This window comes from Phaseolus vulgaris, chromosome 3 (assembly GCF_051622355.1).
Source record: "Phaseolus vulgaris cultivar YP4 chromosome 3, ASM5162235v1, whole genome shotgun sequence".
NCBI classification, from domain to species: domain Eukaryota; kingdom Viridiplantae; phylum Streptophyta; class Magnoliopsida; order Fabales; family Fabaceae; genus Phaseolus; species Phaseolus vulgaris.
The window spans coordinates 43,312,323-43,384,411 of NC_143500.1; the positions used below are offsets into that span (position 1 = coordinate 43,312,323).

At 30.2% G+C, this 72,089-nt stretch overlaps 7 protein-coding genes across 11 annotated transcripts; 6 read left to right on the forward strand and 1 right to left on the reverse strand.

Moving 5' to 3' along the window:
- The first annotated feature begins 1,446 nt into the window (after positions 1-1,446).
- LOC137807817 (uncharacterized) lies at positions 1,447-2,808 on the forward strand. The gene is made up of 2 exons (XM_068608628.2): positions 1,447-2,217; positions 2,392-2,808. The coding sequence occupies exons 1-2, from the start codon at positions 1,612-1,614 to the stop codon at positions 2,545-2,547; spliced, it is 762 nt and encodes a 253-aa protein (XP_068464729.1). The 5' UTR covers positions 1,447-1,611; the 3' UTR covers positions 2,548-2,808.
- Positions 2,809-8,870: 6,062 nt separating this feature from the next.
- On the forward strand, positions 8,871-9,428 carry LOC137805646 (AT-hook motif nuclear-localized protein 28). The gene has a single exon (XM_068605587.2). It carries the CDS (start codon positions 8,871-8,873, stop codon positions 9,426-9,428), a length of 558 nt encoding a protein of 185 aa, XP_068461688.2.
- A 10,500-nt stretch (positions 9,429-19,928) lies between these two features.
- On the forward strand, positions 19,929-22,387 carry LOC137807818 (KIN17-like protein). Its single transcript, XM_068608629.1, has 2 exons — positions 19,929-20,137; positions 21,048-22,387. Exon 2 carries the CDS (start codon positions 21,055-21,057, stop codon positions 22,252-22,254), a length of 1,200 nt encoding a protein of 399 aa, XP_068464730.1. The 5' UTR covers positions 19,929-20,137; positions 21,048-21,054; the 3' UTR covers positions 22,255-22,387.
- Positions 22,388-22,507: 120 nt separating this feature from the next.
- LOC137807819 (uncharacterized) lies at positions 22,508-25,939 on the forward strand. The gene is made up of 4 exons (XM_090299533.1): positions 22,508-23,821; positions 23,932-24,190; positions 24,827-24,991; positions 25,714-25,939. The coding sequence occupies exons 1-4, from the start codon at positions 23,798-23,800 to the stop codon at positions 25,734-25,736; spliced, it is 471 nt and encodes a 156-aa protein (XP_090155659.1). The 5' UTR covers positions 22,508-23,797; the 3' UTR covers positions 25,737-25,939.
- A 6,430-nt stretch (positions 25,940-32,369) lies between these two features.
- MOS14 (ARM repeat superfamily protein) lies at positions 32,370-48,002 on the forward strand. 5 transcript variants are annotated; one of them, XM_068608632.1, is made up of 27 exons: positions 32,370-32,779; positions 33,136-33,213; positions 33,355-33,417; positions 33,641-33,688; positions 33,814-33,960; positions 34,254-34,385; positions 34,478-34,518; positions 34,954-35,045; positions 36,773-36,900; positions 39,080-39,155; positions 39,315-39,435; positions 39,655-39,754; positions 40,019-40,100; positions 42,156-42,238; positions 42,506-42,625; positions 43,158-43,209; positions 43,342-43,497; positions 44,260-44,383; positions 44,490-44,571; positions 44,657-44,745; positions 44,850-44,924; positions 45,029-45,083; positions 45,528-45,647; positions 46,529-46,621; positions 46,707-46,852; positions 47,052-47,229; positions 47,345-48,002. In XM_068608632.1, the coding sequence occupies exons 1-27, from the start codon at positions 32,657-32,659 to the stop codon at positions 47,621-47,623; spliced, it is 2,883 nt and encodes a 960-aa protein (XP_068464733.1). In that variant the 5' UTR covers positions 32,370-32,656; the 3' UTR covers positions 47,624-48,002. The 5 variants fall into 5 exon arrangements, 2 of the variants coding, with proteins under 2 accessions (XP_068464733.1, XP_090155660.1); XR_016519152.1 differs by having other exon boundaries at positions 32,388-32,779; positions 45,029-45,087; positions 46,447-46,621; XR_016519151.1 differs by having other exon boundaries at positions 32,388-32,779; positions 45,029-45,087.
- A 1,766-nt stretch (positions 48,003-49,768) lies between these two features.
- LOC137807821 (serine/threonine-protein kinase AtPK2/AtPK19) lies at positions 49,769-53,517 on the forward strand. Its single transcript, XM_068608633.2, has 6 exons — positions 49,769-50,528; positions 50,599-50,681; positions 50,775-50,895; positions 51,114-51,287; positions 51,776-51,883; positions 52,831-53,517. Exons 1-6 carry the CDS (start codon positions 50,052-50,054, stop codon positions 53,122-53,124), a joined length of 1,257 nt encoding a protein of 418 aa, XP_068464734.2. The 5' UTR covers positions 49,769-50,051; the 3' UTR covers positions 53,125-53,517.
- A 9,311-nt stretch (positions 53,518-62,828) lies between these two features.
- Positions 62,829-65,043, reverse strand: LOC137807824 (transcription factor MYB1R1). Its single transcript, XM_068608639.2, has 3 exons — positions 64,494-65,043; positions 64,172-64,380; positions 62,829-63,680 (listed from the first exon to the last, which is right to left on the reverse strand). The coding sequence occupies exons 1-3, from the start codon at positions 64,747-64,749 to the stop codon at positions 63,246-63,248; spliced, it is 900 nt and encodes a 299-aa protein (XP_068464740.1). The 5' UTR covers positions 64,750-65,043; the 3' UTR covers positions 62,829-63,245.
- Positions 65,044-72,089: the final 7,046 nt, after the last annotated feature.

Below are 72,089 nucleotides of genomic sequence, written 5' to 3' on the forward strand. Positions count from 1 at the left end.
GGTAAAACACTAAATTATTAAAAAAATAAACCAAATAAAAGATACAACTCCAACATTTACTACACACATCCTATTTCCAAAAACATAATCACCAGTATAATCCAATTACAACAATACAATCCACTAAAACCATATACTAAGATCATTGAGTTTATATAAATGCTTTACACAATATTATTTTCACTTGTGTACTTTTCATATCAAATATTTTAATAATATATTCTCACTTCCAACACTTCTATTCATTTGTCCATAAATATACAACTTACAATTTTTTTTTCAAAAGTTATAATTTTAAAAAAATAAAAAAAATATTATTATAGTTCTAAACTAACCAAAATTATTTTTAAAGATAAAAATTTCTATAGAAACAATAAACATATCCGTGCAATAAAATCTAAAGACAGATGTCAACATTTTAATACTAGAAGAGAAACTTACTCTTATAAAAATTTCAACGGAACTCTCTATTCGAAATAATTTTATATAATTGAGAAAATAATATGAATATTATTTAGAAAGTTAAAGTGAAGGGAAAATAAAAATAAATAATAAACTAATTATATATCTAATTTATATGGATAAAAGTTAACTTAAAATTTAATATTTACTGGTGAAAATAGTCTCATTAAAAATTAACTGTATATATTTTTTGACAAGCATATATTCTTTCAACTAAAATAATTCTAATAAGGTTCACTATTTGTAGAATAAAAGTTATAACTTCTATAGTTAATTTAAATAAATAGATCTATGATAATGGTTAATTTAAAATAAATCAAGCTTACAAGACACGTTGTTGAAATTAAGTATAAAAAAGTAGTTAGCACTGTATATTTAAGATCTTTGTGGTTTAATGTTGTGTTTATTTGACTGTAAATTCAGTTGACAGTGATGTAGAGTGATTAGAGATTGGGTGGGTAGTTTGGATCCGCTGATATTTTAGAGGAGACATGTTCATAATTTTCATGATTTTCAAATGACAATTACGCATTTTCCTTCCGCTTCAGCCTTTTACCAACAAAGACCCAACAAAACTTGTGACCCCATCGCTCACATGTGTGTGCTATGACTACTACCCGTCTCCAAAACAAACCCGAATAACATTCAATATATTTGATTTTTCAATATACCTTACGCAAAACTACAAAATTTGAAACATCGTAACGTTAACAAAGCAACCATAGAAGCAAGAATAAACCAATTCTTAGCACGAGAAAGTTCAAAATCACAATCAACAACAATAATACCAATAATCTACTATTGTGTACTCCTGACCAACCCTACCCTACCCTACCACTCCCCCAATACAACACCCATTCTCATACGTAAGATCCTCGGCGTATCCGGTCAACGGTCAACAATTCTCCATTCTCAATGGGTCCTACTCGCCCCATGGCGCGTGAGGGAATTAAACAGCACTTCAAGTGTTCATCTTACCACACAAGTCCCCATCTAGTGTACAGTAGTTGTTGGGATGAAGAAGCAAACGCCTATTACAATAGACACTTCTCTCTTTCTCTCTCAAAACAAAACAAAACAAAACCAAACCCAAAGCCAAAATTTTTCACTTTCCAGTTTCCATCTTCTCCCTTCCAACACCCTTCCAGCATGGCACACCACCCTTCCCAACGTCGGAACTTGGAAGCTCCACAATCCAAACTTACATCCCCAAACCCAGATCTCATCCAAACCTATAAACCCTCTTTCCTGGTAAAACACATGTCAAGCCTAAACTTGGCTCCAACCCACAAAACCCATCCACCCCACAAACACTCTCCTCTTGTCGTCCCAGAGAAAGAGAGTGCTGTTGCTGTGGCTGTGAAGAGAACCCACAAAGAGAAGCCCCAAAGGAGTCGTTTGGAATTGGAAAGGAGGAAGCTTGGTGATCCTAACGACAAGGGTGTAGTCGAGGATGTTAAGGTTGAAAAGGAGAAACCTGGGAATCCTTGTTTGGAGAAACCTGGGAAACCTTGTTTGGAGAAACATGATGGTGTTGAGAGAATGTCTGTGGCTCCGGGTGGCGGTGGGGGTAGAAGGAGATCCTTCTGTGGGTCACAGACTGATTTAAGAGATGTCTTTGCAATCAATGGAGCGAAAATGGTTTCGGTTGACATGCCACCGTTTATGCAGATCCACGCTGTGAATTGTGCCAGAAAAGCTTTGGATAGCATGGAGAAGTTCACATCCAAGACCCTTGCACTCTCCCTCAAGAAGGTACAATTCTAACAAAACAACCTTATTCGGTTTTAGTTTTGCTGGATTAATTAATTTGTTCTGCGTGCTAAGAGTTTTACTAGCAAGTAATTAAGTCGTTGCGGTGTTTCAAAATTTGGGTGTGTGGTTGATTGGTCGGTCAATGAATTTTGGTTGGGTGATTGCGATTTGCAGGAATTTGACGGGGTGTATGGGCCGGCATGGCACTGTATTGTGGGGACTAGTTTTGGGTCTTTTGTGACCCATTCCGTTGGAGGGTTTCTATATTTCTCCATGGATCAAAAACTATACATTCTCTTATTTAAAACCGCAGTACAAAAAGCAGGTTGAAGGAGGTGAATTCTGCAATGGTCAGAATAATTTTTGGATACACTTATGTTACAAAGAAAAGGTTTGGAGTAACAGCAACAGCTTCTGTACATTGCTCCAGCTTCTAAAGATGATAATGCCGCATAACAAATGGAAGAGAAGAAACCGTGAGCCCTTAACGTGGTTGTGTATCTACATGTGTATCTATCTTTTTGACTGGAATCAATTTCGGTTGTACAATTATTAAAATTCTAATTTTTAAATTATTTAATACTTTTCTAATTGTATCTAATGCTACAAAGTATGCGGACATTTGATATTCTTCCAAATTGTTTGAATGAAGTTGAAATAGTTGGTAGGAGAAGATTAGCAATATGAGGAGTAGGAAAAATATGGGAATAGAGTGTCCCAAGCAATGAATGCAGTGATGTGTTAACCTAGTTATCAAATAACATGGTGTGTGTGTGCCAATGTGACAAAGAAGAAAAGGGTAATAGGTGGGGGATATGGGATCTGATCAGGAATTTTGAAAGGGCACGGAAGGGGCTGTTAGTATTCTCACGTCGTTCTCGCTCACTACTTCTTGCCTGCAAAATTTGAGCAATCATTCAATTGTGTCACGTATATTTGGGGTCCATGCCATTAAATTTTTGGTATGAGTCCCCATTCTCATTCTTGTCTCTTTCTTATTTCTCCAGCTACAACTTCTTAAACCTTTGATAGAGAGAATTTGAACCCGTCTTTCAGTGCTTAGGATAACTAAAATCTATTCAAATATTACATTACATTGATCCGAATAACCAGGAAATTGTTGGCAGAAGTGGTTAGTGGGGTATGCTACTTTCATAAATGTGTCTATGGCCTTAATTAAAGTGATTCCCGTGGATGCTATTAATTTGACGAATGGTTTGAGATGGATCAAGAGTGATCTCACACTAGCAATAGAGTCTTTGAAAACCAAACAAGAACTGTACTTGAACCCAAACTTTTGGCATGGTTTGGGAAAGAAATTGTATTATAAAGCAGAAGGGGGGTTGCAATTGTACTTTGTAGCTTAGTGAAAAGTGGAAAGCCTACCCTATTTTGTATGATGAAGTTTACGGAGAAGGAGGACAATCTAAAAAGGTCTCCCAGATCTCTAAATGTTTGTGTACCTTGTTTCACTTTTGTGATTCCGTTTTGTTTACTACTCATTATTATATTATCCAAAGTACCTTGGCACTTCCTCCATGAATTATAATAAGATAATTAGTTACATATCTATAGTTATAAAATAAGATAACAAAAACATGATATGTTCAACTTATTGAACTCTTACTTCGCATTCCATAATTCTACTAATCACACAAAATTTAACTAGGTACTTAGTAAAAAACAAAATGATGGAATTAAAGGAATAAGAGGGAAATCAATAATGATATGTGATAATTTTTTTCAACAAAATAGTATGGTCAAATTAGAGTACATTTACTGTATTCAATGCCATTCAATATCAAACATAATGAATTTAATTTTTTTAACTCAAACTACAAATAAAGGTGGACAATTAGGTAGTTTTATTATGAAACTGTCACTTTCATCCCTGCTTTATTGACAAATTTGTAAATAAATTTTTCTCTATCTAATAACATGATATATTTAGAGTAGTCCAAAAATCAACACAATATATTCCTGTTAATCTAATTACTTTTTTTTTATGAAAACTTCAAATTAGATTGTATTTTTCCTCGATAAATTTATTCCTGTGACCTTATGTAAAATTTTCAATTCCTTTCTTATTCAGTATTTAATTGGGCACAAGACAATTGAGTTAAATTTGAAAAATAAAACTAGTAAAAATAGTTAGACTACAGAATATAAAAATATGGAGAGAAAAAGAGTGTTTATTGATTGAAAATTAATCTAGAAAAAAATGATCCAAGTTATAATCAAATCCCTACTTATTTAGCAATCATTTTTCTAATTACTAATGCAAAAAGTAGTAGAATATAATGTGATTGGTGATACATCCACTACTTCTTGAGAGCTTATTTGGTTCTCTCTAAAGACATTGACTCAACCTTTTATCAAACATGTTTCCCATGTCTATAACATATTTGTTTTATGTTTTAATTTTGTATAATTTCTCTAGTCTATTTTATCCTTTACATAATTTATCTTTTATAATTTTAATGCTATTTTATTAGTCCTCATTTTTCAATTATCATATTGTCACTAATTTTACGAGTCATTAAGTTAAGAAAAATATAACAATAAAAATCAACATTTAACTATAATAAAGATTGAAACATAAATGAAACATCTTCAAATAAAAAACCTACATATTTTTATTAGCATATGAATTTTAATCTAATCTTTCCATATTTTTGTATTTTTTTTAATAATATTTTTTTTATACGGATGATTGTTGTTACTTGATTTACATAACTAATTGATTTCACATAACTAATGAGATGTCAAACTACATAATCATAACTAATATAAAAGTTTTTTAAAAAAAAAAAATATTGGAGATGCAAGAGAGTTGGGACTATCTTTCAATCATACAATCATTTCAATCAAATTTTATGTGGTCCATATTTTAATGCAGAGGTTTGTTACATGGTTCACTTCCACATAAACAATGATTTATTATTATTTTTTAATTTTTTTATTACGAAATATTTTTAGATATGTGTTGAAGCGTGGTAATTTATAGATGTATTTGGGTGAATTCTAAGTGGTGGTAAATATTTCGAGACACTTGTTTTTGTATTGTTGAGCTTATATTATAAGCAATTATTTTAGTTTCAATGTGTTTTTGGTTTGTGATTTTAGAATTCCGTGAGGAAGACTTAATTTGATATCTGATATTTTAAATAAGTCGATAAATGAAAAAAAAAGTCATCAATTCATAGGTTGATATATATTAATTATGGATGAATGATTATTTTTTTTTTTAATTCAGAATGATAGATATTATTCATAATGCAAAGTTTAAATGCTTTTTATTTTTTACATTTATTTTAGATTACTTTTTTTTTTCATTGATAAATGTTTAAATTTCAAAAGTAAAAACCTATATTCATATGGACCCTTCCATGTGTATGGTCTTTTTAACTCCTTGTAGAATTTAATTTGGTCAATTTTTTGGTAATGATCAAAAGGAAAAATATTTATTTTATTCAATGACATTCAATACAAACATTATTTTTTTTTAAAAAGGTTATTGTAATGGTATTTTAAATAAAAGTGAACTTAAAAGGTAGTTTAAATATGGAACTGTATTGACAATTTGGCAAAATAAATTTCTATTATGATATAGTTAGAGCAGTCAACACATTAACACTATTTTCATTCATCTAATTACTTTCTTTATTTATCTTTAAAAAACAGATTGTATTTCTCTAAAATAAAATGATATTTTAATTAAAATGATATTTAATTAAAATAATTTTTGAATAAGAAAACCTAGGTAAAGTGTCATGTAACAATTTTAATGGGATTTTTTTAATAACATCTATTGTTGATAAAATTAAATTCAATAAATAATATTAATAAAAGTAAAATCATTAATGTCATTTGACTAATCTCAACTTAAATTCTAGAAAACTGCAATCCAACTTTTTTTATATATATTACAAACTTCACCACACACACACACATATATTACATATAGTTATAGGTTCAAGATTTTCTTACAAAGCAAAATATATTTTTCCAATAATTCTTACATGACAAATAAATTAATAAATACAGTTATTTTATAAAGTCGTTCTAGTGTTGTTTGAGAAATTTTGATTGATTAAAAATTGTTATGAGTGTAAGTGATATTTGTACTTTTAAATGATGTATGAAAATGAGATAATGATTATATACATGTTCGTTTACGTTTTCATATTCACTTTTAATTTATTTGATATTTTATTTTGAAATTTATTTATGTAAATGTATCTTTTTAGATATTATTTAGTATTGAAGAGAAGATGTTAATTTTTAATTTTAGCAAAATAAATTTACGCCAGTACAAATAAAGATACAAATATACTCTTTATCTAATAAAGTTGAGATATTCATTTCATACTTATAATAAATATAAATTTGAACATAAAAAAAACAAACTTTGATTAATTCTATTAAATTATCATCCTTAATCACCATAAGTTATACATTAAAGTAACGTGAAATCACGCACATTTTTTTTTATCATTGATAATTAAATTATCTAATCTTATACATTTTGTTTCTCTTCATCATTTTTTTCATGATACCACCTTTTGAATTATTATTGATTATTTCTTTAATCCTAAACCACTAGCATGAATAAGATATGAATTTCGACACCAATCTGGTTTATACGTGAGCTTTTTATTTGGACTTATCAATCGTTTTAATTCCCTTTTAAAATGAGGCTACTCTATTTAATTAAAAACTAAATGGATTAAATGGTATGAGTGATAAATAATTTTTTTAAGTATAAAAGTATTTTCTTTTGTATAACTATAATAACTAAATAAATAATTAAAGTTCACTTTTAATGTATTTCATCTACTAAGTTGAACTTTTTTACCTTGATTTTCAAATCATCTAGTGTTGGAGATCCCACATCGACTAGAGATTAGAGTCTTTCATTGTATATAAGTGGGTGCAAACCTCAATTTTATGAGCCGGTTTTATGGGGTTGAGTTAGGCTTAAAGTTCACTTTGTAATATGGTATCAGAGTCATTTCGATCCTTTCATAGCGAGTAACATCTAGCTCATCTTTTATTTTTAAAAATCACATACGTTTCATAATATTACTAACTTATTTTTGACTAAAATGTATAACTCTCAAATAATATTATATATAATTGGCCCACCATTTATTACTTGTAACTTAACCTTCATCCTTGTGGACCAAATTTGTGGAACAAATTCATTTCCTTTCATTCATTTCCTTTAGTCTTTTACAAATCACCTTATATATCTTTAAAAAAAAATCAAAAGAAATAATTTCCTTCTTATTAACATACATTATCCCTTTATTCCTCATTCTTTCTCTTTCTCCCTCACTCTTTATATCCATTTAAATATCACATTTCCACCAAATTTCACACAAATCTCATTCTTGCTTGATAAAAATTCAACCAATTATTATAATTGTCCATCCCCAATTTTTTGTCCTCTAATAATAATATCCCTTATGCTACTAGATGTTGCTTTAACCAAACATTGACACTATTAAAGCGAACACAAAATAACCTTGTGGGTTAAAAAACATAAACTACCCTCTTTGATTAATTAAGACAATGAACATGTCTAGGAATGTAATTTTATTTAACTCCTGAGAAAATCTATTTTTACATTGATTTAATGCACTTCAATTATCATACTTTTTTACTTCTTATTTAATTAATATTTTTCACTTTTTGTGAATTAGGAAGACAATACAATCATATTGCTTAGGATTACAATTGGAAGGAATACTACTAATGTATCTGTATTATTTTTGGAGAGAATTAGAAAGTTTGAGTCATAGGACTCGTTTAATGAACATACCACTTACTAAACGAGTGGCACGTGAAAAAGGAAAAAATAAAAAATTGAATTTGATCGGTGCTAAGATAGACCATTAAGTAAGAAGTTATGCAAAGTACACAATTTTTTGTATTATTTTTACTTAAAAAGACATCATGTATTTAAGCAAACTTCAATTTATGGAGTAAAAACGGAAAAAAAGGAAAGTTTGGCTATGAGAATACAACTTTTTACATTGGGAAAAACACTGGTTGCATGCTCTATAAGTGGAGAGTTGAGACTTCCACCTTCAAAGTTCTCAAGTGTTATCTAATTTTCATCCTCTAATATATTAATTTATGCACACACCAAAGTACTAAAGGAACAATTTGCATTCAATTTTTTCATCACCATTTTCGCCTATATGAATAAAACTTACTTTTAACATATTTCATCCATATGAAATCCCATCTTTTACATAGTTAAAACGAGTATCTAATCCTCAAATCTTTTATATATTCCTTCTCTTTCACTTTTGAAAACCACACACGTTTTGTATCATTGTGGACTCCTTTTTTGACTAAAAATCATAACTCTCAAATATACATGCAATAGATCCACAATTTTATTTCTTGTAACTTGGTCCTTGTGAACACAATTCATTTCCTTGATTCTCTTATAAAATGTCTGACTACTCTACTTGATTATTACAAACTATTCTACAAAGAAACATCAAACGAAAAAAATATTTCTTATTAACACATCCACACTATTCCTCATTCTTTTAGTTTCTCTCCTTCTATATATCCAATACAATATCTTTCTTCCATTTCAAATCTCATATACATTCTCCTTTTCTACTTTAACAATGGTTCAACCAAGTAATGTAACTACCCTATCATCCACCCTGATTTCTTCCTCTGATGACAACACCTTTGATGGTGTTATTGATTCTTCCTCTCATTCAAAACCACCATCATCATCATCAAAGAGGACACGCGGTAGGCCAGCGGGCTCCAAGAACAAACAAAAATTAGCCATTGTGATTGAGCATGTCCAAAAACCTATACTCATTCAAATTCCTAGAAACTCTGATGTAATTGAGACTCTAACCCAATTTGTCTGTGATCACCAAATTAGCATCGCAGTGCAAAGTGCATCCGGATCTATTCTAAATGCCACTCTTCGCGATGATCAATCTGAAATTTCTACTTTCATTGTTCATGGACCCTTTACTTTAGCTTCCTTCACTGGCCCTTGCATATATAACAACTATAGTACTACTTCATTATCATCTAATCTTGATTATTTTTTTAACATTTCTTTTTGTTCAAATTTAGATCAAAGCTTTGTTGGGGTTGTTGGAGGGAAGGTTATTGCAGGTGATGATGTTGTTGTGACTGCTACAACTTTCAAGAACTCTTAGAATCACTAAGATGAAATCAAATCAATAATGATCATGAGAAAAGAGATAACAATAGCCATTTTCATGTCATATAGATGACAATTAGAACAATAAATTCCATTAATATCATTATATGTACTCATCTTAAAATTAAGGTGTTGTGATAAATATTGAATTATTAGTTTATTTCCAAAAATATTTATCTTGAAGTTTCTTTATATATGTCTAGAAGCATGGTAATGTGTAAATTTATTTTGATGAAGTTGAAGTAAATCTTTTGATGCACTTGTTTTTACGTGTGAGAGGTACAACTCTTTTTTAATGTTGAGCTTATGTTGTAAACATGATGTTAGTTTCGATATGATTTTAAATTAGTTTGTGATTTTGGAATTCCGTGAAAAAAACAAATGAAAGAAAATTATCTTAACAATAAATTAATTATGAATGAATAATTATTCCATTTCCTCAATTCATTTCATCGTATTCATTAATACAAAGTTAAAATAATTTTATTTTTTTATATTTATATAACTCACATTTATTTTTCATTTACTTTTTTCTTTTACAAATATTTAAATTTTAAACCTTTCTATTTGTTTTCTTTTTAAACCTCTTAAAGAATTTAATTTTATCAGTTTTTTTAATGATCAAATTAATGTGGTAAAAGGAAACATATTTATTATATTCTATGTCATTCAATATAAACATTAAAAAGTTTAAAAGAATTTAAAAAGTTATTGCAATGGTAATAAATCTAAAAAAAAGTGAATAAAAGTAGTTTAAATATGGAACTGTGTAGACAAATTGGAAAATAAAATTTCTCTTAAATGTCATGATATATTTAAAGTAGTCCACACCACAACACTAATTTTCATCATATAATTACTTTCTTTATTTATTATTAAAACTTCAAATTAGATCGCATTTCTCGTCAATCGATTTAATCATGTAATTATTTTGAGCTCCTTTACAATTTAGCTTAGTGTAATGTCTTATTCACTACTTAGTTTTATCATGAGAAAAATCAACTTAATTTTTTTTTAAAAAAAATATAAGAGCCAATTTTCGACTATAGCAAATAAAAACATTGGAGAGAAAAATGACTGTTTAATATGTGAAAATCAATATTCACAAAAAATTGAAGTCATAATTTAATCCTCCCAACCCATTTAACTATAGTTTATCTAATGACTAATGCATATGTAGTCGAATGTGCAATATGTTCTGTCTACATACAGCAGTTACCCTTTTTTTTTATCAAATATGTGCTATTATGTCTACAATATTAATATATTTGTTTTATGGATTTTCTTATTCATTAAAAATAATGTATTTTATTTTAGTCATTTTAAAATTTGAAGAAACAAGCTTCAGAAATTAAAAAAAAAAACGTGTTTGGAAATATAAAAACTCAATAGAAACGTATGATTGTGGTAAAAGATAAGTAAATAAAAATTAAATGAAGTAATAATTAATTAAAATATTGTTTAAAGATGAAAATGTAGGGAAAGTTTCGTGTAACAACTTTTGTGCAAATTTTTCTATAATATTTGTTGTTGACTTGCATAAATAACAATGTTTATACTATCGTCTAAATCTCATCCTTAATTGTTCTTTTATGATTATTTCTTCAATTTCAAATCACAATATTTTTTGAAGTTGTTAAAGAGAAGGTTATGTAAGCAACAATGTCATATAGCAACTACAACTTTCATTAACTAAAAAAATATGAGGTTGATATGAAGATGATGATGAATATAGAGATAACGATAACCCTAACATATGTAATATAGGTGGAAATTAGATCTTGTACGTTTAATTAATGTTGTTACATTGTATGTCACCCTAATGGTTTTAAGAATAGTGTTTTATTAGGTTTTTTTAAATTTTTCATTATGAATTGTATCTAGTTATTTTGTAAAACAGTGATTTTTAGATTTATTTGGTATGAAGTATTGGATGTTGGTGATTCTTTTAATCAACAACAATAAATAAATTAAATTAAAAATGAAAATGGGAGGTGCTCCAACCCAATTATAATGTACACACATTTATCTTCCAAAAAAGTAACATTGTGTACAAATTGCTTCAGCTTAAACAAATTAAACTGAGCTACACAGTTTGACAAAAAGCATTATACTGTGACATATTCTCAGCAAACACAAATCTACTATTCCATGCAAAAAAATAAAAACAATAATCAGAAAGTGCAGTAGTAGAACAATCTATGACTGCAAATTGCAAATTCTTCTCCTAGTTGTGAAATTATATCAGTTAAACAAGGGAGTAGTGGAAAAATAAGCGTACGATGATTTGATGTATTGTTATCATAATCCTTACTTTGTTCTAGCATTTAAATTTGAAAGGAAATAGGAAAAATTTAGGCTGAAATGTTTGATACAATTTAAAGTATAATTGTTGTAGGCATTTGCATATGAAGACCATAAAGATTTAAGACATGGTAGGTACAGAAACACCAAGAGAAAAAAAAAAACTTAAGGATATTTGTTGATAAAAGTTATGATGATATACACATTCTGTGACTACATGTGAAAATGTTATGATAAAACTTTAAAGCACTAAAAGAAGAAAAAACGAAGAATTGTATTGAAATATTGTAGTTACATTGCAATATACTTATGCTTTTATTTAAGATTATTTTATAGAATGTTTTATGTGTATTTTTGTAGAATGTTTTGGGTAAGTATTTATTAGTCAACATCTACCTTTTTTTTATTTAAGTTGATTTTAAATGATTTCAATAATTAATAATAATATGCTTTACAACACTTATGCAAAGAATACATAGAAGAAAATAAATGTAGCACATGGGTGGTTGTAACATCCCATAATTTACAATAACTATTACAATATCAGTTCTACCAGTTTCTATACAAACGTGGAGTTATATTTACATATCCACAACTCAAACTGCACCTGTGTATGGTCATCTGCTCGTGTACATAGTACAGTCATCGCAGTTTAAACACAGCAAGAAAAGCAAGGGTAAGCTAGTGAAAATAGAATTTTATAATATACACAATTAAATCAAAAGAGAAAACCAAATTACATGATCAATTTCTCAAATTATTCAATTTTCTTCAAATCTCAACAATAAATAATCACATAGATCTCACATGGATCTACATATCCAGAATATTCAACAAACAACGTCTTCCGGAAGACCCATATTAAGTAAGTCCTACCAGAGACTAACACCTAATCCAAAGATTACCAGCGAATCCAACAGAAAGGATCAGGGTAAGTTCAATACAATCCAAGTCGTGCATCTCATATGTCACGGTGTGCATGAACTCCCCATCACCTGATATCTTAGTCTATGTGACTTAGATCATCAGTGAAACTCGGAGATCTTTGTTACCACATAGGCATCAATACTTAATACACAACAAACATCAGTCCATACATTATCCCAAATGTATGAATTCAATTCCATACCATTTTGTCATACAATATCATTCAAAAAGTGATCCACAATATTCAAAAGTTTATTTGACATAAAAAAATAACACTTTAATACTAAATCATCAAAACCCAATATCTCCACAAATTTAAATAATATATAAACAAAAACCCAATATATAAACACACAACATCCCTGCAAGAGAAATTGAATATTGGGACCACGTCCCTTCCACATCCAAATCTTCTATCCTAAGGTGTTATTAAAAATTAAATTTAGCTTCCCTTATCTTAATTGCTTGCTTTCCAAGCAACTTCTAGAATTTTATTTCCCATAGTTTGGATAAGCTTCAAGATTTACGGGCCTAATGCAAGTTATTCAAACAGAACAAAAATTCATTATATAATAGAATAAGTTGAGAGGATTAAACTTCTCAACTGACCCCACAAAGATTGATAACTAAATCCTAAGGAAAAACAGAGAACAAATGATATTTAGAGTAAAAATGAACTTATTCTGTTTGAAAATCTGATCGGGTAGAAATGTTCCTTAACTCCTCAGCTACAGCGTGGTATGATCATATTTTAAAATAGATAAAGATTGGGAAAGAAATTAAGAGAGAGAAGAGAATATGGAGAGAGAGTGAAAGAAGAAAAATGAAGGCACATGGAGTCTGTAGTTTTTTTTAAAAAAAGTGTTGTTACATCGGGCTTCCATGTGTGCTAGATAAAGAAGATGAATAGTTGATGTCGTACGTAATGAAAAATTAGAGTGAATTAAGGTTCCTATTTCTATTATTTTTTTTTTCTTCTATGTATCTATTGAATTTAATTGAAATTCTCATTCTATCGAATATTTTAATGTACATCACAAAACCAAAGCATTCTAGACTTAGATTCTTGAGAAAGAGTTTTATTTAAATCAAGATCATTTGTTATGTTCTCGTGATTCAATGCAATTTGGTTTTGAATGTTTATTTAAGTGTTTTTTTAGAGATGAAAGTATGAAATCTTTTAATATTATCTTTTACATATGTAAAATGATTTGCCTCAATGACTATAATATTTGTTGTGAACTAGGAATTTAAAATGAGTTAAAATCTTAATAAAACTGACTAAAATGAATCAAATATAAGTAAAAGATCGCAAACCTATATTACTTTTAAGGTTTTAATTGAAAATATTATCTTAAATTTTTTATGTTGATTTGTTCACAATTTATTTATATAAAATCCTTTTGATTTCTCCTATTAAAGAATTTATTGGCAAAATAAAAATAAAAATCATATACCTTAGATATAAGCTCACTTACTAAGATGTTATCACAATCATTTAAAATTTATTTTAGTCAAATTTATTCGAGTTGTTGTGTCATCATTATTGGACTCATTTTAGACTACCCACAATATCTAATACATTTTAGATGTTCATTCTTTCGTGAGACGAGTATCTGCTAAAGATTTCATATTGACTATGAATAACATTAAATTATAATATATAAGTTAAGTGAAATCTTCACCTTTTATAATTGAATAAAAGTGATTCTTGAGTTAGTGAAACATTCCTTTTAAATATATGTCAACTTGATGGGATAAATAGCCTTTAAAAGAGAATTTAGATAAGGTGATCTATTCTCCTCTCTCCTTGCTTACTTGGTTGATTAACCAAGAAAAAAAAATAGATATTAATATATATTAGATTGAGACAAGTTAGAACTTTCACCCTATTTAACCATAGTGAGTCCCGTTTTTTACATATCAATGATGAGTCATGTCAAAATGGATCGGATAAACTAATTTTATCAATCCTACTCTAATTAAATAAAATGTGGATAAACAATTATTCAGGTTTTTCAAATTTAAATTAATTTAATAATTCATTTGTATAACATTAATATTATTTTTTTAAATTTTTATTATTCTTATATTCATATATGCCTCGCATTTATTTTTCCATTTAAGTGTTGAATATCAAAATAAAAAGCTTATATATCCATTTGTTTTCTTTTTAATGTTCTTCAATCTAATATGGTCATTTTTTTATTAAATTGATGTAGTTTAAAGTAAAGATATTACTGTATTCAATTACATCCAATGCTAAACATTAAAAAAATTTGAAAAAAAAAAGTTATTGTAAGGAAATCAAGAGACAGATGTCACTGGACTACATGTAAGGCAGTTTTAATATGATATTGTCTTCTTCCCTGCTTTATTGTCAAATTTGCAAAAAAAAATAATCCTCTTAAATAACATGATGTATTTAGTGTAGTCAGCAGATTACCACTATATTTTTTATTCATCCAATTACTTTGTTTATATTTCATCAAAACTTCAACTTATCCTCACTAATTTAATGTTATGATTTGACCCAAATTTTTTAAATCCTTTACTGTTAGCTTATAGAGTAATGTCCTATTGATCAATATTAAGTTTAGCATAATAAGGAAATGAACTTAAAATTTTGAAGAAAAAGCAAATATAGTTATAAATAGTAGGACTAGCAAACAAAAATGTTAAAAAAATTATGAGTATTTAACTTGTGAAAATCAATATAGAAAATTTTTATCCAAGTCATGAAAATCCTCCCTTAATTATCACTAAATATGTAAGAAATTAATATCATTAAAAAATATAAGAATAATACCAACACTTTTTTAATAATGATTAAAATCATAAAAGGAATATATTACTGTTACTTTGAAAATCTTGAATATCCTTTTACAATCAGACTTGAAGTTTATTATCTTAATCAATTCACTTTAAATGTAATTTGTTAATGAAGTGAAGCTTCCAATTTTGTTCATGGTTTGATTAATACTAAACCACAGTAAACACATGGTCTCTCAAATTAGAATTTCGATACACAATCTGAGAAGACAAAAAAACGCTGAGATCATTAACGTTCCAAAACATTAATGGCAGTTCTGGATTTCTTCTATATTATTGAACTTGAATATCACATCCAGTTTAGATTTCACATTTCCCTGGGTCCACTTGTTACTGCTATTAAAAGAAAACAATGAAAAAATAATTTTCTTGTTTTTTCGACATACTTTGTAAAATCTATTTATAAAATTTTGCTTTTATTTATATACTATAAAATATTTTTATCTTTAGCTTATGTGAGATTTTTGACTTATGTGTGAGATTATATATTATAAATGGTTCAATAACGTTATTATAGTGGTGAACTGATAAACTCAACAAACTTTCACTATGATAGATTATAAATAATTTTGATATCATATTAAAAAATGGATTGAGTCTAACTCAATCTTCTAGAATAACTTATAAACCTTAGACTTTAAACTTAATTATGAGTAGACACTTATTTATTTTGCTAAATTAAAGTTGTCAGAGATTGGATTCACGATTCAAGAAGATAGAACAAGTGAGATGTTAAAAAAAATAAAAATGTACTAAATTTCTTAAAGTTTTTTTAAAAAAAAGTCTCAAACACCAAATGGTGTTGCTTCTGATGTTAGGTTACATATTTCCACTAGCATAAAATTTAAGAGAATCATTCCAAAGAGATTTCCTAGTCCTAAATTCAGAGCAATGTGGTTGTGGTGTTGCTTTCACATGTCTTGACAAAAACAGAAGAAATAACTTATTGAAAATATACAGACACAGTTGGAATGCTTGTTGGTCTATATATGTTAAATAATTGAACAAGTTCATTGAAATTACTTTAAAAATTCCAAAGATCACTCCAAACAAACGTGAAACAGCAGTTTATTGGTCTATTGATATTAAAGAACTTGGTTGAGGAATAAATCAACTCCTGATCATTCTGAGAACCTACTCATTAATTCATCCCTGTTTTTAAAATAGGTTCATTTTAATATTTTTAATCAAGTTTAACTACTGTATTTGTAAAATAAAATAAAAAGATATAAAATAAAATTATATAAGTTAAACACGATTTTTATATAGTGAAATTAGAAGTTGATATTGTATTTGTAAAACATAACTTTTTTAATACTAAGTGTGCTTCCTCAATAGGACTTATCCAATCTTAGTTAATTCTAAATTAACCCATTTTAATATTGTTTTAAAATAGTGCAGCAGAAGGGTAAATTTTCCCAAAAACGCTTTGGATGGAATCATATATTTCTTAAAGCAGTAAAACATTACAGCAAATACCTTTATTATTACGATAGTCATAGTCATAGTCATAATTTTCATAAACTCATTGGTTTTGTATTAACTCCAGTCACTAATAACTAAATTCTTTAATACAATATATAAACAAATGTTTGATACTTGATCATGCAAATAAAAAACAGTATGGAGAATATGATCTAAAGTAGTTTATTGGGCCTTAACTTATTTCCATGGCGAACCATATTTTTTATGGCAAATTCTTCTTACACCCCATGTTTTTCTTCTGCACCTCTATACTTTTGAAAATACTAAAATTATCTTCTCCCGAAAGTTAATTTTTTGTAATTTTATTTATTTATTTTGAATTGTATAATTTAAAATATAAGATTTTAAAAATTAAAATATTTTTTTTCATTTTAGATTGAATTAAAAAAAATCGAATTACAAAATTTTGAAATTAATATTTGTGATTTTTTATATTCTAAATTGTATAATCTAAAATATGTTATTTGTTTAAATATAAATAATCTATAAAATATGTTTTGCCAACAGGCAATATGAATTTTCTGAAGTGTTCTCCAACACAAAAATGAATAAGAAGAAGAAGAAAAAAAAAAGGATGCAACGGAGGTGCGCCTGAGAAGACGAAGAAGAGAGTGCAGTTTATTTATTTTTTTGGTTAAGAATAAGATAATATTTTCAGCAATCCCGTGGGAGTGCAGGGTGAAACCGTGGGGGTGCAGAAGAAATTTGTCTATTTTTATATCTTCGTGGTAAATGAACTACTAAACTTTACAATTCATAGTAACTATTACATCAGCGTGTCTGCATTATTTATATGTTATTTTATATATCTTTAATATAAATAAATATACATTATAATAAGCTATAAAATAAAGTGTGTAATTATTTTCAGTGGGCTTAACAGTTTTATCTCTACTACTTTTCTATTACTATTGCTTAGCAACCTGATTTCTTATCTTCATTTTTAGTTTTTTTTTTTTTATATCTATGGTTACACCATTCTTTGTGGTTTTGTGTTAGTAGGATATTAAAGTTACTTACTGGGAAAAAAATTGTTTTTATAATGTATATTTTTAGTGATTTTTTTATGTACAATTACCGAAAATAAGATGTTGTGATTTTAAAATATAATTAAAAAAATTAAAAAAATCTTCATTCTTATTTTTTATGGATAAAGGACAACGTTAAAATTGTGGTTATACCTGAAAACTTTGTTCACTCTCACTTGTTTTGTAATTGAATAAGTATATTATTATTCTTATATAATTTTAATTATTTTTATCATATTTTTAAATTGAATAAGTTTATTTTTTACTTTAAAGATCTCTTATTCATTATTTTCTTTTTATGATTTAGTTATCAATCTAAAGATCTTTTTGATTTCTCTCTCATAACTCATATTTGATCATACTTTGTTCTAATTGATGAGTCAAACTACATTTGTATTTCATCATATTTCAATCAGATTAAGTTAATTATTTACCCTAAATATTTTTTTTTGTGTGATTTAGTCATCGATCCTAGTGAGATCAGTTGAGAAAAATATTTATTTCAACTTTATTAAAATCATACAAAGATTTGGAAATGTTTAAATAACTTATTTTAAGTCCCTATATTTTAGAGTGGTTCTCTCTGGATAAAATTTTATTCTATGGAGATAAGAAGTTATCTATGTTCTTTATAAAATTTTATGATAGTTGATTTAGACAATAAGTTAATATGGCAACAGAAGTCACTTAAATTGAATTTGATTATGAGTTGATGAGTTTGAATAATTTATATTGTATTGAAATGACAGAAGAATAATGTTTAAACAAATTTTAGTCTATCTTTTTAAACTATTTAAAAGTTGCATAGATTATTCCAAAAATTATACTTACAAAAATATATTAATTAAATTTATTTATTTTTCCTTTTTTCTTTTTATATCTTCATTGAATGAATTTGATTATATAGTATTTTTTATAAATAAAAAATAATAATATTAGTTGATAATATATTCAATTAAACTATGATGAATTTATAGTTATTTTAATAAATACAAATACATATATTATATTCATCTATCCATATTTTTAAAATATTATCATAAACTTTATGTTTACTATAAATATTTATTATGATCGAAACATAGCCAGTAATTATATAGGATAAATTTATAAATATGACGCAAAATTATATAACCTATATTTCTATATACATACGTTCTAAAAAAATACTAATTTTATCTAAATTTTTAAATAGTCATAATAATATACTAATGCTATTTTTTATTTATTTCATGTATGCATTCTATTTTTATATTTTATTTTTAATTATGTTTTTTTTTAAATTACTGATAATTTAAAAATAAACACACACTTTAATTATTCAATAATATCAATCTTTGATTACATTAAAAAGGAGATCTATATATTGTTATAAAATTAATATAGATAAAAACTAAAAATTGTAATAGAGGATAAAATGAAATATAAAACCCTATCATATAATCATATTTATAATATAATCTTATATAACCCATCTACCTCGATTTATCATTCTTTGACATATATACAATAAAAAATATATATACAAATATATATAAATATAAATATAAATATTATATTATAATAAAAATGTAAATATATAGACATAACCCCATGTTTCTTCTAGTTTTTATAAGATAAAAATAAAATAAAAATATGTACACAAAATATAACAACAAAATAAATTTAATTGTTGTAGAGTATATTATTAATTGTTATAAATCACATCAGGAGCATATTAGTTTTTGTTATGCAGTTTTTTAAGAAATTCTTTTTTTTAAACTGAAGATTTTAGTGTGCATATACTGTAGTTTTTTTTTATATTATTAATTTATTAAAATTATTATTATTGTGGCTTTAAAATCAGTACTGTCAAAGCTAACATTTAGCAAATTTATCAAATATGTGTATATATAATTTGTAATTTATAATGAAATGATAGTGAATTATTGCTTCCTATTTTTAAAGGTTTAAAAGAATATCTTTAAAGAGGCGCCACTGTTGCTAGATTCAGACACGGCTCTCTCTTTCGTGTTATTTTCTTTCTCCTCTGCCGCGGACTCCGATTCTAGGGTTTCCGGCAATTGTAGCCGCCGTCTCCACCGTAAACCACCGCTCACGTCTCAGCCGGAATTGTTGCCACTCTCAGGTCCGTTTTCTCTCTAGTGTACTATCAATAGTAAAGGTGGATTAAGCCAATTTTTTTGCCCAAAAAATCTCTCCTTGTTGTGATCGTTCTGTGAGACGTTAAGTAGTCTCTGACTTGGTCTTAGAATCGTAAGTTTGAGCCCGTTCCCAGCTTGCCTCGCTCTCAGTTTGGCCCTTCTACTTGACTGAAAGGCGTAGAATGACAGAAGTGTGTTTCGAGTAATCGGATGTAATCAAACTAGAATAGGATACCGAGCCAAAATGTTAGAACCGAGGTTTGGGCATAGTGTGTTTGGAAAGCCATTGATTTATTATTAGCAGTGTTGAGAATTAAAGTAATTGAGTTTGGTGATGTTTTGTGGTGGTTTCCTTTGGGAATCTTTGCCGGTTCATGACGAGCTTCAACTTCGAATGTTTATTGTATTCTGATCAAAATTCAAAACATGTTCATTAGTCATTATATCTAATTATTTGATGTGAGTGCTTGTCCCCAAAAACTTTGCTTCTTGTTTTCTAATACTGTTTTTATTGTGGGCTTCCTCCCTCCCTTCACTGGGTATGATTGTTGATTTTGTTAGATCTGAAATGTTACATCAAAATTGGTGATGGGGAAAAATACGTTTCTTTGAAGGATTCTAATTAACATCTCAGGGAAAGTAAAAAGTGTGAAGTTGTTTATTGTATGTTGATTTAAACTCTTAACGTATTCATTAGTTGTTATATTAATTCTTTGATATTGGTTGTTGGTCTCAAATCATTTGCTTATTGTTTTCTAATGCTTTACAAATTTTAGCTGTTGTTCCAATGCTGTTTTTATTATGTACTCCCACCATTTAACAAAATTTCATCTGTAATGAGACACTGGTAGGACTATTGGTAATGTTTTGTTTGATCTAAAATGTTACATCCAGATTCGTGATGGGGAAAAATGAGTTTCTCACACCAAAAGCAATTGCCAATCGAATCAAAGCAAAAGGATTGCAGAAGCTTCGGTGGTATTGCCAGATGTGCCAAAAGCAGTGCCGAGATGAGAATGGATTTAAATGCCATTGCATGAGTGAAGGGCACCAGCGTCAAATGCAGATTTTTGGACAAAACCCACACCGGATAGTTGAGGGCTATACTGAAGAGTTTGAGAGCACTTTTCTGGAGCACATGAAGCGCAGCCACCGATTCAGCCGTGTGGCAGCCACTGTAGTTTATAACGAATACATAAATGATAGACACCATGTTCATATGAACTCCACTCAGTGGGCAACACTTACTGAATTTGTCAAGTACTTGGGTCGAACTGGCAAATGTAAGGTGGAGGAAACACCCAAGGGATGGTTCATTACATACATAGACAGAGATTCAGAAACCCTTTTCAAGGAGAGGATGAAGAATAAGAGAATCAAGGCAGATATGGCAGATGAAGAAAAGCAAGAGAAGGAGATCAAGAAACAGATTGAAATGGCTGAACAAATGATACAGCAGCCTACTCCTGAGGCCGATCAGCCTTTACAATCTGAGCCTCCAAGAGAACTAAATATGGAAGATGGAATTAAGATAGGGTTTTCTCTTGGGTCTTCATTGGCTAAACAACCTGTGACCAAGGAAAAGCGTGAGGCATCAAGGGTGGTGTTTGAGGAGGTTGATGAAGAGAGATATGGGGAAAGAAATCCTGGAATCAATTTGAAGAGGAAAGAAAGTGGTGGTGGAAAATCAACTTTGGATGAAATGATGAGGGATGAAGAGAAGAAAAAGGAAAAAATCAACAGGAAGGATTACTGGTTGCATGAAGGAATTGTTGTTAAGGTTATGAGCAAAGTTTTGGCAGAGAAGGGCTACTACAAGCAAAAGGGTGTTGTACGGAAGGTGATTGACAAGTATGTTGGGGAAATAGAAATGCTTGAAAGTAAGCACGTGCTCAGAGTTGATCAGGCAGAGCTTGAAACTGTAATTCCACAAGTTGGGGGCCGTGTAAAAATTGTCAACGGTGCATATAGAGGATCCATTGCTAAGCTGTTGGGGGTGGATACAGATAATTTTTGTGCTAAGGTGCAGATTGAGAAAGGACCTTATGATGGCAGAGTACTTAAAGCTATGGAATACGAGGACATTTGTAAAGTAGCCTAGTGAGTTGGATGGAATTAATAACTCAGTGGTTTGCATGACTTGTAGTCTTCGTCCTTATGTATCTTTCTCTAGTGTGTCATCTTTGTAGCACAAACCATATTCATTATCTTATATTGGATACAATTCTTGGTAATTTATAATTTTCACTATATTTAGGCACCAAATCTGCAGAAAAATATGGTAACCGAGAGCTATGAAATATCATGTTGTAGGTACAATTAGACTCCATTTATGTTAATTTACTTGTTATCGGTACATGATGATTTAATTATATATATATATGTATATTTAATATAGTTACATATTTTTCTATTGTATATTTTATCAGAAGGTAATAATAATACAAAGAAATTAAAGGCTACAGTCTGAGCTATGAAACAAAGTGATATTTAGGGTCCTGGTGGACTTCAGGCATAACATCTTACAGACATTATCTTCAGTTTCACAAAGATATTTAGCTTGAATGGCCCAACCAATTTTGCTGTCTTAAAAATATGTTTCATTCATCAGTGACTGTTTCTGCATATATTCTTGATCCTCTAATGCATCATCTGTTCAGCTCAAATATTTGTGAAGCTTTTATTGGTAGAAATGGTGAGTGAGTTAGTGAAACGCAGAATTCACATGATTGCAGCCCACTTTTCTCCCAAGGATGATATTTCAACCACCCATGTTCTGCCAATGGTAATAATATACTGTGCTCTTTTCTTTTTTTCCATTTACACTCTTTTCTCTTCTTGTTACCGTGGTTGGTTCCTTAGATAATAATGGAATTTGAATTCAAAGGTTTTTATGACACATGGGAGTTGTAACGGAGATAGATATGGCTAAGTTGGGAAGGGTATTAAACTTACTATCTTCCTCGCCTAAACAGAATAAGCCATCTAATAGGAATCTTTATTTGTTGTAGTCACAGAACCAAACTGCATCTCATTTGAGTATTGTAAAGTGGACAAATACGTTTTTTATTGCATAAAGGATGAGAATAGATTGTTTATTGGTTTTGAAGACAAGGAAATATAACCCTTATCAAATGATTGACGTCACTATGCCGCTAGCTTTAAATAAATTGTGAAATATTACTTATACAATGTCTGGTTTTCTGTAGTTTATTGTGGTGAAGGGTTTGTATCACGAGGTTCAGGATTGGAAATATAATTGTTTAAATTGGTCTTTTCTTTTATGATTAACTTAGGCAATAATAAGTTGAACACCATTAAATGCATTTTTGTTGTCTTTTCTTCATCTCTGTCCCTTTTTGAAACTTAAGTGTTTCCTTAATTATGAATTTCTATATGCGACACTACGCTACGTTCTTGTAATAGACCACTATATTTGTTTTGTAGCTTTTGGTTTACAACGCCTAATATAGTAATCTGCATGTACTATCTTCTTCTTTTTTTGAATATATGTTTACAATTCATTTTCATCAATTTTACTACCCCACCATCAGAACTGCAGTGGCAGTCTGAATTCTGTGCTCTGGAGATGCGATAATAAGGTGTATTTTGCACGCCAAGCATCTTCTTCTCTTGGTTATTTTATGAGGCAGACTTTAATTGAGGAGGTACTTTAAGTGTTCTTATTATTTTGAAATACTTAATAATGTTCTATTTACTTCTCTTTTTGGTAAATGATTCATTTCTCACGGGATTCTTTGAAACAACAAATTTCCAGGGTGTCTCAACTTTTGCTCCTAAAACTCATCATGGTGCTGGTGCTGCATCTGAATGCGCTTCTAATGCAAGAGCATCATGTTTTGCTAGACCTGCGATGGCAGAATCACTCTTAAAAAATTCAGTGGTCCAACCAATGACTCCGGAGCAGGGCTGTGAATTTAGTACACTTGAACCGCCTGCATTAGCTAAGCCAAACAGACAGATTAGAGGAGATCAGTTAGATTCTGAAAAGAAAACGTGCTATTCTGAAATTGGTGGTTAGCACTTTGAACTAAGAAATTTATTTGAAGTTATGATAGCTATAACAAACAGAAGTATATAATTTATTTTGAATTGTTTGTGTAAATTTTTGTATGCTGTCTGTCAACTGCTAAAGAATCATTCTTAGTATTCTGCACGAATTGAGTGGTCTCCAAGGATGGATGTTGCAGAATCAGAAAGCAAATATGTTATCACAGTGGAAGTTCCGGGTGTCAGTATCAGTGACATATGAGTGGAGGTTCGAAAGTAAGAGAAGAATATCTTATATTCCTCCCCATACTGATTGTTATACTCTTTGCAATTTATGGTATTAAGCATTTAGTTCTGCCGAATCATTAATAGCAAGGGAATGTTGAAGAAAAGGACACGGCTTAATGAAATATTGTTGGATACTACTTTTATCCAAAAGTCATTATTGTGTTTGGAGTGGTTCTTTCATTTGTGTCCCGGGCAAGGGTCTTGTCTATTAATACAAAGTTAGTTTATTATATCTGCATTGTAATATAATGCACAAATCCTGGAAGTGAAGCACTAAATTGAAATTTTGATGCTGAACATTCTTGGTTATAAATCTTTGAAGTACATGACCTCTTTTCTTTCTGATAAAAGAGTCAATATGTGAACTGTGACAGGTTGTGTGTCAAAGGTAGACGCTCTACTAGCTCTTGGACAATTGGAGGTTGTCCAAATGCTTCATTTTCTTCATACCATCGGAGGGAAATATTATATGGACCATATGAGGTGGTGTGGCAGCTTCCTGCTGGTGGGAACAAGGACAGAATATCAGCTGAGTTTTTGTAAGTTATATCTGTGTTATGCATATGTTTCTTAATGTTAACTCATAAATTAAAAACTCGTCTAATTTGGTCTATTGCATTATATTATTAGTAGTTTTGGTTATTGGGTCGGTGAATGATTATATTACTAACAAAGTTCAATATTAATATTCTCTCAATTTGGAAGTAGTAATAAAATACCAAGGTAACTCCCACACACTAGATCTTCTTTTGGAGATTTTGGCTTCAAGCTTTCACACAGTGCTAAGCCAACTATACCTGGTCAGTGAAAAGTGATCTCTTATACTAACACAACATGGCGAGTTAAATTGTAACCTTGAAACTCAATTAAATAACTGAGAAATTTACTGAATACCTAACGTTCTTGGCTAAAATGGCTGATTCACTACTGCTGAAACTAGATACTGTAATGATGATAATTACTTATATTTTTTTGGTAGCTAGATCATGCTTGTATTTTAAGTACAGAAAAACCGAATCTATGACAATGTTAATGCTTTGCTTGGCATCTACAACTCTGCCATGGCATTATGATTCATAAATTTTTCAAACTCAGTCCAAAAGTTATATAATTTATAACATCTACTCAGAAAATACCTAGGCTTCCATATCCTTTTTTATTTTGTACATAAAGACTAGTAGTATGTGATGATGTGTGTGGATTTGCACCAGTTCAAAGATATGTGAAGCTGATGATTTGTTGTTTCTTTCTCCATTTTCAGGGATGGACTTCTACAAATCATAGTTCCTAAAATCTTAGTATGAGTGAGAAATATTGATTTATATTATAGCACATATATGTGTAAGTATACCCCTGCATATAGATGGAGAAGCAAAGGGCATTCTGCATGATGAGTCATGTCATGCCCTGTATAATCTAATGTAATGAAGAGATAATGAATTTCATATACAATTTTATTGCTAGACAGAAAATTTTATCTTTTATAATTTAATCATATTAAGTAGTGTTTTTTTTCATAATGGTTAGCTGAAAATTGAAGATAAAACCACATAAGAAACAATGACAGTATGCAATAAGATCAACTTAAAACTCATGAATTTCAAAACATCATAATGAATGTAAAAATAAATAAATATTAGATTTTGAAAAAAAATTATGCATAAAAATTGAACACAGAAAAGAATTTATAATAACATACAGACCATGCTTAACTTGCAGAACTGGATTTGCCCCCACAAATTTGAAGCTTACTTTTATACTATGTTAATAGTTTATTAATTAACATTTACCTTTGATTATTATTTTAATAGTTAATAGTGATATCACAGGCGTTGTTTGTTTGAAAAATTTATCAATCAATCCAAAGAATAATTCAACCACTATTTAAAAAATAAATAAGAATCTATCTTTTCCGAAAAAAAAACACAAAAGAATTCTCTTTAGTTAATTATGTAATATACTGCTTATCATATTTAAAAGTCAGGAAAACATAATTTTAGTATTACAAAAACCATATATAAAAAATTGAAAATGTTTAATGTGACAATTGTAGCATGAGAAGTTTCTCTTTTGTTAGATCATGGAGATATAATTAAAATTAAAAAACATATGTAAGTAAAAGTGGTGATATGGAATTAAATGTGGATTTTATCATTTGTTAAAATATTTTTTATTATACTTATTTTAAAATTTATAGAAAATTTTAAGAAAATAAAAAACCAAGTTTTTAGAAACCTAAAAAGAAAGTCAAGGAACAAATAATTGTGAGATTAAATAAAAACTAAATAAAGTAATAAATTAAGGTTTTCGTCAAAAATGAAAAATTAGAGAAAATGGCTACATAGCAATTTTAGTGGAAACTTTTTAATATTATTGTTTAATGATGATAAACAATGAATTTAACAAATAAGAATAAAAATGTAAAACCATATTTAATATAGTTTGACTAATCTCAAACTTAAATTATATAACAAAAAAAAATGCAATATATAGATAGACTTCACAATATAGTTTTTTTTTTTTTTTTACTTAACACGATCTTTATTTTAATTTATTTTAGAAAATGAATTTAAATAAATGAATTTTTTATCAATCATCTAAATGAGTTAATATTAAGAGGGATTGTGAATCTAATCTTAACTAAAATTATATATTTAAATGTTTTTAATAAAAAAATAATATAAAGAAAAGAAATTAATAAGATACTCTTTAAAAAAAAATAGTCATCCAAAACTTTAATAAAATACTTTAATACATTTATATATATATATATAAAAGAAAAATAATACAAAATAAAACTTTAATTATTTTTAATCAAATCTTCTAACAACTCTCATACTTACATCCATATTTTCTTAATTAAATGAATTAAAATATGAATAAAATTTTAATTTTTCAATAAAAAATATTTTTTTAAAAAAATTATTAAAAATTTAATTTTTTCAAAAAATATTTTTTTTATACGGACTTTGTTCACCGACTACAGTCTATCTCTCATACAGAATCGAGTAATTAAATGACTTTGCAGGAGAACCAATCCGACCTATATTTTTGCATACCAAAAACAAAATTGGCGAGTGTACTAGTTGACATTGTCATCAAAAACCAAATAAAAAATCTTTCTTTATATTTTTTCTTTCTCTATCTCCCCTGATTTCCCATCAGTTTCAATATCTTTCACCATGTCAATTCTCACACATCGTTCACACCTTTAATAATGCTTGAATCCCATACTTAATTTCCCCATCTCTTGTTTTTTTTCTGACACATAGCTCGGATATCAATATGTAAATTTATTGAAAATGGAAAGATTAAATGGGTTTGTCATAAATTATTAAAGATCACCATTGTTTTTTCGAATGAACTCTACAAACAGTGATGGTTTTCCATTTCTTAAAGGAACAAGCCACAAATATGACAGAATACAGGAAAGGACAAAAAAAAAAACCTCAGCATCTTTTGTCCTTTCATACAATCATATTTCTCTTTCCGTCTAGCTTAATTAATGGATATATATGAACTTATTGCATCTTAATAATTTATTTTGGATTCAAAATAAGTACTATCTTATCCATAATATTGCCAGCGCAAGTTTAAGAAGATCATCCTTAAAATTAATCATCACATTTCAATTATTGTGTGTTTCAAAGTTTATTAGAGAATTCAATTAGAGATTTAAAAGGTGTTTATGAAAATTATTATTCCTCTCAACTTCAAAAGTGAGATAAGATTTTTAATTTTGATTCCATAACACAAGGTAAACAATTGAGTATAATAATAATAATATCAATTTAAATAGAATATTTTTGTGTAAAAAAATACTAATGATGTATATGATAGAAAATATTTTTAAAAAGATTTGACATTTTCCCTCTTTACAAGGAAGTGCTAAATTACAAGGATAATATAAACTTTATTAAATTACATTTTCCCTCAAGATGGTTTTTGTTAGAATTATTAACACAAATAACCAATATAGTGTATAAATGTTTCAAGTAATTGAACGCTTAATAATATTTTGGATAATAATTTAATATTGTGTGTCTCTCAATGAAAAATAAAAAACTATTTGATCGATGTTTGAGTGAATGCTTAGCATATGTTTAATAGATGTATATAAAATACTGATTATGGATGGTTGATATGGTTGGAAAAAACATTTATATTTGAGTTAATAAAAAGGTTACACAAATATATAGTGCATATAAAGATGAGTATACGTGCTTATAAAATAAAATTACTTTATGAAATATTTTTTGTATTTTGATAATTTTTAATTATTTCAGACTAATACTTAATATCTATCTATCTATATATAGATAATGAAGGGAATTGACCCCGCATTATGGATTTACAATCCAGTGTCTTGATTCACTTGGTTACATCTGTCATTCGTATAGTATCTAAAAATATTTATTTATATCTCAAATTTTATCCTTTCAATATTTTTTTCTTTCTAAAAAAGGAAAAAAAATAAATTATGAAATAAATAAAAACGTATGTATAAATTAAAAAAATTACTAATTCTATATAAAAGAGTAATAAATAAATCTAACACAACTTTAGTTTAGTAGTGTAATGAGATTTCAATTCAAATTTTATAACCCTTGTCAATTTCAATAATTTTTTAAAATTTATCCAAATTAATAATTAACTTATAAAATTACATTTAATTGATAAAAAAATTGAGTAATAAATTAAGTACATGTTTAGACAGACATTTATCAAAATGAGAAATTTATAAAAGTATAATTTATATTTTATTTAACATAATAAAGACATTTTGATTACAAAATTTATATATTAGGTCATAAATTATTTGTATCAATAAATTATTTGATACAATTATTAGTGATATTAAGAAAATAATAATAATTAAATTATATATAATTATTAATTATTGTATGTAATATTTTATAATATTATACGCAATTATATGTAATTAATTTAATAATTATAAAATTTTATAATTAGTGGTCCTACCTTGGATAGAAACCTTTATATATCTTTCAAATAATACACTTATTATATATAATATATAAGATATATAATATATAAGATGTATTCATTACTTAAAAGAATATTTCCTCATATATTAGTACAAGAAGAGTGCTAGTTACACAGCCAGACTCACTCTTCTGAACACATTCTATATTATTTGTCAAATCCATGTAACATAGGATGAACTAAATGAAGACTAAGACCCGCATGGTTTTTAATGAATGGCAGACTGTAGTTTTCTTGGGACAATATGTTCTTCAGTCCAAGTATTATTACCTAGACCTATGACATGTATTTAAGACATCACTGTTTTGTGAAGGACTGCTTATTTTTTACTGCGATTTTGATCTGCTGTTATAGTGGAACAGGTTGCCACTCAGCCATTTGACCTTTCAGGAATAATATTTGGATCACAACCTGGATGGTTGCATATGCAGATAGGTGGTGGTTTTGAGAAAGTAACATAATTTGAGGGAGATTTATTGGGAATGACAGATCTATCAGTGTGGTTAGTTTTCCATTAAAAAGGAAAGACTCACAGGGGATGATGGTTGGTCAGCTTAATCTTTTGACGCAAAATGTTGTTTCTCACAGTGAGATATCCATTATAAGAAAGGCATCTAATCTCCTTGAGCTTTTGAAATAATTTTATTGTGGTTTTCGTTTAAAAACTCTGTTGTGGTGGGATTCTTCTCCCCTGATTTGTTGTATCAAAGTTCATATATATTAGCAAGATATTATTAGCTTTAGAGACAGTATGAAAATGACCCCAAATTAGTAATTGAGTCATTGTGAGAACGATTGGATATGGCCAGATAAATTTTTTTATGTTTCTCTTAAGGATATGAGACCTAAAAAATTATTGAAGTTTCGTCTTTTTTTTTTTTCGGTCGGGCAGATTGCTAGTTGTTTGACTGAAATCCTTCTCGTCTTAGTGTCTCTTCTTCGACTCTCGTTCTCGGGTGAATACCGAATGGAGTACTTGCAGAAGACATCAAGATAGGTGCACAATTAATAAATGACTCGTATCTTGTTTTTTGGAATGTGTGCTATTTATATTAGTTTAATGAGCTTACCTCATTGGGCATGATTAGTGGAATGAATCACAGTTAGGGTTGCATTACCTAATCCTTAATGATTAGTGGAATGCTTCACTAACATTGGTTTGAACGTTAATGGTTATACATGTTGGTCGGTCTAACTGTGCGTTATGTGTCGATCAGTCAGGTAGACTGAGACACGTCAGTATGTGTCTCGATCATCTCGGACAGAGAGACCGAGACACATCATGATGTCGATTGGCCATACCGGTATATCTTAGATTCCTATATCTTATTGTTCTTGATTCTGTTATATTTTGATGGAAAACCAGCAACCATTCATACAAACAAGAAGTTGCAAGTGTTTAATAAATTATACAGGTAAAAGTAAAGGATATAAACCAAGAAGGAGAGAAACCAAGGTTAAAAAAGAAATGCGTCTTATATTTGATCATACATTGGGTATTTATAAAAGAAAATTAACAAGAGAATGCGTTAAACCTACCTTACAACATATTTTGCATTCATACTACAATTTATTTAGGTTAAAAACTCGTTAAGTCATAATAATATAAGATTATTTTATAATTCAAGTGATGTCAAGAAAAAAAAGTAAAAACACATATATTATTATTAATTTTAAAATTTAGTTAAAGTTATAGCTATTTTTATTTAATCAGTATTATATTTTTATTTATTTTAGAAGTTAAATCCAAAAGAGTGAAACTAATATTTTATTTCTATACTACAAAGTTAAATGTTCTTATTAAATTACATTAAAATATTTATTTTTTATTAAAAAAATAATTGGTGACTGTATTGAATAAAATATTATTAACAATATTATATAACTTTTATTAAATTATTTAATATAGTCACAAATTAATCTTTTTAATAAAAGCTAAGCATTGCATTTTAATTTTAAAAAATACTCCATAGGTGAGTGCGATTTTTTTTGAGATTTTTTTTTGAGAAATTTGAGAAGAAAGCTATTTTTATACAAAACAATGTTATCTGAAAATATTATTTTTTAAAAGATAAACTATATTTTTCTAACTTCATAAAATCTTGAAGTACATCTATTGTAATATACAATATTTTCTGTATATATTTGATATGTCTAATTTGTTCTTAAAATATTAATATTACAAATATATCAACAGGAGTATCACGTATTCAATTATTTTCTTATACCTTCTGTTAACCATATATTTTGTTTTTATTTATTTTCCCAAATAAGTTATCCCCTGCTTAATCCATTCTATTAACAAAATTTAATTTAGTTCTAAATATAATTCAAAATGCGATACAGCCGTGCATTAGTCGCTACTTTTTATAACTTTTTTTACATGTTTTAGTGTTTTCATAACTTTTTAATTCCCAATCACTTGTCTTATCACAATCTTTTCATATTAACTGTTTATGGTTTTTTTTAATTCAATCGCATTCAAACAAATTCAATACCCAGTCTAAAATATTTAAAACCAACTTTATTATATCATAATGTAACTATAATTATTTGCATAAATTGAAACATAATTTACACATTCAAATTACTTATTTATTATCACAAAATATAAAACATAATTTATGGATTAAAAAATATTTCAAACCCTTAATTTTGATTACGTAAAGATAACACTGATTAAGTTGTTGTGAATAGAGATAAGTTCAAACAAAATGTCATGCGGAGGAAGTGAAAGAACCCAAAGGTAAAAAAAAAAACTCGCGGTTTAACACGGATTTACGTTGGCTTTAAATTGGGCCCATCTCGCAATTTAAATAATGACTGCCAGGTGTCCAGATCTCAGGCATTCTAACCTTTTGGGCAAAAGTGCAGGGCATGTAAGTTGACCTAAGCGTCAATTAATCAAACGGCTGAGAGAGTATTTTCGTTGAGGATGTGTGATCAACGATTGATGAAACTCCTCAAAGCAAGCAAGGCTCCAACCCTTTCTCACCGGGCGCCAAAAACCCCTTTCGTCGCTTTATCAACAAACCTTACTCTCTCCTTTCAAACGTAGTGCCAGAGCAGAACACCAAATTGAAAAGCCACTGTAAATCAGAAGAGAGATAGTGAGAGAGAGAGATTGAACTTTGGTTCTCTCTTCCTCTATCGGCGCCACCGATTTGATTCGATTATTGTTTCCTTTCGATTTGAGCATGGACCTTCAGAACACTGTGAAGGAAGCCCTAACTGCACTCTACCATCACCCTGACGATGCGGTGCGCATGCAAGCCGATCGCTATCTTCAAGATTTCCAAAGGACTTTGGATGCGTGGCAGGTTCTCTCTTCAATCCGTTATCTGCTTCCTCAATTCATTTACTTTCGTCGTGGATTTGTCTTTCTTTTCGTGGTCTTGTGCCCCGATTTGATTTTCTCCCAATGACTAGATAATTATCCTGTTTGTCCATGCTTTTCTTTTCCGGTAATTGATTTGCTGATTGTAGTGGTTCTCCAACTGTGAACCTCTCTCTGAGGGTTGTTTAGTTGTGTTTTGTGATTGTTTCTATTTCCGTGTCTCTTTGATATCAAGGAGACTTCTTGCTTTATTTGTTTGAATCTTGAGCTTTATAATTGGATGCAGAGACAAAATTTCAAAACTTACCGCACAAATGTTTATTACTTTGATCTCTGCAGGTGGCTGATAACTTACTTCATGATCCCAGTAGCAATCTAGAAACCTTAATATTTTGTTCTCAGACCTTGAGAAGCAAGGTGACTTCACTGTTCTCCTACTTCCTGTTGATGAGAAGTTAATAAGAATGTTGGATGTTGGTTTCTGAATGCAAAATACTTGCCCCAAGGTCTTTATTTCTTCTTCTTGGGTTTTGAGTACTTGTTTTTGGTATGGTTTAGGTACAAAGGGACTTTGAGGAACTCCCTTCCACAGCTTTTCGGCCATTGCGTGACTCATTGAATGTGAGTTAGGGTCTATGTAGTCTTGGTGCTTTTCCTATGGTGTTTATTTAAGTTTTTGGATGTGTAATTTATCTCCAATTAAAAGGGTGGCGTATATCCTCCTGTTTCGTCACATGCCCTGGGTAAAATTGTTTGGTTTATGGACTCCAATCCATGACCACAGAGATGTTTAAGTAGGAACAATACTTTGTATGATTTGATTTTGATAGTTTTTTTAATGCAGACTTTGCTGAAAAAGTTCCACAAGGGTCCTCCAAAAGTTAGAACACAGGTGTCATATAAAAGTCCCTTAAACTTGTCTTTCTCTGTGGTTTGTTTCTGTCAGTTAGTTTTGTTCTCTTTGTATGGAAATTTAATGTTCCCAAATGTATTGTTCAAAATGTGCTGCACTTGTAGATTAGCATTGCAGTGGCTGCCTTGGCAGTGCACGTCCCTGCCGAAGACTGGGGCGATGGTGGTATAGTCAAATGGCTTAGGGATGAGATGGATTCACATCCAGAATATATACCGGGATTCTTGGAGTTACTTACAGTTCTACCAGAGGTATACTAGCTGACATCAGTGGTGAAGAAGGAGCATATGCCATCTTTCATCTTATTAATTAAACATATTTCTGAACTTTGAATGACTAAATGTTAAGTTATAATTTACAAAGATGCTGCTTTGTCTGGCTTGGATATTGTTGTTTATTTAGTATTTGTCAGAGCATCGTATAAGTCATGCATTCTTCTATAAATGGTTTTAACAAAATATTTTAATTATAGTAAGTTTTGTTAACAATTTGAATGTTTGTGTTGCATATTATGATGTTTCACATATTTTATCTGTATATGAAGGAAGTATTGAATTATAAGATAGCAGCACGCCCAGAAAGGCGACGTCAATTTGAAAAGGAGCTTACATCTCAAATGGAAGTTGCTCTTAATATCTTGACAGCTTGTTTGACGATTTCTGAACTTAAGGAGCAGGTTAGTAATGGATTTCATTATCTACTTACTCACTTAAGGAGCAGGTAAGTAATGAATTTCATTATCTGATATTTTCATGTTAAAATTTCCAGGTTCTTGAGGCATTTGCTTCGTGGCTTCGCTTAAAGCATGGGTATTAAGTTTCTCTACTTAGGCCGCCTGCATCTATTTTTTATAAGATGTTTTGTTACTCATAATTGTAGTCAGAAGACTCGTTTCAACATAATGAATGAGAATAAGCTTTTTTTGAGTTAACATGAATGCTCTGTTGTCCCCAATTTTAGGGTTACCGGTATTTCGTTTTTGCTATGTATGCATGCAATTTAATTTGTTGGCTTTCACATGAAGGAATGCCAGAAGGATTGGATAATTTACCTGAGTTCTACATATATTGACCTTTTTGTTAAGTGAAAATGATAGAAGGCGTGGGTAGCATATCTGAAAGTGCTGGGTAATGGGTTTTAGTTTGCATTCATAAAGTTAGATAAAGAGGTTGGGGATTTTGTAAATGTTTATTTCAACCTGGTGGTATTTGACTTGATTGGCTGATGAATTTTTTGTTCTCCAGCATTCCAGGATCAGTTCTTAGTTCTCATCCACTTGTTCTCACGGCATTATCAAGCTTGAATTCCGAGTTACTTTCAGAGGCATCTGTAAATGGTATAACAAGTAAACTGGGAAACATTCATCTTAAATTATGTTTGTTTTTTGTGATATGTTTCAATTAGGCATATAATACTTTATGCTGCATTTTTACTAACCCTTGGGAAAAAAGAAATTAGTGAATGTCAAATTGATTGTATGCAACTATTGATACACACGTTTCAGGTCTGATCACTTCTTCTTGGTACACATTATGATAGATGTAGATATGCTAAGGATACGATTGTAGGAACAATAAATATAAAATTTTATTATTGAATTCTTGATGCTAGTGCAAGTGCAATACTGATCTACCGAAAGAAATTCAACACTGACCACCCCTTTTATATAATTTATGTATGTATGAAGCTATACTGTCTAAAACAAGCTGGAAAACTTAATGTATATGAGCTAGCTAGGATGGTAGATAGTTTAATGCTTTTAAAGATTAATATTAATTTTTGTTAGTATATTAAACCCTTAACTTTTAGGAGTCTTGTTGTCATAAGGAGGCAGGATATGACCGTATTTTAATAAGGAGGCATGATATGGCCTCATTGTCAATCTAACTTTAGAAGCTGAGACACTCATATTCTATCTTAAATGAAATGGTTAAATACATAATATCTACCCAAAAGAATGTTACTTTGCATATAATATTCTGGAATTTAAAATAAAAAATTATAGTCTTCTTCCTTGGAAGAGGTAAAAGTTCTTACAAAAGCAAATTTCAGCAATGGAAAAAACCACAGGCATCCACTTACATTCCCTTTGAGCTCCATTTTTTTGTCGGAAGCTCTTCTGTGCAGCTTGATCAAATTTTAAAATGAACTGGTTCTTCTTTGACCCTAGTTTGATTCCAGATCTAAAATCTTTTAATAACCTAATTGGTTACATTATGGCCAGCAAAGTGGAAGAGTCAAATGGTAGAGAGTTTTAAATCTTCATGGTGAGCTTCCCATCAAGGATTCCACATTTGCCTTCATTTTTGCCCTGGTGAAATATACTGGCATTTGGTGGTGTCATATTTCCACTTCCTTTGAGTATTTCTCCTAAGGTGTATAATAGGAGAAAACACTTTCATCTGCTGCAACTGGTTCATGATCATGATTCATGTGCAAGGAATGGTGCAACTGGTTCATGATCATGATTCATGTGCAAGGAAATGCTGGTGGTTGGGAAGTGCTGAATGTGATAGCAGGGGATGCCTATAGTGAGAAAGATGGGAATTGGAATGGATGTTGTAATCCTATAAGGTATTGGGAGTTTTATATGATTTTGGTGGGATGAAATGCTTTGACTGTGTTTGACTCTACTATTAGGTTTGTGTACCAAACAACTGTTAAAGCTTTATATAATATTTACTTTTATTATCATTTCTTATTTTTGTACAATGTGACAAAAACATTTCATTTTGCTATGATTGTATTACTCTAGTACTTTGTCCTAGAATAACATTACACATAATGTAGGTTAGTGTTTATGTAATCTTATCAAACATCAATATTTTCTCTATTATTTTTTCATCATAATCAATCAATTATAACAAATTTTTACAAGATAATAGAAATTTGTAGCTAATTTATTTGTTCACTAAAGTCAGTATAAGTAATATTATCGCCATTTTGATTATTTCTGCTGTTCCTTTTATATTGTCACCTGGGATTTAATCATGGTACTGCTTTCACTGTATTTTTAATTTCGCAACATAATATTCTTTCTCTTGTGGGTATGCTCTTTTGCAGTCATTTCTGAGTTAATACATTACACAGCAGCAGGCAATACTGACGGTGTTTCTGCAAATATGCCCTTAATCCAAGTCATTGTACCTCAAGTTATGAATCTTAAAGCCCAACTTAGTGATTCTACAAAGGTAAATACTTTATTAATATCCAATCTCCATGTGTTGGGGCATGAGAGATTGCCCTATTCCAAAGCATACTGGGACAGTTTTTCTTTTGTGGTATTACAAATTTTGTTCTCTCTGTTGGCATTTACTCGATGGCTAAAGTCAAAAGTAATGTGAAATTTACGTGTTTTTTTGTTTGCGACAATGTCATGATGCTGACTTGGTTTATTGGGAATATGAGCTATTGTTTTAGAGCCATGTTGTGATTGTCAATACTACATATGTAGTGAATCATGCCAGCCTTGGATGTGTATGTATGTGTGTATACATACATACATATATAAGTTACACCCTTTTGATTTTTAGGATTAACCTAGGAAGTTACACCTTGAGTGTATAGTTATAGTTTGCTAACTTTTAACAAAATTAGTAGGTGTAAGTTAGCCAACCCCATATGCATTTGCTAACTTACATTAATTTGTTTTTCATAAGATAGCAAGTTGCACCTTGGGTGTATTTAAAGAAATTTGTAGTTATAACTTGCTAGGTTACTCCTAAAAATTATTTGATTGTATGTTAACAAATTAACAAATATATATATATATATATATATATATAATATTGTATCTTGGCTTTAAGAGTTTAAACTATTTATCCAGGAGAAAATATAGTAAAATATAGATAATAAACTACACTAGGATATTAAGTGTGCTCTTTGAAGATTCTAGAGATCTCTTTGTTATCTTTACTTTAGTGTAAGAGATCTCTACACATAGAAGATGATATACTGTTTCAAATTAATGAATTGACTAAAAATCTTCTTTTCAGATTAATCCTTTTCAAGTTGGTATTAGAGCTCCCGATCTTGGGGGCTTTGCAAGGCTTTGCTTTTGCATTTCTTCTTTACCATCTTAGCTACGTTTCCTTTATAGGGTTGCTTGAAGTGCACCCATTTCCTTTTATTATAGGGATTGCTAGAAATGCATCCCAACTTGTGTTTCCTAGGAATCTTCTCTGTCACTGTTTCCACCGTTGTCATCGTCATCGCTGCGGAGCCTCCAATTTCCTTCTATTATTGGGGTGTGTCTCTCCTTTGAAAAGAGTATTGTTCACGACAACACTGTTTTTTCTTTTTGTTTTATTTTCTATTCTCTGTTTTTATTTAGGAGGATGTTGGGGAATCCTTTATATTTTTGCATGGCAACTCCACTAAGCAATGTTGATCTTCCACACTTGATGATAGTTGCCTTAATGGTTGAAATTATCTCTAGTGAGCTCAATTTATTCGATGTGCACATTAAAGGGTACAGGTAAGTTCAACCATATTGAAGGAGAGGCCTTATCTCCAGGTACCCCTAATTTCCGAATTTGGGACAATGATGACTTGCAAATTATTACATGGCTATGGGGATCCATGACTACAAAAAACAATAGAAATTATATGTTCTACTTCAATGCCCGTGAAATTTGGGAAGACCTTGCAAATAGTTATTCCAGTGACAGGATATCTCTACATGCTGAGTTAGGAAGCAAGATCTTTGGTGCCAACCCCTCTATGTTGCAGAATATTATGCATTGTTGAAGGGTTTATGGATTGAGTTGGACCAATATCAAAGTTTGAAGCTTGAAAATAACAAGGATGCTGTAACTCTTGCTCAGTTTGTTGAACGATCAGCTATTAGAATTGCTCACAATCCAATTCAACATGATAGGACTAAGCACACACAGATGGATCGACACTTCATTAAAGAAAAACCGGATAGTGGCCTTATCACCCCTTAGTTTCATCTGGGCTTTAGTTAGTAGATCTATTTACAAAATGTCTCCCCACTGAATGATTTCATGATCTCAGTTGCAAGCTGGGATTATAGATATCTATTATAGTTAATAACATACAGTAGGATATTAAGCGTGCTGTTAGAAGCAGTTAGAAGATTCTAGAGATTTCTTTGTAATCTCTACTTTAGGGTTAGAGTTCTCTATATATAGAGGTTGATGTACTTTTTCAAATTAATGAATTGAACCAAAAAATAAAATATTCCAAAGTTCTTTTTTTAAGGATTTCAGTTCTAGACTGTATGACTATTTGAATGACCATGGGTATAGAAAATGATTAGTTTTTTGTTTCATCCATTATATATATGATAGTGTGCTATTTTAGGGACAGTTGCATATTATACTTCTTACAAGTCTTCTTTTCTAGGATGAGGAAGATGTGAAGGCGATTGCTAGGTTATTTGCCGACATGGGTGATTCATACGTGGAACTGATTGCAACCGGTACTTGTACATAGTCATAAACTTCGTTGGTTTCCCTTTGAGAAGAATTGGTGCTTTCTCGTGCACTGTGTGAATAATTTTGATGTCTTAGCAAGTTTCTTGTGGTTTTTGGTTGTGTTGAACTTATTGGGTCTGCATTGTCTTAACTGAATTTTTCAGGTTCAGATGAATCAATGCTAATAGTGCATGCATTGTTGGAAGTTGCTTCACATCCTGAATATGATATTGCTTCTATGACTTTTAACTTTTGGCATAGTCTTCAGTTAAACTTGACCAAAAGGTGATTTTTGTCCTTTCTGGAAAATAGCATTTGTAGGGTTTGTTTAGGTAAATTTCTCTATAAGCTTTTTCAGGAGAAGATGATTAACTTTGGCTTATAAAGGAACTCATTTTATGTTTCTTATTTTTTTCCCTAGAGATGTTTATGAAGTTTATTCAAATAAACCCTTTTACTTGACTCTGCTTTAACCAGAAATATGATTATTATATAATCTGACAGGGAGTCCTATATTTCATATGGTAATGAAGCTTGCATTGAAGCAGAGAGAAATAGAAGGCTGCAGGTTTTCCGTCGTGCATATGAGTCACTTGTATCACTGGTGAGATGTTGGAACTAAAAATTTCCTATGAAACTGTCAAACACCCTCAGCAGTGCATGGTTTCCAGCTCTTGTTTTACCTTAATATCAGTTTTGTAATTATATGTATACGCTAAAAAGTTATGTGACTTTTTACTTATCTACATAATTATTCACAACATTCTTGTTGCATTATGAAATATATGATTTAATGGCATTCGATCATACATAACTTGACTGAATACCTGTAGTATTCTTACCTTCCTTTTTTCACGGATTATTATAGGTTATCTTTCGGGTTCAGTATCCTGAAGATTATCAAGACCTTTCATACGAGGATCTTAAGGAATTTAAGCAGACCAAATATGGTAATGGGATGGTGTTGTTCTGATGCATCTGCTTGCTTTCCTCATATATTATTGTGCATTTGATTGATTCACATTTAAGCTGTTTAGGAGAGAAGCTATTATGTTAGGCTATTCAGATGACCACTTAAAGAAGCCGTTCAGGCAGGGTTAAAAAATCTGTTGGACCTCCATCTCGCAGCTTCAGCGTTCTGATTCATAGTTTTTATTATATTACTTTAAACTCCTCTTTCACACGTTACTCTGACCATTGCATCTATTGCAAAGCAACAACCTCATTTATCACACTTGACATTATTTATCTCTTATACCGGTGGCCTCACTTCTCATGCTGATCCCAAAATCTCCTTTCTCTTCTACTTCTTTTGCATTATTTCTTTTATCCCTTGCATATTCTTCTGCATAAATCATTAACCGTAAACTATTTTTTAAAATGGTTTAAATGTTAAAAACTCATTACTGTTTTAATATAAACAAATAATTCCATATCCGTTTTTGTGATATTAATGTGCTTAAAATTAATGTGGATGAATTATTCCATAAACAAATTAATGTGCTTAAAATTACATATTTTTTACTGTAACTTTTTTAGTTGAATTGCATCATTATAGCTAGCTTAACAATCTGCTCTGAAGTACCTGGAGTATTGCATTGTGGATGGATTGGAACACAATAATTTGCATTGATTTTGATAATTTTATGATGGTTCTTAGCTGTTGTGGTCTCTTGGCTGATTGTTAATTAATATAAAGGGGTCTCTGTTTTTTGCTATATATAAACACTACACTCTCGTTGGTCCTCCATATGTATAAGAAAGTTCCCAATTGGCTCCAAGAAGTTTGACATCAATTTGGTCTCTCTTTGTTACATGGGTGTAAATCAGAAGATTTAGAAAAATCAAGTTGGATTAAAATGGATGGGTCACAGATAAACAATATTGCATCTATGATCCATTAAACATGTAGGAAAAATCCTTATCCATGACTCATTTAAAAGATCCTACTCATCCCTTAAAAATTCTCTTTATAAGGACTGTTTTTAGAACATGAACGGGGGCTCCTTGGATATAATATCTTGATCCATTGGTTTAATAATATATGATGGATGACATATTAACCATCTAGCAATAATTTTTTGGTTTAATGCATTATTGTCACTCATAATCTTAAATAAGCACTGGTTTGTCCGAAAAGTGTCTATTGACATCAATTTGGTTCTGAAATTGATACTTATTTTACACTGAGAAGCATGGATAGTCAAATTGACGCTATTTCCTGGCTATTGTTTATCTTATTTAATTCCATTCGGAAGGTATCATATCTTTTGTTCTTGTTAGTTTCTGTTGCCATATCTTTTAAATCCAGGACAAAAAGTTGATTTGTGTTGGAAATGGGTGCTTTTAATGTTTATTATCTTTCCAAGTAGTTCAGTTATTGTAACACGGTTCAATGTACTTTAGGAAATTGTGATGTTTTAATTGTTCTGTTGAAACTTGTAGTAGTTGTTATTTATTGTCTTTGTAATCATTATTGTTGTAAATAATTCATCTGCTGAGTGGTGAAGATACAGACACATTTAGAAAATTTCCTCTCATTTTTTAACAATTTGTCGTATTTAGTGACAAAGATTTGTTGAAGCCTGTGTTATGGGTTTTCTTATATGTGGGATGCAAGGAACAACTACACTGATAATGAAACAACTTAAATTACTACTGTATAGTTCGAAACGTGAAATTTGATTTCAGATAATTTCATGGGTTTGCATTCAGCGAAAATAGGGAATAGTTTTAATGCTCTGAAAGCTTTGTGAAAATTGTTAACGGATGCTCATTGCATCTGTTGGCCACATGCTATTACTAATGCAATTTACTTTTAAGATCTAATGTTTCTCTGTCTGAGTATTTTAGTTAGTGATGATCTTGTTTGTGTGAGGGGCCATTTGCCCTGAAATACTATGCTGTACAACTTTTATTATGGTTTACTGATTGCTAATTCTTTCTTAACACATGTATTTCAACCAGAATTAGATAATATTTCTAACTGGAAATTTGTGTTTCAGCTGTTGCAGATGTATTGACAGATGCATCATCAGTACTTGGTGGTGATGCGACACTTAAAATTTTATACATGAAACTGCTTGAGGTGCGAACATTAATTAAAATATGCTTTTGTTATTGACAATCAAATGTTCTTGTAATGGTGTGAAATAACCTGGTTTAAACAAATTTTACTGCATGAGTTTCGTTTAGAACTTTTTTGCATGTCTTGTTAACTTTATTATCAGTAAGTAGACTGTAGCTGCTGGCCATGTTTTTTCTGCTTCTTATATGTGATTTTGCTTAAACAATGTATGAATGTTATTTCCCAAACCTCTTCACTGTTTCTGAACTGCCTTATCGCCCTGTTTAGGCTGTATCTGGCCATGGTAATAATGAACACAAGGAATGGCGACCAGCTGAGGCTGCTTTATTTTGTATTCGGGCTATATCGAATTATGTGTCAGTTGTTGAAGCAGAAGTGATGCCTCAGGTATGCCTCCACCTTTAAATTTGTAATAATAATTATTATATAGTTCTTCTGCTAAATATTACAAATAATTTCTTTTAATCCATTATAAAATACTTCCTTAATTTTATACCCTTTTGTCTACACAGACGAATTTCTATCTGTATTTAAATTCTTTTGTGGATATCTTGGTGCAAAGAACCTGAGTCATTGTTGACTCTGCTCTTGGATTATAACTTTCTTATGTTCGGTTGCACCCACCTCCTTTATCTAGACCAACTCACATATTTGATTTCCTGTATTTTCCTAAGATATTCTACTGCTCATAAGAGTTATACGTTGTTTATCTTCGGGTGTTAAATTGTTCATCTCCAAAGACTTAATCTTCTATGAAATCTATTTTCCTTATGCTGACTATACCCCTAAAATCCTGTTTTTCCCACCTCCAATGTCTCAAATTTTCCTTGCTTACCATATTTCATTGTCTAATACAATGGTACTGTCTACTTCCATTCTTCTGCAAGTCCATAAGTATTTTTTTTTTGCCTTCATACAGATCATGGCTTTGCTTCCGAAACTTCCTCATCAACCCCAACTACTTCAGACAGGTAAAGTGTGTACTGCCCTTTATTTATTTCTCTTCCTGATGAACTTTTTAGTTCCCAGTCCTTGTAATTTTTTATTTCATTATGTTACCTGACTAATAAAATGCTTTTCATGTCTGGTTGCTTTATTTTCAGTGTGTTTAACTATTGGAGCTTATTCAAAATGGCTTGATTCTGCGTCTTGTGGACTGTCTGTACTGCCATCGGTTTTAGATATCCTAATGAATGGCATGGGTACATCTGAAGATTGTGCAGCTGCTGCTGCTTTGGCATTTAGACACATATGTGATGGTATAGCCAACTACTCTGAGTATATTTGTGCACTTTCTTTTTATGTTTTGGAATGGTGAAGAGTTAGCTTGGTGAGTTACAATGATATTCAGTGCAAACATGGCAAAGATTAGCGACTCTACCTTGAATGAAAACAAATCAACTTCTGAACTTTGTGGTTTTGTTTTGATTATGAAGTGTTGCATGGAGCATTGTTTTGGTCATTTTCATACTCAGTGATGAAAACATTATTGTTTTTAAGACATGAGCTTGTTTAAGGAAGCATTTTTTTTTCAATAAGGTTTTGCAGGAACGTAATTTTACTTTTATGTCTGCTTTTACCTAACAACGGCTGTAGTGATTCTTAGAATTTTTCGCAAAATGAATAAAAAGGAAAATATTGGATGGACAACGAGGTATTTTGTTTTAATTCCATTATTTTTTTCATGGCCTATTTAATTGAGACAGTATTTGATTGAATGAATGGAATAAGCCTTAACCCAACAGCTTCAACTGTTGGGGAATAGTTGGTTCTTGATATAATAACAGTCTATGATCTTGTTGTCAAGAATTCAATCATCTCTGTTCTCATGTTTTTTAAGTAGAAATGCCTTCAAGCCATAACTCCTTGCTTATGAAAAATCTTCTCTTGCCTGAGGATGCAAGTTGGTTTTTTTTTTTTTTTTTTTTTTTTTTGGATCAGCAATAAGGATGCAAGTTGGTGATTTACAATGATTTGATTATTTGATGTGAATAATCTCTTGTATTTTGTTCTGATTTCAGACTGCCGGAAAAAGCTTTGTGGATGCTTAGAGGGTCTGTTCCACATCTACAACAAGACGGTTAATGGAGAAGATAGTTTCAAAGTTCCTGCTGAAGACTCGTTGCATCTGGTTGAAGCATTAAGGTAATTTGGTTGCTTTAAATTTTAACATATAGGTTTGTATGCTGATGTTTGATTTGTTTCTACCTTTTCAATGATATTGACTTGAACATCTTCAATTTCCATGCAGTATGGTCGTTACTGAACTTCCTCCAGAAGATGCTACGAGAGCTCTTGAGGCGTTATGCATACCAGTCATAACTCCTTTACAGGTTAGTGTTCAATTTGCAGACACTTTTCAGTTATAAAATTTTCTTTTGATTATTTTGTGTTCTATTTTATATTTTGCTCCACCAGGAAGCTATTGCTCTAGGTCCAGAAAGCTTGAGTAAAAGACCTTCTCGTCAGTTAACAGTTCACATTGATAGATTTGCTTACATCTTTAGGTGTGTTCCCTAATTAATAGATGTTGTCTAAGTGCCCCAAGCATCACCCTTTTTTTAAACTACATTTATCACAATCCTTAACACGTAACTGAATCTGCTTTTAGATATGTACATCATCCTCAAGTTGTGGCAGATGCTATTCAACGGCTATGGCCTATTTTTAAGGCTATCTTTGATCTGTAAGTCGTCCCTGATTATCTTTTTTTTTCTTTGCTTCATTTTCATTCTTTTATATTTTGAAGATTTCTTGTCTAAGACATCTTTATAATGACATTGATGCCAGTCGTGCTTGGGACATGAGAACAATGGAATCTCTCTGCCGCGCATGTAAATATGCAGTGAGTAAGCTAAATAATTAACTCTGCTCCATTTACACTTTGTCAATGTGAAGGAAGTTGTTAAAATGAGAAAGGCATCTGTTGGTAGAGTCATTCAATATGGATTAGGCATTAATCTTAACTTATTACAATTTTTGTGTGGTTTCATCCCATGCTTACTATGTCTAAATCTGTCATGATGTCTCCATCCATAGTTTTCATGTGGTTGCAGCACACTATGTTTATGATGTGTTTCTACTGAAATGTAATAAGCCATGTTTTCAGTTGGCTGTTTGTCAGCCAAGTCAGCAGTTCAGATTTAAAATTTATTGTCAGTTACCAGATGGTATCTTCCTCCTAAAGAGTCTGTACATGCTCAACTCTGGTTCTATGTATATTGAATATTGAAAAGATTAGTTTGTATTATTGAATGTCATGTGGCAATATTCTATCGCTTGTTTCTAGGTGAGAACTTCTGGAAGATTCATGGGGCTCACAATTGGTGCCATGCTGGAAGAGATTCAGAGTCTATATAGGCAGCACCACCAACCATGCTTTCTTTATCTCTCCAGTGAAGTTATAAAGGTATTCATATGTTGCTGTGTCACTGGCCTTTCCTCATAACCAAATGTTTCCGAAGTTATATGGTTTTAGTTCAATAGATACCTTCATTGTGCGTGATAGAAAATTTCTTTTTATATGAACGAGTCTGCATACAGAAAATGGTTTTAGAAATATATGTCGACTTGAAACAAATATATCTGGGTGAAGGTGAGTGTATGGTTATCAGTCCCTGACCAGGGTGTGGTGTGGCCAATCATAGAAGGATAGTGGATGCTATGTTGGTATTAGAAATACATTTCAACTTTACAGAAAGATCTTTTTTTATCCTGGGTGAACATGAGTGCATGGTTATCAGTCCCTGACCAGGGTGTGGTATGGCCAAGCTGGAAAATACCATAGCAGGATAGTGAAAATGTTGGTATATGATCAATAGTTTATTCTAGCATTGATACTCGAATAGATGTGTAAAGACAGACCAAAGGACCAATTAAGGAAATATGGACTGAAGTGTGAAGAAAGAACATGGTTCATAGACAAGATAACAAGTCCAAACAACTGTGCTATGAGGCCTGTGAACATATGGGTATTGGAAATGCTTTTTCCGATGACTTCTCCTTATCCCCCAGTTTCTTATTCTACTTATATATTACCTAGAAAAACCAAATTTACCTATTTCCATGTGCCCTTCTACTTGTATATTCTTTCTTATTTCTGGTCTTTGCTTCCTCGACTAATTTACTCCACTGATTTTTTTCCTGATAAAATGACTTGTTCTGTGAAAAGATTGGTAGATATAACCTAATTATCCCATCAACTATAGGTTGTACAAAATCCTTCCTCTTCATGGTGTGGTCAATGAACTAGTTTGGCATAACTTTGGTGGTTGATATCTTGCATTTCAGATATTTGGTTCTGATCCATCTTGTGCTGACTACCTAAAAAGTTTGATTGAGGCGCTCTTTCAACATACAACACGTCTTCTCACAAATATTCAGGTGATCTGAGTGACTTTTCTGTAGTACTTTCTTTCAAATCTGTTGATAGTCTTTTAATGTCTGATTTTATTTTTTTTTGCTGCAGGAATTCACAGCCCGTCCTGATATAGCCGATGATTGTTTCTTGTTGGCGTCAAGGTGTATTCGCTACTGTCCTCAACTGTTTATTCCCTCATCTGTCTTTCCTTCATTAGTCGATTGCTCTATGATTGGCATCACAGTACAGCATAGGTACAGTCTCTAACTGAAAAAAACTTAAAAAGCATCATCCATTCTTGGGAAAGGGTGTTATGTGTATTCATGATCCTTTTGTATATTATTTATTGTTGAGAGCCAAGAAATCCTGTTGTAACTACTTTTCACGCTGCTCCATGGCTCACTTTTATTTAGTGTGGTTGTTTACCCTTTTTGCTGTTTTCCTCCTGTGTAGGGAGGCTTCCAATTCCATTTTGCATTTCTTGGCTGATATTTTTGATCTTGCAAATTCCTCTATGGGGGAGCTATTTATACCAATAAGAGATAGTGTAATTATTCCTCGAGGTGCCAGCATCACCAGAATTTTGGTCGCTTCATTAACGGGAGCACTTCCAAAATCTCGAGTGGACGTGGTAATTTCTCAATTTCTCACGCAACGTCTACTGTCTTTATTTGCATATGTTCACTTTTGACGGGATGTAGTGCCACTATCTCTTCTGTTCTTTTTTACACTTGCTCCTTCCTCAGGTATCTTATACGCTACTGGCGTTAACTCGATCATATGGGATGCAAGCGCTGGAATGGGCAAAAAAGAGTGTTTTATTAATTCCATCGACAGCTGTTACAGATGTGGAGCGATCAAGATTCTTGAAAGCTCTTTCTGATGCAGCATCCGGCGGTGATACTAATGGGCTTACTGTTCCTGTTGAAGAGCTCTCAGATGTTTGCCGACGGAACAGATCAGTTCAGGAAATAGTTCAAGAAGCTTTGAGACCGCTTGAGTTGAACATGGTGAATGTATCATAGACGATTGATAAATGCCTGTGATAGGGAGGGCCATTTTGTTTAGGTCCTGTCTGTTGGCTAGGCTAGTTGGTTGTGTATTATCTATCTTATATTCTTTTTTTTTTATCTATTATCATTCTCCAATTTTTCAGGAGAATTTGCCCCTGCATGATCTGTTGTGTTGGCCGGAAGAAATTAAATAGGGTGTTGTATCTTTTATTTTTCTTGAGATGTGGGATTGGTGAGTGATGTTTGTCCCGGTTGTCATTTTTGGGGGGGACCGGAGGTTACATGGTATACAATTGTAATTTAATGGAAACAGAAAAAGTGGGGGGAAATAGAGAACATTGATAAGTTGTTTCAATTTTTTAAGTTTGGAATGAATATGAAATTTGGAATCTGTGCACTGATTTTTGTTAGGTTCGTCTGACTCATCTATTCAAATGAACGAAGAGGGATGTCAAGAACATAGAATGATTGACTAATTTGATAGAGTTATTATAAGCTCTTGATGCATGTGGCGGCAAAACCGTCTTAAAATTTAGAGTGGATACGCTCTTCACTAATAGAATATGTTAAGTTCTTATTAATGGAAATAATATTTTAATATTGATTTCATAGCCAAAAGGATCTTAAAATTATAAATAATTATTTATTTAAAGATTTTTAAATTATTTTTGAATAAATTTATTTTCACCGGATTTTATTTAACAGTAAAAACTTGAATACATTCTTAAAGCTACGAGGGCCTATTGCGGTTCTTGACTATGCCATGTTTTGATGCAAGGCTCCATTTCCTTGTTTGAGCGTTATATTAGCAACCATCTTTTGTCTGTTTTTAAATTGGGAGATTAAGAGAAGCTAAACGCTGGTTTGTTATAGCTGAACTGGCGTTGGCGCTGAAAAGTAATCCTTATCTTCAACCTCGAACGAGAACAGTGACTGGTAAAATGCAGAAGGTTAGAGTCGTGTATGTGTTCAGGCAAATGCTTCCTATGCTTCCTACACTCAATCATTTTTAACCTGCACTCAACATATTTTTTTAATTTCCAAAAATACCCTTAATTCTGGAAATAAAAATTCAGAATTGAAAATAATACATTCTGGAAAAATAAATCTGGAAGTGATTATTGAGTTTCGGAAATAAAAATCTGGAAAAAAAATTAAAATTCTATTTTGGACAAAAAAATTCAAAATTGAAAAATAATACATTCCAGAAAAAAAAAAAATCTGGAAAAGAAATTATTGTGTTTCGGAAATGAAAATCCGAAAATAAAAATGAAAAACTCATTCCGGATAAAAAAATTCATAACATAAAATTTCATTCCAGAAAAAAAAATCCAGAACACATATTTCGAAAAAAAAATTTAGGACAGTTTCGTCTTTTCTACGGGTGCAATGATATGTTGCAGGAAGCAATTGTCATATGTTCATTGGTCAGTAATTTGTATATCAGTTGAGCATAAACAGGCCGAACAAATCGTGAAAACCAAAAATGATATTCTAATAGTTATAGATTATTATAGATAAGTTGAAAGGCAACTGATGACCGCAAGTGAAAAATAGGGAATCAAGGGAATTACAGAAACTCAAATGAAATTTAATCAAATAAATTTTCAAAATTAGTCTCAAAATATTTTATTAATGGTTCTTTTCTTTGTTAAATTTTCTAGATTTAGTTCCTTTGATTATAATTATTTAAAAGTAATCAATATAATATCTTCCGCTTAATGATTCTACCAATTATGTAAATATTTTAATTCCTTCATTGTTTGGACAATCTTGTTCTGCCAATGTCCAGATGCACCACCATTACTTGGATGACCCTCTCCAAATCCTCTTTTCCCTCATCTCCTCGCTCATTGTCAACCACCTCTCTCCAACCACAAGAAACAATTGGAAGCCAATTCATTGAATTTCGATTGAAGTAGTGAATGAATTGCGTGACTTTGCAATTCAATTGTTGTACGATGCTTTAGGGTAACAAAACAAGTGAAACACCTCAAAATATAAAGATTTTTTTAAATATTTTTCTACCAACAAACTTAAATACAGATGAAATTGTGAAACTAACAAAATTTACTTAAAATATCAAAATAAGATCTACCGTGAAATTAAATATTAAATAAGATATTGTATGTTATCTAGAAGGAGAATAGTAAAAAAGAAAAAGTAGTGTAACACCTTGCATTAAAAATATTGTAATGATATGGCCTTAATAAGATTCAGAACTTCCAATTATGATCCTTAATATAACTCTTATGAAATGATTACCTTAATTTGGATGTATTTATTATTGGAGCGATGATGCGAGGAGCATGAACAGCGCGTGGACCCATCCTTTGAAGTTCCACTTTTGCTCGTCAAATCGAATCAATCATTCACCAATTGGATTCAGTGAATGCAAAGTGCAATGTAATCTCATCTCTTTCTCTCCCTGGAAGGAAAAATGGTGTCAACATATGAGAAGAAGACGAACCTCACCAAACTCATCATCCCTTCTTCTTCTTCTTCTTCTTCTTCCCCATCCCCATCCCCATCCATCACAAGCCCACACGTCATCCACAGTAGGTCCCACTCCTTTGTGGGCCCCTCCCCGCGCTTCAATCCCTCTTCCACCCCTCTCTACTTCGTCCACGAGGACGACGACGAAGACGAAGAAAAGGAACCTCTTGTTTCTGACCCTGTTAAGATTGGACCTTCCGATTTTCATATTCTCCGAGTTGTAGGGCAGGGTGCCTTTGGCAAAGTCTTTCTTGTTAGAAAAAAAGGAAATTGCTTCGATGGTGACGGGGTCTTCGCCATGAAGGTCATGAGAAAGGACACCGTCATAAAGAAAAACCATGTTGATTACATGAAAGCGGAGAGGGATATTCTCACTAAAGTTCTTCACCCTTTCATTGTTCAGCTACGTTACTCTTTTCAGGTCTCTAACTCACTATCCTAATTCACTTCAATTCATTCATACAATCACTTACTCTGTATGTTATGTGCAGACCAAATCTAAGTTATATTTGGTGTTGGATTTTATAAATGGAGGGCATCTCTTCTTTCATTTGTATCGCCAGGGTATCTTCAGGTATCTTTTTCTTCATCTTATGTGTTGCAAGCTACGTATTCAACGTTTATTTAATTTTAATCATCCTTTTGGTTTGGTGTATGTGTGGAGTAGTGAGGATCAGGCAAGGCTTTACACTGCTGAGATAGTGTCTGCTGTTTCACATCTTCACAGCAAAGGCATCGTGCATCGGGATCTTAAGCCTGAAAACATTCTAATGGATTCTCATGGGCATGTAATAATAATGCCCATACTTACTATGCCTTCTTTCTTGCATCAACTTTGTTTTTGCTGCTTTCACTTTTGATAGTCTTATTGCCTTCTGTTTTTTATGTCACCTTGTGGGGTTGTGCTCCTAATTCTGATATATCAAGTTTGTTAACTTCACCGTTGAATATCTTAGATGGCTGAGCTGTATAGTTCGACTTTGATATTTGCTCTGCCCGTGTATAGGTCATGCTGACTGATTTTGGAATGTCAAAAGAGATTGATGAAATGGGAAGATCAAACTCTCTTTGTGGGACAGTGGAATATATGGCTCCTGAAATTCTTCTGGCTAAAGGCCATAACAAGGATGCGGATTGGTGGAGTGTTGGTATCCTGTTGTATGAAATGCTAACAGGGAAGGTAATGCCTATCTGCACCAAAAATGCTAACAACACTTTTTCTAACACTTATCATTGTCTTAAGGTACCTAAAGTTGAATACTTGGGATTATATGTGGACAATAACAATATGCACGGTTAGAAATTAGAGTTCATTAAGTATTTGGCCTTGAATAGAGAACGTTATTAATGAAGATAGGTATGTCTTGGCCAAGGCTTAGTTGCCTATCCAATAGATGGTTGAGTCAGCAGATATGCATGACTCTAAATTTTACTATAGGCGGATGAGGTTGATTTAAGTTCAAATTACATGGTAATCGAAAGTGTTGAACCTAATTATTTCAATGCGGACCTTATTGAAGATCAATGTACTCTTTTTATTTTTCAATATTCATTTGTGAATGAATCTGTTTAATTGCTGTTGAGGAACCTTTTCTATTTCATTTATTTTCTATGTAAGAACACAAGGGGAAGCATTAACTTGTCATAATTTATGATTTCATTTGGCAGGCACCATTTACACACACTAACCGAAAGAAACTTCAGGAGAAAATTATTAAAGAGAAAGTTAAACTTCCACCATTCCTTACCAGTGAAGCTCACTCATTACTCAAAGGAGTAAGTAGACGACAGTATATCTGGTTTTCTTCCATTATGTTTCTCTACTTTCTCATCTTCTTTCACGTGCACTTACAAGTATAATATGCATGTTACCTGAACACAACTTAATTGTATGATCTCTTTTTATGTGTGAAATCGTATACTTTACTCCAAAAGTGATCCTATCTAATTTCTATGTGGATACTTCTATTTTGAAAACATAAATTTGACATTTATCCTGTATAGTCTTCACATGCACAGTGAACCTAAATATATGTCAACCCGAAACTTAAATTTATATCTTTCTCAAAACCAGTCTAAGTTCATTTTCAAAGAACTCATCTATTGACCTTTTCAAAATTACAATTCCGATATTTTGTTAACGATAGTATTTATCAAAATATTTTAAAACTAAAACGCCAATTTGTTTTATTTCATGAGTATGTAAGTTGACTCTGTTGTCTATGTTAATCTATTTGGATTTCACGTATGTTATTCAAAAAGAAAATCATGTTTTTTAAATGACATGAATATTCTAATAGAAATTAGTGAAAAAAATATACCACGATATCTTTCCAGTATTTTTCAAGGTTACTTTGTAAACAGCCACACTCATGATCTGATCATCTTGCTCAAAATACAAAGTGAGTAATTTCTTTAAATACAAAATTAAAGGTAGTAAAAGCATCTGCACTACGATCAATTTTTCCTTACCTAATGACAATTTCTAGAGAAATAAAAAATTGATTTACCACATTTATGTAGATGTTATTTTGCTACTAAGTATGAACATTCAAAGGATAGCGTTGAAAAATAATATAGAAGAATGCTAGGATACAGTAAAAGTTCCTATTCTGGGACGTGATGTTCTCAAATATTTTGTTTGAGATTAAAGAAAAAATATGTACGGACAGAGATAGAGGGATCCAATTCTAAAATCTGTACATTCTGTTTACTTGTTACAGTTGCTGCAAAAGGATCCAGCGACAAGGTTAGGACATGGGCCAAATGGAGATGACCAAATCAAAAGTCATAAATGGTTTAGGTCAATCAATTGGAAAAAATTGGAGGCAAGAGAAGTGGAACCAAAGTTTAAACCAGATGTGTCTGGGAAAGACTGTACAGCTAATTTTGACAAATGTTGGACAGCAATGCCCCCTAATGACTCGCCAGCAACCACACCTACAGCAGGTGACCATTTCCAGGGCTATACTTATGTGGCACCCAACCCTTGGCTTTCATCTCGCTCACTAGAATGAAGGAAATCTGTACATGGATCAATGTATCAAAATTGACTTCAATAAGACAAGTAACCCATATCTTCTGATTGTGAGCTTTCTTAGCTTACAAGTAACCAAAAACTTCTCTGACCAAGGAGCCACCCCGTCTGCTTTCAAAGTAAACTTTTAAGTGAATATTGTAATGGCCCATTGCAGAGAATAGAGAATGTTTAGGGATATGGCCAATTATGTTTGTGCAGCTTGGTTTAGTTCTTGTTTTAAACTAAGGTAGAGATTTAAATTGCGTTGCCTTCCATTAAGGTCAACATTAACATATTTAATCAGCCAGGGCCCTAAAGAGGGTGAGGGTGTATAAAATATTTGACTTATTCATCAGAAGTGTTTGCAGCAATACAACTTTAAGTTGATGCATTTCATCATTGCTCATTGAACACAGCTATCAATTGATGGTACCAATGTTTCCTTTCCCTGCAAAAAAACGCACGTTTTTTATATTTTGGGTAGGAAGTAGGAATGCACAAATAAAAGTATCTATAAAAACATTTGTCTAATATAAACGGTCAGATCTTGGGTGGTTGTTTGAGATGGGCCCTCCTTCCATCACTGCATGCTTGACACTAGTCGTGTCAGATACACTGGATGAGACGATTCCACAAAAGCGTAATTTGTAAGGTAATCGTTATTTAAAATGTAAAGACAACCATTAAGAAACAGTAACATTCTGAAAAACACAAATAGGAGATTAGCAGAATGAAAGAATCTTATACCTTCAGGACTTTACGACTTCGCGTAACCCAAACATAATAAAATATCAAACCTCCGTAGCATGTGAACTACGTGAATAATATAAGACCAGGGTAAAATCTCCCCAATCTCTGGCCATGTGCACCAGTCACTAAAATCTACTTTTTGCCCGTTATAGTTTTATAAAGCCTAGAATCTTAATGGTTTTAACGAATGGTGCAGCCAGGGACCAAACCAATTATTTATGTTATGTGTGCTACTACATGTTTTCATTCGGCATACAGCAACAAAAGCAACAAGATTCTGTCTATAATTACGTGGGCTCTACTCTTTGCAGAAGAACCTTCATATAACTGAATGAGCAAGGGATCCACACACCAAAGAAACTGAGATTAGGATATATTTGGATGAGGGTTTACACGAAACCAGAAAGAACCCAAAAAGACCAATTCACCCACCCATCTACATCCTATGCTTATAAATAGACCTTGCTTAAAAATGTTGCAATAACCATCTCTTAAAACACCAGGGTCTGGTTAAGCCAAAAATCATGGATAGAATCAAGTCCAAGAATGAGAAGTCTCTTTGTGAGAAATCGATGAAGCTTGTAGTAAATATCATTAAGCTGTCTTCTTTCTCTATTGCACAGAAGACTCTTGGTGCCACTAGTACTAGAAAGGCTGGTCCAGAGTCTGATATGGACTCTGATGAGGAAGCACTGGTTCCTGATCAATTACCTACAAGCAGAAGGTCACAACAGCCACAGAGTCGTGCAAACCCCACATATGTGGTCAAATCATGCGGGAGCAATGGATCAACTGAACATTTGATTTATCAAGAAAGAGTCCCTACTGATGTTAACCCAAAGAAAGAGCAGTGTGTTGATGGATTGGCTTCTGACTATATCAGTAAGATACGCAACAAGCTTGGGCGTGGTGGTGTATAAGAAGATATCATTACATGGTCAAGGACTATGTGATCTTGGTCATTCTCCACGTAATACGTATACTCAGAGGAGTAAATAATGTGTCTCACGGAGATGGACCAAGAACATATGTTCTTGATCATGTAATACTTTCTCAGTTGTCTTCACTTGTGTGCTCCTTCATATTGCCGTCACAGCTTTTATGTGCTCCATGTATCATACTACTTAGATAAGCAGCCATTTTGGTTCGATTAACCAGCTGTAATAATGTAATAAACTTAGTTATTGATGTTTCTAGCTAAAACAAATGTATAATCAACTTTTCCTTGATGCTTATTTAATATTCTTTGCTGGATGGACAAGTATTATATGTAGACTAGTTTATACAGATTAGTTTATACAGATGATGTTTTCAACACGAATTTGCATGAATTATATTAATGATTTCATTTGGTTTTAAGATGATATTTTGGATACACATAATGTCTTCAATAAATTGATATTTAGGCTCATGCCAAAAAGATATTAATTATTCCGAATATTTGAGTGTTGCAGTCATAATGGTGGTCCAACATATATGTGTGGATAGATGATAAAGTACAAGAAATCGTGAAGAAGTGGTTCAAGAATATGATTGCTAAACATCCTGATGATGGAAGGTACCCAACATTTTAGCTTCTAATTTTTTATTAACTCGAATTTCAAGCTTCAAACAGGTAACCTGAGACCGTTAGGCTATGCAGAAGTCACCGCAGTCATGCAACCACATAGAAACCAACTATTTTTAGGAGGCTTTTACAGTATCTTCTACAGACCCTATTTGTGCTTATAAAAATACCTTCATAAATTCTTTAGCTTAATTCTGTGAGTTTTTATATCGAACTTGCTAAAACAAATTCTATTTAACTTATTTCAATAATTTTCTTAATCCAGCTTATGAAGATGCTTATGCAATTAGATGTTTTAATCCTTTAAAGTTAACATATGCAGCATTCATGAGTAAAACTGGCTGAGCATAAACCAAATACCAGCAAAGTTATCTACACTTTATGTGTCTTATACTTCACCGGCCAACCAATATGCTTCGCTCAGTAGCTTTCAGCATCTCTTTTTGTTCTTTTGGCATTCTGATTATATTTTAAAAATAATTTGACTTGTCTTGTCTGTTAAGAATCCAGCTACTCATTATTAGGAAGTGTTGAAACATATACATATAAAACGTGAGACTAAATACCTATGAAGGTTCAATAGTAGATCTAATAGTAGATCACAGTAGATCTAATAAACATTGAGGTTTGCTAATACTTATATACTATAGATTAGTTTTATCTTTTATTTAAAGAGATTTTGCATTTGAAGGGGTAGACTAATCTTACTTTTCGATCTTAAAAGAGAATTGGATAAATAATTAAGAACCCTCAATTTGTACAGAAAGAATTGTTTCATGTTAAACTATATAAAGATAATTTTTTAGAAACATTGGTTGATACAAGTGGCAGCAACTTCTATTTCTTGACCAAGTAGTACAAGATTTGAATTTTAATGATGTCTAACATTGTGTGTACTACTTTGGACATATATTTTCTTATAATATACAGATGTAGAAGTTAAGTGTTGTTAAAATTGTGTGTCTATAGTAGGGACAAACATTTGTAGAGAAGGAACTTATGCCTTTGGAGGGAATGGCTGTAGCTAAATGGGAATCCAGTGTAAGTTATGGAGTGGTCTACTAGTGTCTTCCAGAATCTTCCACCACCACTTTCAACAAAACATTACATCAGCTTCTGATGACTCATGATCATGTCATTTCCTTTCTTTTCTTCTTTCCTAATACGTGTTAGTCCTCCCTTCTTTTTATCAATACACTAAAATAAAGTTAGTATTCACTCAATTTATTAAATTAATTATTATTTTAAAGTTTAAAAATATTATTGATATTTAAAGTATTTATTATTAATAAATAATTTTAAAATTAGTATCTAATTAATTACTAAAATTTTAATTATTAATTATTTAAATTTTGTCCTGGTACGGGCGAGACCGAAGATCCGGTCACCCTGACCGAGAGTCGGGCTTGCTGACCGAGACTGCGAGAACTTGGCCGAGACGAGAGAAATCGTCACGGTCGACCTGGCCAACCCATACATCTATTAATGCTCAAACCAAGGTTAGTGAAACTAACCTGTCATTAAGGATTAGGTAATACGTCCATAAGTGTGATCCATTCCACTAATCAGACCCAGTAAGGTAAGCTCATTAAAATAATATAAATAGCACACATCCCAAAGAGAAATGTACGTCATTTATTACTGTGCACCTACCCGAATACTGATCACCCGCTTTACTGACTTGAGCGTCGGGGTACCTTCCGCAGGTACCCCATTCGGTGTTCACCCAAGACCGAGAGCTGAAGGAGAAGCACAAAGACGAGAAGGACCCCAGTCAAGCACCCAACAACCAGCCCGACCGAAGGAGGAAGACGGAGATTTCAATAGTTCTCTAGGTCTCATCTTCCTAGCAAGAACAACTTTTAAAGTTAATAACTAAAATCTTATTAACTAATTAAATATTAATTTAGAAAATATTTATTAATAATAAAAAAATACTTTAAATATAAATACTTTTTATCTTTAAAATAAAATCTAATTTAATTATTATAGTCTCTAAAATTATTTTTTCTGTAATAGTTTTCTTACCGTGATAAACAAGGAAATGAAAGTTAATCTACACCCTTGTTCTTTGGAGAGAATTGTGGGAATAAGTAAACAATTTCTTCAACTCACACCCATTTTTACGAGAATATATACGAAATTTATTTATATTCCATGCATGGTTCATGTCAACAACACACGGTAAGTCATTTCATACGATTAGGGAATAACAATTTCAAAAGGAGTAAACTCCTATTAGACTTAAAAATTTAGACAGTTTAAGTTTTATTCATAAAAATGAGAAGAAAGACTTCACCTTCTACCTTCTCATGTGATCATAAATTTTATGATAAGTTTGCTGGCTTTTACATTAATTATTTTTGAAATCATATGAAAAATAATAATCTGTAATTAAATTGCAGTGTAAAAAGTTTTTCACTACTAGTGCATCATTATTATAAACTCTAAACATATTTAGATAGTTAATAAATTAGAAGTTGATGTGATTTTTAAGATAGTTATACAAAAAATAATAAATTTATCATTATATGATAATTAAGAATGACAAATTAAAATTTCTTTACAAGATCTACATATCTCAACTTTACGCGTATTTAATTTTAGTCTTCAATTTTTTAAAAATATCACTTTAATTTGTAACTTCATAAAATATCTTTTATTTTACCTTCTGTTTGGATTGGAATAGATAATTTTAAAACATTCAAAATTGAATTTTAATTTATTTATTTTTTGGATTGGATAATTAAACCTTATTAAATTTTAATTTTTTATTTGGATAAATTATTTTAATTGCTACTAAATTAAAAAAAAAATAGCAAATAATTTTTAATAATTCAAAACATATACTATTTTTTATTCAAAGTTTGTTAGGATTTGTCCATTAACATTGGTTTAAAACAAAATATAACCCTTATGTAAATAAAAATAATAATAGTTACTATTAAAAACAATAATAAAAATCTAAGTAGTTCTTTTAAAAAAAATTAAAAATACTAATTTGTGTTAATTGAGAAATAACATCAACCTTGTCTATAAAAAACAATTTAATTGATATTGGCTGGAAAAGTATTCTTGATTGACATCAATTAACAATAACCTCAATTAATATACATTGGAAATAAAATGTATTTGGCATAATCATCAGAAAATTAACGTTTTTAATGTTAATTATTAAGGAGAAAATATGAATTTAAGAATATGAAAATAACCTTCATTGTAATCATTAGTATAAGTAGGAAATACAATATAAAGGAATAGTGGATAACATTTTACATTGTGATTAAATAAAACTGTAATTTTATAAAATTAATGCTTATATACTTAAAGTGTATAAGAATAGGTCAGAATTTAATAAATTCTACTAAACAAAATGCCACTATTAATAAAGTGAGTTTTAACATAGATAGTGGGTCATCTCGCATTGTTTTCTTGGGCCTTATTTTCCATATAAACCCAACCAAATCGTACCTAACTACTTTTTTTCAGGCTTAAATATAAGAGAGAGATTACTAATCAATTCTTATGCTAATAAAAAAATTCAATTAATAGCATTTAACTCTGTTTGAATAATTTTTCGTATTTTTTGGTTGAAAATTAATACTGGGAATAAGAAAAAGTCAATAAAAATGAAGTCTTAATTAATTGAAGAATATTGTTAAAGAATAATGTTAACTAAAAAAAGTAGGTACCGAAAAGAACATAAACGGTGATTTAACTTAAAATGCTATTATGCTAATATAATATCGTTACTTAAGGCACAAATATAATAAATAAATTCAAAGATAATTATTAGTTTCAAGGATCACTATAAAACCATCAATGAATCTAATAACTCGAAATAACACAAATAAAACTGATTTTAATACAACAGAATAAACTTTTAATATTAGTTGGATTTGGGTATTGTTAACCTAAATATAAAAAACTTATAAATTTATAAGTATAGTTTTATTGTGACTACTTACTCAATCTCATTCTTTACTTGGTATTTTCAGCACTAAAAAGAATTCAATTGAGCCAAAACTTGATTTTCTCATAACTTCTCTTATCTATCTATATGAGGTGATTTCAACTCAATTTCAGAAATAATTTTAATTTTTTAAAAATGAAATATTAATTTTTTAAAAAATAATTTGAATATTGAATGTAGAGAGTGAATGAATTGAAAAATTTACATATTTAAGGTAAATATTTTTTCATTTTAACATAGAGAAATAATTTTCTTAAAAATTATTAAAATTGTCATTTTTATAACTTTTAAAAAAATGATCCATTTATGTAAAAAAAAATGCAAATCAACAAAATGAATTAGCAACTACTTGAAGACAAGCAAGTGTTGGAACAGTGGAACAGAACATAATCTTTGAGTGGGTCCCCAGAAGAAGTAAAAAGATTCGTCTCCTTCCAGAATTTATTTTTCTTTGTTTTTCTTCTGCATATTTTCACCCGATAATATCGGACAGTGTCCTTTCAGATCATCCAATAATGAACTAAATTTGACAGTGAGACACAAAAAAGTGTTGTTGTTAGGTACCAATTACAATTATTGGAAATGCCAGTCAAACAAAGAAAGGGTAAGTGTAAATACCACTGTGTCACGCAACTAAATAATCAAGAAAAACACTATTCATTTATGCTCGCAATTTTAATGCACTTTTTCTTTATTTTAAAGTATTCTTTTGAGGAGCTGTTTATAAATTGTATTTTCAAAGGAATGGAATGGAATTATTTCATGACTAAAGGAATTATTTCATATGACTAAATTAGTCAATTTATTTTTGAATCTTTTCATTGGTATAATAGTTTTTCACTTTGTTTGTTTTTAAAATTTTTTATAAACATGTATAATCGATTTATGTATTGTTTTGTTAACATATGAGTTTTGATCGTTCTCCCGTATTTTTGTTTTTTATTTTATTTTATTATTTTTTAATAATATTTTTTCATGTGATTGACAAATAATTGTTGTTATTTGAAGTGTCAGTGAGATCTTAAGTTGCCTAATGATACCTAATATAAAAAATTTTATTTAAAAAAAATAATCTATGACTAAAATTAACATGCAAAATTGTGTCTTTTCACTCTTGTGTTTTAAAATATATTTTTGTTGTATTATTGATGATTTATCAAGGAATGGTGGTTAATAATGTTCCCATAAAATAAAATAAAACACCACAACGAATGAGACCTAATAAAATAATAAAACTATGACAAAAATTATTTGTTATGAAATCATGTATTTTTTTTTAAAGAAAGAGAAGTATTTTTTATTATATGAAGCTAATTGGTTTGAATTGATTTGAGTAACATAGTATTTCTACCTGAAATAAAGAGAAAATATATTTTCTACTGGTGACCATGCATTCAGTATTATAATATAGTAATAAAAATATTTTATCTGATCAAACGGTCACATATTTAAATATTTTATCAACATAATTACCAAAATGTATTCACTTAATTTTATATTATTATAGTTTTATATATTTTTAACAGTCTTATTAATTTCCAGCCTAACTCGATTCATTGCGACTTATAACTGAATTCATTTCACAGATAAATCATCTATTTTATATCCATTTCCAGATTTTCAGTTAGAATAATGAGAATATTCATTAAAGTAAATTCAATTTAAATTGATAAAATTTTGATTTGTTGTGAATTTGAGCCTTAAGTTAGTCCAATTAGATTAAGTTATTTTTCCTTAAAATCAACATAATTGTTGTTTCCCCTGCCAAACACGTCAAAAGGGCACTTGTAGTAAATAAATAAAATTTTGGTAAGAGGAGGAGGCACTACTTAATGGAGAAAACTATAAATTATGAGTGGCAATGGACCCGAAATGAGTGGTTAGGAGTGGTTCAGACTCTTCACTAAAATATCTCATCCGAATCTTAGGTTAAAATAATTAAAGAAGAAGAAGAAGGTTGTTCTAGAGAGAGAAAAAAAAATCTATACTACTAAATCTACAAAATACATCCCATCGATCATCAAATTTTTGAATGGATTTTGTTCTAAAAACGTGGTTATGCTTTGTTTATCTATGCTATGCTCAGAACCTTTGCCTTTTAAGACATATGTGCCAAGCCACCACTAACCAGACAAATTCTACCATCACCACTGGAATTCATATACTACCTCAATCAACAGTGTTGTTCACTAAATAAAAGTTCAAACATATTTTATTCTCTAAATGTTAAATGAACTTCATCTATTACAAAAATTATTACTACCAAAGATATTTTTGTACAGTATCTGTATAAAATATACTTATCAATCCATTAGAAATTATTCTAGATAACTTTTTGATATAGTTATTACAGGACTAATGATTTTATAATTTTTAATTATTCTATTATAAGTATGTCTATTAAATTATTAACTTTATCAATTAATAACTTAAAAAAATACTGATTTTATTAATTGTACTACACAGAGTCTAGTTAAATTCCTAAAACATTCTATGAGAAGGAAGGAATAAATTACTAAGAAATAAATTTGGCCGCTGGTCAGAACCTATCATCAAGTTCTACTTTAAGTTTAAATCAATTTAGATCTATTTGTTATAATAGGGTCAAATCTTTAAAAAAATGTTTAAAAGCCAAAGTTTAAGTCATTTGAATTTTTTAAATTTAATAAATGCAAATAATGTTGTATTGAATTTTATACAGTCTTCTAATACTATTGTTTATAAAAAAAACTTAAATTCGCTTAGCAATTATCTATATATATAGAGAGAGAAAAAAAAAAAGACAAGAGAGAGGATGGGTAGGGTATGTACTTTTATTTAATAAATCTTCATATAAAATAAGTTTCAAACAATTTTTTTATAGAATCAAACTTCTAAAAATATCAAATTAAATTTTATTATCAGATAAAACAAATAAATACAAAGTGACTGGTCCTTTTCAATATTAATCTAATTTATACAAAGGAATAACTATACCCAAGCTAAATACCATTATCTTTATAGTTTTAAAGTAGAAAATTATCTGTATCAAATGTATAACAAAATGAAATGATATTATTTTATATTTTTTAAAACACAAACTTATTTCATACTTTTAGTAATATAGCATCTATTTTTCTTATGCTAATAAAACGATACTCACTTATTTTATGTTATTTAAAATAAAATATTAACTAAAACTTAAAGAAAATAAATTATGAAAATATTTTATTTATAAGAAAAGTTTGGTTTTAATTAGATTTGAATAAAATATTATTATTTTCTAAATAAGAGAAGTGTGTAGTAGTATTTGGATAGAAAGGACGAGGAACATGGTGACTAGGCGTAAATACAGAAATTGGTGAGATAAGAAAAAACGTGCCAAACTGCTATAACACCTAACAGGAATGACACACACTACCAACCTTCAAAGTTCAGAGCCAACCAGATAATATTATCCCCAAAAGAGTCACAAACCACTCGTCTGTAAGGTCCATATCCAACTATTAATGCATTATCAATAAAGAACAGAGAGGATTTTGTTATTTTCAGTTACATCAACTACAAACATAAATGACCAAATAAACCACAACCTAAAGTCATACATTAATTAACATAAGCAAACAAGAAGAAACAGGACAGGACCTTTCCCGGATCTGTACAAGGAACAGAAGGATCAAATTCAGTCACTTAAAACTTGCCTTCTTAAATCCATCGTCCTTTTCTTCAACATCTCTCTCTCTTCTTCTCCCACCAAAAGGACAGGAAACTAGAGACGAAAATATCAGATTAATCGGTGAATCCAAGATACTCTAGACAAGGACCATGACATATTCACGGGTCATCTTTCTCAAGCAACACTAATGACGCTATCTCCATTGCTGAAACATGGTATGGCATGTAAAGCAGGATGTCTTGATGATGTTTGCCTTTGGTCAGAAGAGAAGGATAGCCCCAAGGACAGTGTGGGTAGGTCAACTGCAGAACCAGAACTTGGGGTGATGATATCAGACACTGTGGGTGCTTTAGGATCTGCAACAACAGGAATTGCACGGACCAGATTGATTGGCACCTTGTGTTCTATGTTTCCTTGTCCCAGAGTGAGTTCTTCTAATGGTTTCCCACCTTGGACTGAAATCACTCCAGAACCAACCCCAAACTGATAAACTGGCATCATTGGAAATCCACTTTTGCTAGTTTCAGGAATTGCAGGGCACACAGGTTGTGGATGAGACAGGGAGTCTTGATTCTGGACCTGTTCATCCTCCATTAGAACTGCAGAGACCTGGCACAAAAATTGATAAAATCATGAATATTTTGTCACTCCAAATTCCAATCCAGGTTTGAAAAAAGTTTTAGCTCCAATCAGGTCAACTCTTAACACAGGAGACAAAATGCCTAAATCCATTTTTATAACCACTCATGCAAACATTCACTTCCACAACCAAAGGAATTTCATAGCAAGACACACGACTGACGGAAGCTTCTTTCCTTTTTTCTCCAATCCCTAAAAATGGAAGGAGTAATAATATTCAAGACAGGACTATTGACTAGAACATTAAGAAATACCTAAGAAAATATGTCATTTTGTAGGACCGTAACGCTCTATTGATTAGGAGTATAACTAATTGAACATGAATAACACAACACCAAAAGCATCTCAATATTTTTTTGTGTACGGAGACCGATTGAGAAATTAATTTGAAGCAAATATTTTAAAATAACGTCAAGAAGTAACAGAGGATGAGCGCGAGAGGAACACGGTGACGAAATTACCGTGTCGGTGGTGATGTCGAATAGGCTGGATCTACGACGACGGCGATTGAGGTTGCTTCTGCGGAGAAAGTACTTCTGAGCATGGCTCGCAACCTGCGTCGGAGTGCGTGTTTTCACGTAGTTTTTGGAGATTCCTCTCCAATCACCTTTCCCTACCTTCTGCAATCCAACCAAAAACAGTTTGTGCTCTTCCTCCGTCCACGGAACTCCTAATCATCAACGCAATTTCAATTAATACATCGGAAACACCGGTTATGCGATCAAACGACAGAGATTATATTAAAATTAAAAAATGACAATCGATCGAATAAACGGATCGAACCTCGCTTCCGCTCCCGCTCGCGGTGACGGACGGAGTTATGAGGAACAGCGTCATCGGCTGAGGCATAACCGGCGGTGAGAACTTCCTTTTTGATGTTGTTGGTGTTGTTATTGTTGTTACCGTCTTGCGGATGCTCGTACTGTGAGAGGTTGTTCATGCTGACGCTCTTCCTCATGGAATCGACGACGACTCGAACCCCGAACAGCATGATCTCGCCAGAGGCAACGGAGTCTGTAGCGGCGCAGGAGGGAGACATGGTCGGATCGGACGGTGGTTACGGTTAGTGTGAGTCAGATAGAATCGGAGTCCGTACAAGGCGAGTTTTGTGAGTCGGTGAGAGGAAGAGAGAAGATGAAGGATATATGAGAGAGAGAAGGTAGGATCCAAGTTGAGTGCGTGGTGTTTAATACAACAGAGTTTCAGACGGCAATGAGGTGGCAACCATGTGGAGCATATTTTTTAAAAATTAAATTAAATATTATTTTTAAAAACTTAATTCTAACATATAAATAAATTCTTTTTTTTGCATTGTTATAGTTCTTTAATAATTCTGAGTTCATTTTTTAGGTATTACTTATCAACTCATTAGAACAAATTTTATATAGTTGTTGTAAAGTTAAATCATTTTATAATTTTTTAAGACTTGCGATTAAATAATAGTAATATTTCATTGATATATTTAAAGTAAAATTATAAACTATTTTATAACATTAAATATCAACATGTTAGTTTGACTCATTAAATTCATATCTAATAAGTGTCAAGAGTTAATATATTATTACCCAAAGAAGCTTAACTTATAAATTAGTAATGCAAGACATTAATTTTTAATATTACAATAACCATGCAAATAAATAATATTCACAGTCATTTTTTATTCTCAAAGAGTTCATTCATTATCACTTAAGTCTCATGAGGTATTAAAATTTGCAAAGAAAAATTTGTTTCTCACTTTAATTATATAATTAAAAACTTTTATTAAAGTGTTCATGATATGTTTATTCTTACTTAGTCTTTAAATTTAATTATTCATCGTTATATATCATGGCATACATTTCACTGTATTTTTTTTTTTAATTTTATATGAGTGTCAATATAAACTACAAAGGTTGCGAGAAATGAAAAAAAAAATGAGGTAATTAAAAAAAATGAAAGTTAAAGGGAAAATGATAATATTTGTGCTAAACACTTACATGAAAGGGGAAATGAAAGTTAAAAACTCGAAGGTATTGTCATACAAAAAATATTAATACTAATTTTAATATAAGTTTTCTTACCATATGAGACTAGTTAATAAATGATTGTACTTTCAACAGTTTTTTTAAATTTTAATATTTTTCGAACTAAAAGGATAATAAATGATTATTTGGTAAAATGAAATATTATATAAATGCACACGATAAGTAAATAGCTTGATACTCAAATAAAAAAAAAATTATAGAAAAAAAGTAAGTAACTTGACCAAATGATAAAATTTCAGATTAATTATAGTGCAAAAATTATACTAATGCATATATATATATAGAGATTTCCATGAGATGTTTATTAAAATCATATTTGCATTTAGCTTATTTTCAATAGCAATTATTTGGCCATCATTAAAAGCATATAGGAATAAATCTTAGATTTTTTTTAATCTATTCAAGTTAAATTTTGTGTCTATTTTGAGTTATTATTTAAGAATATATTTAGACAAATATCTTTATAAACAAATCTTAATCAATTCTTTTTTAACTATATCCTATTCACTAGGTAAATCCTAGTGGATAGGATCTTGGGTAAGGTCTTTCAGTTTGATGATAATGATCTTGTTTTGTTGCTGGATACATGTGTTTATTTGAGGGTGTGACCGCTTTGATGGGGTGAGACAACTGTATCTGGTGGGTTTCTATATCTTGGTTTGGTTTTTTACCTTGATATGTAGTATAATGTTTGTCGGATCCTTAGTTGGTAGGGTTATAGGATCATGTAATTTGGAGTTTTATATAAGGATTGAGACACCACTGAAGTGTCTCTGTTTATTTTATTTATTCTTTACTGATAAAAAAAACTAGGTAAATCATAATTTTTTTTTCTGATCAGTCATTATGCAAAGAGAGAAAAATAAAATAAAATAATTAAATGAAATTTTCTATAATTTAAAATTAATAACAAATTAAATTATTTAAAATATCTATATTAGTGGAGTTATACAATAATCATTAATTTAAAATTTGAATATTTGTCTATATATTGATATAACATAAAATTTAAAACTCTAAATTTAAAAAAAAATCTGAATTATAAAATTAATTTTGTTTTCTTATAAAAAAAAATTATTACTAACAAGTAAATAATAAATTGTTAAAATATAAAACCTTTATATGAAGTAAAAAGTATAAGGAAGTCTTATGGAGTAATGTAAGGAAATCTTAAAATGATGTCATATATTAAAACTTACAAGAGATTAAAATATGATACCATGAGTTTACAACGAATATGACCTAAACTAATTTTAATTCACATGAATTTATTCCATATTTATTTTTCTTCTAAAAATGTTTATGAAAATGTTGTCGAAGCAAACTTCAAATATTTTGTATTTTTAATTAATATATAAATGAAGCAGAAAGTTATTATAGTTGGTCTTTTCCATTCTCTCAAAACGGTTCTATATTCAAATAACTTAAGCAAAATAATTAATGAGGATATTTTGCACATATCTAAATGAACGACGACAAAGGACCTCATGAATCAAATGGTTCTAATTTATTTATAATTAATTATTTTAAATTTTATTAACAGGATAAAGATCCAACCACCGCGCTGCAAGACAACAAATAATATTTACATTTTAAAATTCAGGATATACTTTTTTTAGCTCCATAGTATAATATTTTAATACACGTACAACATATAATACAATGTACCAAAAAAATTGAGCTCTGATTTTCTAAAAGATCACAAATTAAGTGATGAATTTTTTTAATAAAAACAAGTATTTAATAAAAACAAATTAATTTCTATGAATTAATAATATAAAAAAGGACATAGCCAACAACCAAAAATCATATTAAATATAATTTTTATGATAATTTATAACTATTAATAATAAAACTATTTCAAAGTGTGATATTTCACTTATATATTATAATTTAGTTTCGTTCACCTTAAAGTAGGATCTCCAACAATATAATTATAACATTAGAAAGAATTAATAAAAAATATATTTTTTTATAATTACTTTTGATTTTTATATACATTTTTTATAATTTTAATATACAATTTAGTAACTATTTTATTTATTTTGGTAATTGTTATAATAATTAAATTTTGAATTACAAATATTTTTTCATCATAAAAAAAAACAACACACCTGGAACTGTCTTTCCACTAATTGTTCTAAAGTTAATAAAATTTATATGGCAATGATTGAATGAATGTATAAACTATGTTGGGAGAGTTATATGATATTAAAAAAAAATGTAAAATTTGTGTAATAATTTAATGATGCCTAGAAACATCATGTACAAACAAGTATATGTTTGATGAAATAGACGAAGATGGTAAATAAAGTAAACCTTCATTTATCTTAGATGTTAATAAATTGATTTTAATCACAGGTGTGATGTGAGTATATATATAACATAATACAAAAATTGATTATTAGTATTTGGTCAACAATGTTGATAATGAAATTTAATATTAAAGATATCGTACAAATAAAAGAGGAGAGAGTACACTTTACAGCCAATCCTAACTTGTTACTACCATCGATCCTATGAAAAGAGACGACAATGTAAATTGTGGGTTCGATTCCCAAGCACAAATGTCGTAAACTCATTGGATACGAAGATTAAAAGTCGTGACATGAAAATAAATAAAGCAATTCATCGACCAGTATGTTCTTTCAAAGATCCACAAGTTATGCTACACATAATAACCTAGGATCAGGAACTTTGTAGTTTAAGGATTTTATGTAAAAGCTACAGGCCACAAATGGAGTAACTATGAAGTTATGACTAATCACTCATTAAGTCCTTCAACCTCAAACAATTGTGTCAATATTATAACAAAACGTATTGTACGAACTATGGAATTGAATTGAATTTCCATATCCATATTGTTAGCGTTTTTATTCTCTTTTTATTTCTTTTTCAAAAACCAAAATTATAGTGGTTATTTAGTTTCATACCAATTATTTAGTTTAAAAATTTGGTAGCAAAAACCTTGGTAGCTAATTAGATACCAATTTAGAAACCATTTAACTATAATAGAAACTAATTTAGAAACCAACAATTTTTTTAGTTTCCACAATGGTTTCTAATTTGGTCACTATAGCAACTAATTATTTTTTATTTCTAAAATTGGTTTCTAATCAATGATTTTCTTGTAATGACTACTCATATATTACAATGAGTACTATTATTATTGTTGTTAATTGTTCTTACTGGAAATGGATTTGAAAAGTTTTGAGGTGGAAAAGAGAAGATTTTCTTATGGATTGAGTTTTGTAGTGTTGATCGATCACAGGGAAAGAAGAGAGGTCCACTTATAAAAGACTCTTCAATGCTCATGTAAAAAAGAGTATAAATAAGTGTGAGTATAAGAGAGTATAAAGAGTTCAGTTCAGTTCAATACTTCCCAAAATTATCACCTATTTATAGGTTTTCTTGAATTTAGACATTTTTACGATCATTATTCCTGCTACGAGTTGCTCTTGTAATCCTTGCATTTTCACTCGGCGTTGTTGACCTTAGCGATATTATCTCAATGAACATAAGGTCGAAACATTGGTGTCATATGTGGTAATCGTAAAGTGGTTCCAAAGATGAAACTTCATTCTCTTAGCCCTCTCTGATATAAATAGACAGTGGTTCCTCTTACAATCGTTGTTTATATATATTTTTTTTAATTTAAAAATATCACCATATTTTAATATACAACGTTTGGTAGTGAAATAATATATATTAGTTGTCTAAATAAGTATTTTTGCACTAGATTTATTTGTGGTATGTTTGATGAGAAATATTGAAATAAAAATTATTAACCTAATTAAAATCTTATTCCAGTTTGAACTTTGACGTTAACATTGTATCTTGAATAAAAGTATTTAAGAAAATGAGATGAGATAATAAGTTGTGTGGATTAAAAATAGGTTAATATGAAATGAGAAAGCATATGATTTGAGAGGGTATGGAGGAATAGAATGTAGAGAGTGAAGAAGAAGTAGAGATATTATCCAAAATGGAGGTGTGGAAGTAGCTGACAAATTCACAGTAATCTCCACTAATGGAACTGGGACACATGGGCTCCTCCTCCCTTTATCCTGTCAAAAATTTAATACAAGCAGAAAGGATGAGGGCCACATGCATCTATAAATCTCAAATCTTCATCTATCATATCAATGGTCAAACTTACACTATTCTCCGCAACTTGTCCATAATTAACACTATTAAGTGGATATTAAACTAAACCCACCTCATCACACACTTATAAAAATGCAATAATTAAGAGTTGCCTCCCTTTTATATTTGGTAATGTTGGGTTTTCATCATGGAGTTTGAAAGGAATTGCATTATGTCCATTATTAGTAGGAGTAGCATTGTTAAAGGGGACGAAAAGGAAGATTTTTTGTTATCTGTGGATGCAACTATATATAATAAAAGATATTATTATGATATGGTGATAGGTAGGTTTGGTGGTGGGGTGCAGGGAAAAGGATAAGGGTTTGTGGCCTTCCATTATCTCTCTCTCTCCCTCCATCACTCACAATTCTTCACTCTCTCTGCTTACAGTAACATCACAACTTCTTTCATCTATTCTTCTAATTTCGTTTTGATTTTTCCCTCTCTCTTTAAAACAATAATAATTCCATAATCTTAATATAAGAATAAAAACTTGTTGTGGAAGTTTCTTAAATCTGAAGGACCAAAACCAACTTTTTCATACAAAGAAAATGAGTTACGTTCACATTTTGACTGCTGTAGTATGGACGTAAAATGCGTTTTAAAAGCTACCCATTCCTAACCAGCCAAACAGGTCACATAGAATGAACATAATTTGCAATTTGCAACTTCATCTTTTCTTTTTCCTTTTTCTCTCTTTCAGAGTGGGTTTGGTATAGAATTGGATGGAGACAGAGGAATCAAAGATGGTGGTTTGATTGAAAAAGAAAGAAATGAAGAAAAAAAATTACATACTCCTTTTTTTTCTCACTTTAACACAAAAGTATTGTGAGAAGTTACATCGGCACGAAAGATTTAATAGTATCATTAACAAGCATTTTCCAAACTATCATTTTTCAATAAAAATTAAGTACAGTCAAATAATAACAATAGTGATGGACAGTTAATTTTAGAATATAAATAATTTATATTTATGTTTTTTATAATTTTAAAATGTAATTAAAAATAAAATAAAAATGAGATATGTACTCTATAAATATTTTTGTTATTATATATTGTTGTAAATATTAGTTTGAGACCCGTGAGTACTCAGAGACCTGTCCGTTTGTTGTCAGTTTTAATCTGTTGTTATATTTTCTATTATTTTTTTGTGATTTTTATATTTTACACGACAATAATAGTAATGATAAATAAATAAATAAATAAAAACAATTAAAATAATGTTACTTTAATAAAACAATAATATTGATATAAATAACTAAATTTAATATTAATAACCGTGATATCCTTAATTTTACCTATATAATAAAATAGAAATAAAATAAACAATATCTAATTAACATATGAATATATATATATATAACTATTTTATAATTGTATCTTAAAAAAATATTGTTTTTCATAAGAATTTTAATATATACACAAAAGTTTTTTTAAAAAAAAAAACAAAATAAAGCATTTAAATTAAAGTTATCTCATCCTCCAGTTGCTCATTGAAGAGCTTTATTACTTGCAATCTCATCTACTCCCGTATAAAACACGATTATCACAAATAAATAAAAAAAACAAACACAAACACAGAACAAGTTAGCTATATAAAAAAAACTTCTATATAATTTCAATTTTAAATTAATAAAAATAATTAACCAAGTCTCATACAATTTCTCAAACCATTAAGTATCTATTCAAATTTCATAATTCATCTTTCACACGTCAGACTTCTACTGACTCACAACACATAGACACTTGACATTATATAATACTCATGCGTTCACTTAGACTCAGAGATCTGCACTTATCATACTATCTCACAACTATGTGCATAAATAATCTCAATATCATCTTTCATAGTATGACATGGTTAATTTATATAACATGTCAAGTTAGTTATCTTTCAAACAACTTATCCATTCGTATGAACTTCCTTCGACTCTCACTACTTGAATAACTTCATCTATATGATTTCATTATCTCAAGAGAGTCATGATATCTCCTTATAGACAAATCCTTAGTCAATGCACATTCTAAATAATCTTAACACAATATTTTCTTTCCTGAAAATATTATGTCTTGATTAAAATTCATATTCTGAATATCACAATATCCAAAATCACACAGTCAAATCATAACAAAGTTTAGAATTCCCAAAACACACAACAATTCATTCACTAATCATATAAATCTAATTAAAGAAATTTTCAATTAAATA

Bases quoted from the DNA above. Each gene is read 5' to 3' on its own strand.
- LOC137807817 (XM_068608628.2), top strand. From the start codon at position 1,612: ATGGCACACCACCCTTCCCAACGTCGGAACTTGGAAGCTCCACAATCC. The intron at 2,218-2,391 runs GTACAATTCTAA...TGCGATTTGCAG, and splicing joins TTGCACTCTCCCTCAAGAAG to GAATTTGACGGGGTGTATGG.
- LOC137805646 (XM_068605587.2), top strand. From the start codon at position 8,871: ATGGTTCAACCAAGTAATGTAACTACCCTATCATCCACCCTGATTTCT.
- LOC137807818 (XM_068608629.1), top strand. From the start codon at position 21,055: ATGGGGAAAAATGAGTTTCTCACACCAAAAGCAATTGCCAATCGAATC.
- LOC137807819 (XM_090299533.1), top strand. From the start codon at position 23,798: ATGAGGCAGACTTTAATTGAGGAG. The intron at 23,822-23,931 runs GTACTTTAAGTG...ACAAATTTCCAG, and splicing joins GGCAGACTTTAATTGAGGAG to GGTGTCTCAACTTTTGCTCC. The intron at 24,992-25,713 runs GTAAGTTATATC...CTCCATTTTCAG, and splicing joins AGAATATCAGCTGAGTTTTT to GGATGGACTTCTACAAATCA.
- MOS14 (XM_068608632.1), top strand. From the start codon at position 32,657: ATGGACCTTCAGAACACTGTGAAGGAAGCCCTAACTGCACTCTACCAT. The intron at 32,780-33,135 runs GTTCTCTCTTCA...TGATCTCTGCAG, and splicing joins GGACTTTGGATGCGTGGCAG to GTGGCTGATAACTTACTTCA. The intron at 36,901-39,079 runs GTAAATACTTTA...CTTCTTTTCTAG, and splicing joins AACTTAGTGATTCTACAAAG to GATGAGGAAGATGTGAAGGC.
- LOC137807821 (XM_068608633.2), top strand. From the start codon at position 50,052: ATGGTGTCAACATATGAGAAGAAGACGAACCTCACCAAACTCATCATC. The intron at 50,682-50,774 runs GTATCTTTTTCT...TGTGTGGAGTAG, and splicing joins TATCGCCAGGGTATCTTCAG to TGAGGATCAGGCAAGGCTTT. The intron at 51,288-51,775 runs GTAATGCCTATC...TTCATTTGGCAG, and splicing joins ATGAAATGCTAACAGGGAAG to GCACCATTTACACACACTAA.
- LOC137807824 (XM_068608639.2), bottom strand. From the start codon at position 64,749: ATGTCTCCCTCCTGCGCCGCTACAGACTCCGTTGCCTCTGGCGAGATC. The intron at 64,381-64,493 runs GTTCGATCCGTT...GTTGATGATTAG, and splicing joins CGAGCGGGAGCGGAAGCGAG to GAGTTCCGTGGACGGAGGAA. The intron at 63,681-64,171 runs GTAATTTCGTCA...TTTTTGTGCCAG, and splicing joins TCGACATCACCACCGACACG to GTCTCTGCAGTTCTAATGGA.